The sequence below is a fragment of the Dromiciops gliroides genome, chromosome 3, assembly GCF_019393635.1.
Source record: "Dromiciops gliroides isolate mDroGli1 chromosome 3, mDroGli1.pri, whole genome shotgun sequence".
NCBI classification, from domain to species: Eukaryota; Metazoa; Chordata; class Mammalia; order Microbiotheria; family Microbiotheriidae; genus Dromiciops; species Dromiciops gliroides.
In genome coordinates, this window is record NC_057863.1 from 522,041,279 (window position 1) to 522,100,332 (window position 59,054).

The following is a 59,054-nucleotide window of genomic DNA, read 5'->3' on the forward strand; positions in this document are numbered from 1 at the left end:
CAGTATATATATATATATATATATATATATATATATATATATATATATATATATATATATATATATATATATATATATATATATATATATTCATGCTTAATTGTAGCCTTCTTTACAGAGAAGGGAGGAGAAAAAAATACAAAGTAAAAAAAAAAAACAGAGGACAAAAGAAAACCAAGAGGAAGCAAAGAAAAGCTGGGCAGTTTTGAAAACAATGTACTTATTATATAGGTTTTTTTGAAATGGAAATTTATTATTTTATATTGAATCCTCTCTTATATTTTGCTGTGTACATGGCAATATTTTTTTTCTTTTCTCATTTTGTATTTGTCAAAAATAAATTTTAAAAAATTATCAGAGAAGGGCAGCTAGGTGGCACAGTAGATTCGGGCCCTGGATTCAGGAGGACCTGAGTTCAAATCCAGCCTCAGACACTTGACATTTACTAGCTGTGTGACCCTGGGCAAGTCACTTAACCCTTATTGTCCTGCCCCCCCAAAAGAATTTATTAAGTACCTACTGTGTGTCAGATAACTGTGTTAAGTGCTAAGAATATAAAGATTAAAATGAACACATATAAGTACATATAAAATATGTATGACGTAAATAGAAGGTTATTTGGCAGGAGGCATTTAGAAACTAGAAGACTCAGAGAGGGATTAATATAGGAGGTGGCTTTTAAGCTGAGCTTTGAAGAAGCTATGGAATCTACAAAATGGAGGTGAGGTGAGAGTGCAGTCAAGGCTTGCCAGAGAGCCTATGAAAAGGTCCAGAGAAGGGACTTTGGGGTTTTCAGTGAACAGATAATGTTTACAACATTCTCCTTATTTACTCTAGTAATTCTTTGACAAAAAGGAAATGAGTTTAGTATTATTGAGGAGTCCAGTATGGCTCTTGGAGCTCTCTTCCTAAGTTCTCACAAACTATTTTTTAAAAAATGTTATCTCGGGCCAGCTAGGCAGCGAAGTAGATAGAGCACCAGCCCTGGAATCAAGAAGACCTGAATTCAAATTTGGCCTCAGACACTTGACACTTACTAGCTGTGTGACCCTGGGCAAGTCACTTAACCTCACCACAAAAACAAACAAACAAATATATTATCTTGAATTTTGCTAACAATTGAATTCAAGCTATCTTTTTTTTGGGGGGGGGGGAAGGGGCAATGACAGTTAAGCGACTTGCCCAGGATCACACAGCTAGTAAGTGTCAAGTGTCTGAGATTGGATTTGAACTCATGTCCTCCTAAATCCAGGGCCAGTGCTTTATTCACTGTCCCACCTAGCTGCCCCAAGCTATCTTTTCTGTGAAGACAATCTTTTTTTTCTTTCTTTCTTTCTTTCTTTTTTTTTTGCAGGCAATGGGGGTTAAGTGACTTGCCCAGGGTCACACAGCTAGTAAGTGTCAAGTGTCTGAGGCCGGATTTGAACTCAGGTACTCCTGAATTCAGGGCCGGTGCTTTAACCACTGCGACATCTAGCTGCCCCTCTTTTTTCTTTTTAACTTCAGAACATGTGTTCTTATTTGATCCTTCAACAATTCTTCTATACAGCAAGATAAGGAACTATCATTCCTATATTTTAAGCCATAATCTAGAAATCCAAATTCCATTGCCAAATGCCAACACCAATATCTTAACCCATTTAATCTCTTCCTAAATCCACCTTTCTAGAATGAATGCCCTTCCTTCAATCAGCAGCAAGGATGAAAACATATAGAAATTTCTCAGTTTTGTCCCAAGGACAGTGTTCTGTACCCCACATCCTTATAATTCAGAATCACCATATCTCAAGATGTGATCTTCCTTCCTCTGCTACCATTATCTAACTCAGCCCTGCCCATGCCCATCTTTACCCTTTTCTGCCCTCCTTTTTTGTTATACCCTCTGGAATTCATGTTTTATTATCACCAAATTTTCCTTCATTCTAAGTGTCTTGTTTTTATACTTTTCATCTTATTCTCATGGAAACTACTCTTTAGAAAACAGTATCCCTGATCATCTGCTCCAAGCCTGGCTACTCCTCTGAAGTATACTCTATCCACCTGTCCAGCTCACTCTTCCTCACAATATAGTTCATTCAAACTCCTGCCTTTATATTTAGGAACATTAACATGCATGTTTATGTCCCCTCAAAAATTCTGACCTCCTGGGGTCATCAATGTCAATAATTCCAATTACATCACTTCAGCCATCCATAGGGATGCCCATAACTTTGAATCTCACTCTAACCATTAATTACCACATTCATGATCCTGTACTTCCATCTCTCCTTTTGCTTCAGTCCTCTTAAACTTATTCTTCACCTTCATCATGTGTAATTTAAGATTCTAAATGTGGATTCTAATGTGTTCCCCCAGTTTGGGGGAAACTGACTAAAAATCACTGATAAAACGAGTTTAGGTTTTTAAGGGTTTATTGGAAAATAGAAAGAAAAAGATTGAGAACAGAATTCTAACAGCCTGGCATTCCTATCTTTCCTCAAATTTCCTGTGAAGTCCTCTGCCGCCACCACCATCAAGTCCGGAAGCCCAAAAAGGCCAGCGCTCTCTGCGCAGGCTCCCTTTCCTCCTTCCTGTCTCCTCCCAGACCATAGGAGGCTCCTCCAGTTGATTGGCTGGTAGACTTGATAGACAGCACCCATGAGCAAACGTCATTTCCTGACGCCAAGGAAAAGCCACAATGCCTCTGAGGCATTTTCCTCATGGTGGAGCTCTCCACAGCAAGTCTCCAGTAGGTGGCATCATTCCAATCATTACAGTCCCCCCTTTTGTTCCTCAAGAAACAAAATGTTTCCTTGACGGAACAGTAAAAAGATCATTGGCTACAGTCCCTCTATACTTTACTGCTCTTCCAACCTCTGCTCTAGCCTCACTTTTTTTTTTTTTTTGCATCTCACTCTGAATATAACCCTCCTTCCTCTGTAACCCAGCAAACTATCTTTTGAGCAATGATTATAAAAGAAAAAAAAGAAATTCAGCATAACTAACATCCCTATTGGGTCTGTTAGCATATGCAGTATACAACCCTCATAATTCTCTACTTGTGTAATGATGGCAGAAGATACATCTTATCAACTCTTCTCCACAGTCTCATTTCACAGTCTTAATCCTGTAGTTGAGAGCTTCAGCTGCCTTCTACTCTTGAATATCTTGCCCTTTTATGCTTTTGCTGCTCCTACCCTGACAAACCTCAATCCTGGGTTATCCCCACCACCCACTTTCTTCATTTCTATTCCTTTACTGCTGAATGCTATTGAGAGAAGTCATGCAACCATGCCAATTGGGTCCAGTAAAAATTAATGTTATCTAATCTTAACTGGACCCTCACTACTTCCCAATTATTCTTTTATTTTTCCCTGGTTTATTATTATATTCCTTTATCAGCTATTCCAAAATTTTTCTCCTTAAGACCCCACGTTACTTTTCCTTCCCTATTTTACCAAGAAAATCAAAGTCATCTATCCATGAATGAGGTACTTCTTCCCTACTCCACACCTCAAAACCATTCTGTCTTCACCTAGCCTTTTCTCTTTTGAGCCAGTTGTTCAAACTTTCCTCTTTCTGTCAGGGTACCACCATCCTTCCTGGAATTTAGGCTCACAACTGCCTGTCATCCCTGCCTCTCCCTTTTCCCTTAACCTCAATAGCCAGTTAGTTTCCAAATCTTGTTGATTCTATCCCCAGATCTTCTGCATCTATACCTTCTCTATATTTAGCTACCACCCTAATTCAGGCCCTCATTACCTCTTGGGTTTTTTTTAGAATTTTATTTTCCCAAATCACATGTAAATACAAATTTTGACATCAAAATTTAAAAAAACCTTTGTGTTCCAAATTCTCTTCCTTCCTCCCTCCCTCCCCCAAGAACTCAAGCAATTCAATATAAGCTATAAGTGAACAGTCATGCAAAACATTTCCACATTAGCCAGGTTGTGAAAGAAACCAGACAAAAACAAAATTTCAAATAAAGGAACTAGCAAAAAAAATTATGCTTCAATTTGTATTCAGACACCATCAGTTCTCTCTCTGTGGATGGACTGCATTTTTCATAGGACCCTCAGAGTTATCTTGAATCATTGCAATGCTGAAAGTAAGCAAGCCCTTCACAGCAGATCAGTATTGCTGTTATTTTGTATACAGTACATTTCACAGTTCATGTAGGTCTTTCTGGGTTTTTCTAATAGCATCCTGCTCATAATTTTTTAAATAGTAAACTACATTTATATAATACTTTAAAGAGAGATTTCCTTACAATAAACCCATGAGGTTGATTCTTGCAACAACAGTAATAGATATCATTTATATAGTACCTCATACCTGACAAGGAATTTTCTTCACAATAGCCCAGCAAAGTAAGTACCATATGTTTTCATCATCATCAATCAATTCTCATCATCATTAATGTATCCACATTTTCTCTGCTCGTCTTGCTCATCTTTTACTTGACTTTTAACTCCTTCTTAAAGTGGGACACTACTTCCAGGATGTATTGTCCCAATCTTCAGGGGGTCTAAGGTGGTACGGTTTAAGGAGGGGCAGGTTCTTCACTTGCCTGGCCTGTTCTCTGGTCTGTAGTTAACCCCAGGCCAACTTGCTAATTAACCAGGCAGCAAAACTTTGTGTTTTGTGGTTGTTAGCTCTGAGGAGCCTGTGCCCCTCCCCCACCTGGGCCATTGCCACTCAAGCCTACTTCCTGGCTCCCAGAAGGGGTGAAACACCCAAGTTCTGCCTCAGTGCCAGCAGAGACCCCCTGTAATCTCCCCCTGATCAACTGCTCAGCCCTTTTACCAGACTGTGAGCTTAGTTCCGGAAGATGCTGGCACGGCAACTGATTTAGAGGCTTCTGGGGTCTCTTTCTCTGGAAAGGCCTGCCTGGCACTGGATCTGTGTCAGCACAACTGTGGGGTTGGGCTCAACTCCTACCCCATCACAGCATCCCCCTCCTGCCAACCTTCTAAGCCGTCTTTGGCTGGAAAATGATCTCAGTCTGTTCTTTTGTGGGTTCTGCTGCTCCAGGAATTGTCCTATGGCATTATTTGGAGGTTTTTTTGGAGTGATCATGTTGTGAGTTCCAAGAGCTTATTGCCTTTCCTCTGCCATCTTGGCTCTGCCCCCTACCCCCCATTACCTTTTACAGTTAGCTTCCTAATTGGTCTCCATGCTTTCAGTATTTCCCCTCTCCCATCTTTCTTTTATCTCTTTATCATCTCTCTCTCTCTCTGTCTGTCTGTCTATCCATCCATTCATTTGCTTATGTATTTATTCATTTATTTATCTATCTAGTTTTTCTTTTTGTTTGTGTGCTTATTTATTTTGCATTTATTTTTCCATCTTTCAAACAGTTGCCAAAATAATCTGAAAAATACATTGTTCTGAGTATGTTAGGTAAGAGTTAGGGTTAAAATTTAAGGTTACAGTTTGAGTTAGAGTCAGAGGGTTAGGATTTTGGAAGGCTTTAAATGCCAATCTGAGGAATTTGTATTTTATCTTAAGATAATAAAAAGTCATTGAAGGTTTGTCATCAAGGTAGTGACATACTCAGTACAATGTATTTGTTAGATTTGGAGGTGGGAAAATCTGGATTCAAATTCCACTCATTTCTTTAATGGCCATAGGCAAGTTTCTTAGCTTCTCTGAGCCTTGGTTTCCTTATCAGTAAAAGGGTGAAAATAATTACCTTCAGTACCTACCTCATAGGCTTGTTTTGAGGCTCTACACAATACATAAAACACTTTGCAAACTGTAAAATGCTGTACTCAAATATTCAATGAATTTGATTTCATGTAGATTTTTCTTTCACCAATGAAGGTTGAAATCCACCCATATTTTCACATCTTCTATGGGTTAGAGCAGATAACTTCTAAGGTCTCTTGAAAATGAGATTCTGGGATTGATTTTGTTTCCAAAAAAGATCTGAAGGAAGATTTTTCACTTACATACTAAACTGAGATATCACTAGTAGCAGTGTATGGCTGTGAGAATTGGACTATAAGGAAAGCTCAAAGGGTTATACTAGCTGTAGTGCTGGTGTAAATGTGTAAGCTTCTGCAAGAATCAGTTTTGGATGCCTCTGGAGAAAACATTGGCTCTCAGACATCCTTGGGGAATTGGATGAGAAAGAGATTGCATACTAGGGTCTTACCAGGACCTTTTCTCCTAAAGAAAAGGGAAACTCCTTAGACTTTGAATCAATTATGCAATAAGGTGGGGCTACCCTATACCCATACTCTGCACATAGACTGCTGTAAGCAGGCCCAGATAGTTCAAATGTTGTTTGGTAGCTGGAATGATGTGAAAATGGATACCTTGATTTGCTTCCCTCCTTCCCTTTCCCTCCACCCCCAACAACTATATGAGGGGGACTGGCTTCACCCTTTGTATGACCAAGAGTAAACCTAGCTGGACATCAAGGGAATTGGTAACTGAAGCCAATCAAAGACTTATTTGACTGCAGGGACAATGGATGTGGATCTTATCTTCAGCTATTTCCTAACTTTGGAATAATCTTTTTTTTTCCTATGATCATGTTAGATTTTCTTCCCTGCTTAATAAAACCTTTCTTTTGATTTGTACAGGCATTGTCTTTCTCTGGTTTCTTTCCCTTTTAGGAAGAAGGGGATTTAAATCTTGAAACTAAAAGTTTGCCTGAGTTTACAGTGGCAACAGGAGAGTTGTAGCAGATAAACTACAGAAAAGAACAAGTATGATGGGAATTGCAGCAGAGAAAGAATAGAGAAGGTGCTAGTGGGGAGCGGGTAGAGAGGCCCTTAAAAAAGCATGAATCCAAGGACAAGTTGATAGAAGTGCTTAAGACTTGGCTAAAGTAGCTGCTTCGACTATGAAGAATGCTCCACAATGAAAAAGAAACAAACTTATTGATTTGCTTAGCTTCAAGGTGGTATAAAATTGTAACTGAGTAGCGGTCTTTAACAGTCCCTTGTCAGTGAGTGAATCAGCTAATTCTGCTTCTTCTAAGGTACCAGTTAATTGCTAACATGATAATGGCTCTTACAAGAGTAGGTCTGCTTCTCTTTTTGGCAACTCCCAATCAATCAGCAAATCATTACTCAGCTTTAATAGTAAAAGGATAGCTAGGGATTGAGGGAAATACAAAGATGAAAATCTCAAGGGGCTTGCTGATATATTGTAGAGGAGATGACATTATAATACACAATAAATTCAATTCTGGCACGTTTAATTTGAGATGCTATCTAAGGTCTAGAGGAAGCCAGGAAAACTAGAGCTACACAGATAGTTGAAGCCATGAGAGGCAGTGAGGGTAGTGGAAAGAGCACATGGTTTAGGGTGAGAAATCTAGGTTTACAGTCACCACTTCTGGAACTTCAGAGAAGTAATTTCATCTTCCTGGGTCTCAGTTTTCTCATCTATAAAATGAAAGCATCAGTCTAGATGACCTCCACGGTCCCTTTCCAGAACTATTAATCCTACATTTTCTCTCTCTATATGACTTTTTTTCTTGACTTATGTGTTTTTTGTCATTTACATCTGACAAATGAAACTCAGAACTAATTCTCAATAGATGTCGAGGTTCTTGTTTTTACTCACTAGGGGGATATGACATTTCTCTTCTCTCTATTACAGGATGTTAAGTGACTGTCAGACCACGAAGACATAGGAAACAGGAAATGGTTCAGGGTCCTGGAATTCCCCTGGCTGACTGGTTATTACTCCCCGCCTAACAATTATCTTATCAAGTTTGTATCCTTCAGCAAGTTTCTCTAAAAAGGGCTTGTTTTGGTCCTCAAAAAGATGAACTAGGAATTGGACGAGTGAAGGATTGTTAAAGTTACACATGTTGAAAAAGAAGAGGACTCAAGCACAGGCCTTTGCAGAAAAGGTTGTGGAAGACACGTCTCTAGGAGCAGCCTGCGCATGCGCCTGAAGAGCAGCGTCAGCCGCTTTTGCGTCACTGTCCTGCCCAAATGGAGGCCCTCACCTGCCCCGAGGCGGCTCCAGTTATCTTTAAAAACCCACTCGTCCCCTATTTGGTTTCTGTACGCTCAGGCCAGGGTTTGCCTTGGTGAAAAAAATTCGGAGCGAAACGCGGTTAAGTAAGCCTACACAATCGAAGGTGGTGGTGGGGAACCCACAACAGAAAAACGTGTCGATTTTATTCATGCTCCCGGCCCAGCCTTTAACCCAGTTTAGCCAATTGCCGGGCGGCTTCTTCCCCTCCTCCCCTCGGCGTTTCATCGCTGCCGAGTTACTAGCTCCGTGGTCCAGTTCAGCAACATCGCCCCCGCCCCCTGCTCCCGCCCCCAGCGTGGCAGTTGGCGCAGCTGCTTCCCATTCTACTCCAGGCAGGAGGGGGCGTGATGACGTCAGCGCGGCGTCAGCCTCGGCCGGGAGAGGGCCGGGGGCGCCTGTCTCCGGGAGGGGTGCAGGTCTAACTGCTGCCCCTGGCCCTGGGCCCCCGACAGCCCCAGCTTTCCGGGAAAGAGTGACCGAAGCCCGGGAGAGGCCGCCCTGGAAGCCGGACCTGTGTCTCTTTCTCCCTTTGCCAACCACGCCCCCCGGGGACTGCGGTGAGTACGGTTTTTTTTTTTTTCTTCCTGGATCCCAGAGGTCCGGGTGTGAGGGGAGGCGGGTACCCAGGCCCCAGGGAATGGGGGTTAGGGCGGGGACCGTGGGGCTGCCGCTGCCCCTGGGCGGTGCCCTACTCTAAGGAGCGCCCTTGGGGGTCGGAGCGGACGCTAAGGGGAGGGGCGGGTCCCTAGGCCGGACCTCCTCGGAGCCCGCTGGGCTGCCCTAAGGAGGAAATTGTGGATTGTAAGAGGTTCCTGAGCATTTCCTAGCCGCCTGCTACTTATTTTTATTTTTTTCCCCAGTCCCCAGCTCGAAGATGGGAATACCAAGCCATGCCACTTGTCTTTCGCACTTAGTAGGCGCTTGATAAATGCTTATTCAACTTGACTGCTTCTTTCCAAGTGTTTGCCGAGTTTTTGTTGGTGATCAGAGACCTGGAATGAATGTTTCTTATTTATAACCCGTTCCTCCTCCCACCCCCGCTCCTTATCTATATCTTCAGTGGCAGCCCTTACTGCCCTTCATAAGATTTTAGAGTTGAAACGGGCCCTTAGACATCATCTTGTAGTCGTATAGGTCATGGAACCTGTGTGTGTGTGTGTGTGTGTGTGTGTGTGTGTGTGGTGAAGCTTACGAACACTTCGTGTCGTTATTTTTGAATGCAGAAAACAAAATATGATACCATATGATAAAGGAAGCCAATTATATTGAAATACAATTAAAGTTTTTGAAAGTTCATGGACCTCGGGTTAAAAGCTTCAGAGTTTTTGTAAATTTTTTTTTTTTTTAACGGAGCCTGGCACGTAGTAGGTGCTTAGTAAATGCTTATTGACTGATTGGCATGCGCAAATTGATGGCCGAAGAGGTAAAGTGACTTGTCCTTTTTCACAAAAGGGGTTCAAATTTTTGCCACGGCCACACTATCTGTTAGGATAAGAGATTGCATATATATAATAATTTAAACTATAGTTGTAGTTTAACATAATTTTAAAATTGCCGAATAAACATTTGTTATAAATTTACTGTGTACCAGGCACTTAGGATGTTGAACTGGATGCTGGAGACCTGTGTTTGAATACTGATTCTGATACTAGGACTTGGAGCATTCTCACTTGGCCTCTCTAAACCTATTTCTTTGTCTGTAAAATGACAATATTTGCAGTGTCTACCTAGTGGGGACAGTGCTCTGTGAACCTTAAAGTGATGTATAAATGTGAGCTAAACGTATTTATTAAATACTTAGTAAATATACAAGGCACTGCACTAGTTCTGGGAGAGCTTATAATTGAATGAGGGAGGGGGAGGCAAAAGCACAAATAAACAATACAGGTGAGACTGGTAAGTATCAAGAAGAATCCAGGTAAAGTAACTGTGAGAAATTTTTCAACAGATTTGGCTTTTGGGGAGGTGAGGTGGTTTGGAGAAAATATATTTTAGACATTGAGACTTCACATGCAAATGCACCAAAATGAGAAAGGGCGGGATGCAAATGGGGGATAGAAAGTAATTTGGTTGGTGTGGAGCAGCATATGTAAAGGAGGGGTAGTATGCAGTAACACTGGGAGAAGTTTGGAGCTAGATGTGGAAGGTCTTGAATGCCAGAATAAACAATTGATACACTGTAGAAAGATTTTTTGTTTGTTTGTTTGTTTTTGTTTTTGTTTTTTGTGGGGCAAAGGGGGTTAACTGACTTGCCCAGGGTCACACAGCTAGTAAGTGTCAAGTGTCTGAGGCTGGATTTGAAATCAGGTACTCCTGAATCCAGGGCTGGTGCTTTATTCACTGCGACACCTAGCTGCTCCCGAAGTTTGTTTTTTTAATGGAGGAGTAGCACGATCAGAATGTGTGCATCAGGAAGATTTGGACAGCAATGTGAAAGATTGGCTAGTGGTTCTTTGGCTTTTTGGCCTGAAGATCCCTTAATGTCAGAGTGTCACTAATATTTATCAAGCACCTACTATGTGCCAGGCACTGTGCTAGGTGCTAAGAATATAAGTACAAAGAAGGTAACAATCTCTGTAAGGAGCTTTTGAATTCTAATGAGAGAGTGTTAATAGATGCAAATATATAGAGTAGTTAAATGCAATTAGTATTTATTGATTGAGGGAATATATGACAGAGCTACTTAGTAATGCTTTTCATAGGGTCATAGATTTAGAGTTGGAGGGACTAAAAACCAGCTAGTCATATTGCCTAATTTCATAGATGAGGAACTGAGGCCAGGAGAGGTTTGGTAACTTATTGAGAGTCATACCATCTAGTAAGTGCCTGATGCAGGTTTTGAATCTAGGTCTCCCTTACTGCCAGGAGGCAGAGATGAGCAGGGAGACCATTCCAGGCATGGGAGACAGCCAGAGAAGATACTCAGAACCAAGAGATGGAGTGTTTGTAAGAGGAACCAGGCAGGCCAGTGTCACTGGATCAAAAAGATTTGGCAGGATGGTGGAGGGGTTTGGGCAGATGAAGATCAGAAAGGTGGAGGTGAAGTAGGGCTATGTTATGAAGGATTTGGAATGCCAAATAGAATTTTATATTTGATCCTTATTTGAGGTGAGGGGGAGCCAATAGAGTTTATTGAGGAGGGGGTGACTTAGTCATAATACCAAAATCATTTTGACAGCTGAATGGTGGATGAACTGGAGTCGGGAGAGACTTTGGCTGACTGACAAATAGGCAAGTTATTGCAGTAGTCTGTGTGTGAGGAGACAAGGGCCTTCGCCAGAGTGGTGGGAGTACCTACCGGAGGAGAGATAATGCAAAGGGGAAATCAAGAGGCCTTGGCAACAGCTTGGATATAAGTCATGAGAGAGAGAGGGAGAGGGAGAGAGAGTAAAGGATGACTAGGTTTTGAGGCTGGGAGACTGAGCATATGGTGGTGTTACTTTTAACCACAAGGTGGCTCTTAGATGGTAGATATGGATACAGATAGTGAAAATGTTGGTCAGAAGTGCTGAGTAGGAAGAACTTGGAACATCAGTCAGGAATAGTTTGTTTCCTGGATATGAAAACTTTTGTTTGGCCTTTTCTTGATAAAATTAGAATCTGTTTCTTTGTCACTTTAGCTATCTACAAAGGAACAGACAGAAGTTGAGTGTGGCCTAATCAAGGAGTGTGGAAGGCGAATAATGGCTAAAAAGGCTGGAAAGATAGATTGTGTATCATGTAGTGAAGGTCTTTAAAAACTAGAAAGAAGAGTTTGTTTTATTGTGGAGACAATAGGAAACCAGTGGAGTTTGATATAGGGGTGTGATATGGTCATATTTGTTCTTTTGCAAAGTCATTGCCAGCTTTGTGAAGGATAGAATGTAAGTGAGGAAAAACTTGAGGTAGGGAGACATAGGCTTCAGTAGGCTTTCTAACTTGAGGGGACAGGTGATAGGGCCTGAACTTAGCTTCTGATTCTGTGAGTAGAGAGATTGGATGGGAGAGATGTTATATACAAAGAAACAGTAAGATTTGACAAATGATTAGATATGTGGGAAGAGTCAAGAATCATGCCACGTTTACAAATGACATATGGTGTCCTCAACAGAAATAGGAAAGGTTTTGGAAGAGGGGTGGGTTTTGAGGGAAATAATGAATTCTGTTGTAGACATGTTGAATTTGGAAATTGAACAAGATTATGACCTTCATTTGAACACAGTATCTCCATTAATGAAGTTTCCATGTTGGTAAGAGTCAGATCCAGAATAAATTAATCCTTGCCATTTCTTTCAACCTTTTAAAGGAATAAATTATTAATAAGGCAAGCCAAGAAGTTCTTTGGAGTTCTGTTTTGGGCAGAGAGAAGACTCCTGCAAATATATAGCAATTTGAACTCTCCTTTCACTATGCTAGACCTGTGTGATCCCTTTTCTCTCTACTCTAATAATGCTTTCTCTTATCCAGGTGGTCTCTAGTAAACTCTTAAGGATATTATCACTTGTCTTAATCCTTTTGTACCCAAGTGCTCTTTGCCCCCTTGTTCTTCTTTTTTCTTGGATATCTTCACAAGAGTATACATGAGTACACAGTGCTACTCCACTTGTGCCTTTTGAATAAGGTATTCCCTTTGATTGCCATATTCCACTTACAGAACACACTTCCTGCCAAATTTCAGTGTTTCCTGTTAGGCTAGAATTGGCTCTTGGCATTAGCTTGTTCAACTTTACTTGTTACCCATACTTTGTACATTTGTGTAAAAGCATCCGAGGCCATGAATTTTATTGAAGGCTGTTTTCTTGGATATTGCCCTTTTGAATTACAGACTACTTCTACCAGTGTTCTCTTAAGTTGTAAAAACTCTCCAGAAACTTGGTAGATATAACGTGTTATATGTTTGTGTATTTTTCCCTCCATTTAAGTTTAAAGTCCGTTTTTTATTGAATTTGCAAAATTCTGGGCACATACATTCTTAGCAACATGTTATCTGCCTATTTTCCCTTGCCAAGTGTTCATCAGTATTTTAAGGTGTGGTTGAGAAATCTAAATCTTGTTTGAAGATAGCATTTTACTAACCAAATATTCTGCAATACTGCTCACTCCCACATTTACCTCTTATTTGAAGCCCATGCTTTCTTACCAACATTAGTGATGACAGTATCAAAAAGTCTTCAATTTCTTTCTTTTTCTTTTTTTTTGGGGGGGCGGGGCAATGAGGGTTAAGTGACTTGCCCAGGGTCACACAGCTAGTAAGTGTCAGATATCTGAGGTCAGATTTGAACTCAGGTTCTCCTGAATCCAGGGCTGGTGCTTTATCCACCGTACCACCTAGCTGCCCCCAAGTCTTCAGTTTCTTGCCGGGGACTATTCATAATAAAAGAAGTGCTATCAGAAATTCTTCTCCCTATTTTTTGTTTTATACAACCTTAAGTAGGTAGTAGTCATCAGGATTAACATTATCTTAAGAAGTTCTTTGTCACATCTTGAATACTTGCTCATTGAAGACTGCAGATTTCTCTGTTAATGTCAGATTGACAAATAGCTGTTTTGTGGTCTTTCAGCAGGGAGTTAGTCACCACCACCACTTATCTCATTTTCCTCCTGATAATCTCTGCCTTGATTACAGCTATGGATCTACATCATTGTTCTTTGTAGAAGCAGCTGCTTCTTAAAGGATCCACCTCCCTTTATGGGAAAAACCTAACACCTTTACTTAACTGGAAATGTTTAGCCAGTCTTCTTTGTCCTCTTTTTCTACTTTCTATGTCCCAATACAGGTCAAGAATCCCTTCCACATCTTCAATTCCTTTCATCTTTGTTTTTATGTAAAGGCATTCTCTTTTAAAGAAAAACTTCTCTAAGATAACCTGGAGAGTAGGGAGATGATAGGCTCCTAGATTTAGAGCTGGAAGGCCATCTAGTTCAATTTCATCATTTTACAGATGATGACCTGAGACCCAGAGAGGTTAAGTGACTTGCCCAAGGTCACAGAGTAAGAAGGATACATGTTCCTGTAATCCCTTTAACCAGTCCTCTAGGAAAGAGAGCAGTATACATTTTTTGAGCCTTTGTCTTTCTATACTTAGTGCTTAGCACAGTATCTGCCACATAGAACAAATTTGTTTGATAAATGTTGATTGACCAGATAGATAGTGTGGTTAGATAAGCCTGTGGAACAGAAAAATTCTTTGCCCAATTAGAAGTAATAAAAGAAACACTAAGCACCTACTATGTGCCAGGAACATCTTTTGATCCTCACAACAATTTTGGGGTGCCATTATTCCCATTTTACAGTGAGGAAACTGAGGCAGAGGTTTAAATGATTTGTCCAGGTTTATACAACTAGTAAATTACTGAGTATGAATTTGAACTTGTGTCTTCCTGATTTCAGGCCCAGTGCTCTATCCATTACTGCTCCCGCTGTACCTCCTGTACATGTCATTCAGTCAAATACCTACTGTGTGCCAGACATTGTGCTAGATGCTGGGGATAAAAGTACAAAGAATGAAATAATCCCTACTCATAATGATCTTAGATTCTAATGGAGGAGACAACAAATACATTTAAAATGTATATACAGCCTAAATGTAAAATTTATAAACACAGACCCACAGTCATGAGGACACACATGACAGACATATATCCAAAGTAGTTTAATACAAGGTATTAAAGAGGGCTCTTACAGTTGTGGGGAATCTGCAAAAGCTTCATGCACATAGTATGCAAACTGCATCTTAAAGAAAGAGATTCTTTAAGGAGGTGCAATCAGGCATGGGGAACAGTTAGTACACAAACTCTGGAATATAGTGAATAAGAAATAGAGAGAAGGCCAATTTGGCTTGGATTGCAGAGTGAAGGCCAGAAAGGCAGGGTAGCTAGGTTGTGTAAGACTTTAAAATCTAAATAGAGGAGTTTCTATTCTAGAGGCAACGGGAAACCCCTGGAGTTGGCTAAGTCAAGGAGTCACATGGTCAGATGTGTGCACTAGAATTAGGAGAGATTTTAGAAAGAAAACCTATTGCAGTCATTTTGTTGAGAAATGAAGAGGGTCTGAAACAATGTGGTAGCTGTACAAGTGGAAAGATGCATCTGGTGAAGGAGATTTGTGAAGGTAGTGTTAAGGGCTAAAATTCTAGCTAAACTGTCTAAAATATCTAATGAGTGGTCGCCAATAAATTATAAGCTTTAGCAAGAGTTAGACTTTTAAGCATTTATTAAGGAGAATAAGAATTTGGTAAAGAGAGAGAAAGGCCTAGATTCCTATCTATTAAAGGGAGAGCACATTTCTAGCTCCACTCTCCACCAGAGTCCAGAGGAAAGAGAGCGAGACTGATCGCCAGTCTCTTCCTTCCTCCTCCCACTAGCCCGCATCACTTCCTGACGCCAAAGAAAAGACTCCTGGTCTTGCTCTCAAAGACCTTCGCTTCATGGGAGGAACTCTTCTACAGTAAGTCTCCAGAAGGTGGCGTCATTCCAATCGTTACAGTTCCCCGCTTTGTTTCCTCAAGAAACGGTACGTTTCCTTGATGAAACAGTCAAAAATAACAGAACATAATAACCTATGCTAACTAACAATATGTTAATAACAATATAGAAAAGAGAGGAAAGTTTTTGTCCAGAGGGGCAATTTTTTGTCCTCATGAAACGACGCTTTGACATTGGTCTTGCAAAGGGAGGGCCTCTGCAGAGAGTACATGTTACAGATGGTGTATATTATAACAGAAAGAGAAAAGAGAAAAAAAAAACAACAAAAACAAAACAAAACTTTTCATTTAAAGTTTCTGAAAGTCTTTTCTCAGATGTCCTCTAGGTGTAGTCGTGGAATGGAAGTTTTTTCAGGGGTTGATGTGTGGATGCTGGTAATCAGCCAGGATAATTTCCTACAAAATTGAGCTTAACACAACTTTAAAATAGCTTTGTCAATAATCAAATCAAACAATGCAAGTTCTCAAAAACATGTCTAAGGGAATTCAGAATCTTAGTTGTTACACATGAAAAACAAAAATTGAAACATTCTTTAAAATTAATATTAATATAGTCCCCCCTTATGGAGGGTAATTGAGAAGACAATTGCTGCGATATTAATTTTTAAAAATAATTTTTATCTTTGTTTCATCACTTTTTGCATCATCTGCCTAATTATCCTCATGCCATTATGAGAAATTAAAAAATCTAATATAATTGGTAACAGATGTCAAGGCCAAATTCAACACTGTTATTTATCATGACATCTGAGATAATTATGGGGGTTACCATAAAAGAACAGAGAAATGATGGGATATGAGCATTCCCACACTTGAGCAATATATTCTGTCCATGCAGTATTCCAGGCTTAAAATAGGTGGATGGAATACATGTCCATGCCACCGAACATATTGGAGGAAACTGAGTCAGACTTAATCAGATGCATGGGATTGAGATGTCCATGGCATCAGGCATATAGGAGGGAGCATAGAAGCCAGGTGTAGAAGTGAGATGGGTGGGATCAAAACTTCCAGCCATCTGTACAGTATTGTGAGGAAAAATAAAATAAAATATTAAACCAAGAGAATCCAACCTCAACATTTGTCAAAAGCCGTTCCCTCAGCCATACCTTGACTTCATGCATGGCTCCCCTCACGTGACAGTTCAGTGTCTGCTCTTGCATGTATTCCTCTTGTGATTGGATGGCATCTTGGCCAACTGGCATCTGATAACTCAGAATAAAGGCAATTAATGTCTTAAATGATAAGTTCCCATAATCCAAGTCTCATATGGATTTAAAAATTGAGGATAATAAATGATTGCAAAAAATGTGAATACATCTTGACTCAGAACACAATATATAATTATGCAACAATTTCAAATAATACCCTTTTTTTTTTACTTAGTATACAATTACTTTTGTGAAAAATCAGAACATATTTAAATACAAGTTAAAGCACAACAGAATCCCAAAGAAAACTTTTTTTTTTGAAAAAAGAAACCTTTTACAAATGTTCCCCTCCTTTTTTTTTTTTTTTGGAATATGCTTATCAAAAATAATACTTCTTTACACTTGCCATGGCAACCAATTTGCCAGGGAAATGCTTCAAAGAGTTTGATCAAATAATCAGTTGAGAAAAAATAACAAAAACAAACAACTCAGAATATGGGAGCACAGTACTCCTAGAATTAACAAGAATTTGGTAAAGAGAGAAAGGCCTAGATTCCTATCTATTAAAGGGAGAGCACATTTCTAGCTCCACTCTCCACCAGAGTCCAGAGGAAAGAGAGCGAGACTGAGCGCCAGTCTCTTCCTTCCTCCTCCCACTAGCCCGCGTCACTTTCTGACGCCAAAGAAAAGACTCCTGGTCTTGCCCTCAAAGACCTTCGCTTCATGGGAGGAACTCTTCTACAGTAAGTCTCCAGAAGGTGGCGTCATTCCAATCGTTACAGTAGAAAGAGCAAGGTTTGGCAACTGATTGGATAGGTGGGGTGAGGGAGAATGAGGAATTGAGGATAATGCTGAAATTACGAACCTGAGTCACTGAAATTGGTGATTTGAAGAGGGAAATGTTTTAGGGGAAAGATAATGAGTTCAGTTGAAATCATGTTGAGTCAAGCTCTCGGGAGACAGGAGCTGGATAATTACCTACATAGAGATAGATGATAGTTAAATTTATGTGAGTTAGTGAGTTTAGCAAGTGACAAGATAAAGGAAGAAAAGAGAAAAAGGCCCAGGACAAAACCTTTGAAGAATACCTACAGTTATGCAGCATTATGGATGATAAGCCTGCAAAAGAGTCAGGTAGGAAAGATTCCTCCTGTTTTCCATGTTTTCTGGAAGCAAGATATTCTCAGTTTTTCTAGTTTTTGCCTACAGTTACCAGTCATTTCCCATGGTGAACAATTAGGATATTTTACTAATAAACTGTTGAAATTGAAATCTTTTTTTTCTAAGAAGTTCCTTGGACTTCAGGTTTTTAAAAATTTCTATTTGACATCAACAAATGTTATGTTTTCTAAAATAGCTTTTTCATGTGTTTTATTTTCAGATCTTACCTCAAAGAAGACTGTTTTGAAGACATTTCCATTTTCTTCTTCAGAGCAATAAATTTCAGTATGGAGACCTAGTATTTTTAAAGGGACATGGTCTAAATCCTGGGAGGTAGTTTTGTGCTTGAATATAGATATTAAATAATGATGGATGATTTAAAAATCTCTTTTCAGAGTTAATGATGCATTATACATCCATATAATAATTTTTTGGTAGGGTAACAATTTTTATGCATATAGGAAAACACTGTAAGGTTTTTCTGAAACGTTTTGTGACCTGATATATCTGTGATGTTTAGAATCTAATGTTGTGATATAAAAATTGTAGCTCTTCTATATATATGGTCCCCAGATGTACATGTTATATCATTTAATTTTTTAAATACAATGAAAAGCTTCTGTTATAGACATTAAACACTTTTTCGAAGTTATATCTGTTCTGTAGGAAAAGTGTAATATCAGGTAGTTCTAAATTGTACAAAATTTGAGTATTGGTTATAAGTAGAAGACTAACAAATACGGCAAAAACATTGAATCAGCAGCACTTCATGTCAAAACGGAAGAATAACTTTGCGTGCCATTTAGCAAGCGACAAAATATAGAAGGAAAGCAAATTTGGTCACATGAAACCATATCCATCTTTATTTAGTGTACAAGTTTATGTGTGTGTGTTGGGCTTTGAAATTGAAGTTAAAGATTGTAAAGCATTCCATTAACTTTTCAAGCATGCCCTCAATTTAGGAATATAATTTAAAATATTTCTAACACTTTAAAGTTGATTTCAAGGGTTTAAGATATTTTCGGGCTCCTGTAAAATTCCTTTAGGAAAATGAGTATTAAATATCTAAAGTGATTATTTTTTTCTCTTCTGTAGCACAGTATATATTTTTTAATGATCAGGGTTTACAGTTTCCTACAAAAAGCAAATAAAGATAGGTAATTTGAGTTTTCTTTAACTTAAGGTTTTTGAAACAGAGAAATACACATATGCATATGAACATAAATGTGGGCTTAAGGTATACATCTTTAAAAGTGCATCATTTCAGTCCATTGAGGTAACATTGTAATAAATGAGCAACACAATGCCTAAATAAATAAATAAAGCCTGATGAAAGAGTTAATTAAATCCAAAGTATAATACTAGATGCCATACAGGTAACGTGGGAGAATTACTCTATTTCTTACAGGGGTCCTTTGATGTAATTCTAATGCTGGACATCTAATAACAAACACAATTGACTCAGATCTCAGTGTTTAGTGTAAAAAAATGAAAAAATTCACTTGTATATTTTTAGCCAAATATATAAATAATATTACAAATCCACGCACAAAACTACCTCCCAGAGAAAGACTTGTCCCATATTATTCACCAAATACTTAATTATGAACTCGGTAGAGGACGGTGTGCTGTTATCACGTTTGATGAATAGTGATGCACATGAAATGAAATATGACTTGTCATGTGAACTCTACAGAATGTCTACATACTCTACTTTCCCAGTCAATGTTCCAATCTCAGAAAGGAGTCTTGCTCGGGCTGGATTTTATTACACTGGTGTGAACGACAGAGTTAAATGTTTCTGTTGTGGCTTAATGCTGGATAATTGGAAACAAGGAGACAATGCTATTGACAAACATAAACAACTATATCCTAGCTGTGCTTTTATTCAGAATTTGATTGCAGTTAATCTGGGGTCTTCTCAGTCTACATTTTCTTCTTCAGTGAATAATGCCCCACGTTCATTATCTTCCAGTTCAGAACAAAGTGGATATTTCAGTGGTTCTTATTCCAGTTTTCCACTGGATCCAGTGACTTCCAGGGCAGCTGAGGACTTGTCCCCTTTGAACACCAGCCCCTACAGTTACTCAATGAGTACTGAAGATGCCAGAATCCTTACTTATCAGATGTGGCCGTTGACGTTTCTGTCACCATTAGATCTGGCAAGAGCTGGTTTTTACTACATAGGACCTGGAGACATGGTAGCTTGCTTTGCCTGTGGTGGGAAACTGAGTAATTGGGAACCAAAAGATGATGCCATGTCAGAACATCGGAGACATTTTCCTAACTGTCCTTTCCTGGAAAATCAACTCCAAGAAACATCAAGGTTAAGCGTCTCTAATCTGAGCATGCAAACCCATGCAGCCCGTATGAAAACCTTTGTGACCTGGCCACCTCAAATTCCTGTCCATCCAGAGCAGCTTGCAAGTGCTGGCTTTTATTATGTGGGTAAGAAACCTAAATTAGTAGAAGAAATATTTATAACTCTTAGACATTAAGTTTTCATCTGTAAATTATAACTTATTTTGCACTTTCATGTTTTGGTTCAATTTTTTTTAGGTCGAAATGATGATGTCAAATGCTTTTGCTGTGATGGTGGACTGAGGTGTTGGGAATCAGGAGATGATCCTTGGGTGGAGCATGCCAAATGGTTCCCAAGGTAAGCTGATGATTGCTTCATAAGATTCTGTTCTTAAGAGAAATAGACTTACTTGAATGATTGGATTCAAATTTTGAATTATATTAAAGCTTCATGTACATATTATGGTTGAAATAATAAGATTGTATTTTTGTAATTGATCCTGTTTACAATTAATCAGTTTTGTCCTATAATTGCCCAAGTTATGATTTGTTGTCTTTGAATTTAATTCAGAAATTCACCTGTCCTGTGATGAATTAAGTGTAGAGTATGTTCTCTTGTTACTTCTGAAGAATGTCTTTTTTGTTATCCAAACAATTCTGGTCTACTGTCTCTTGCAGGTTGACTCAAACAGTGAACGTTTCTTGGTCACAGGACTGGGTTGTTGCTAGCTCTCATTCCCAATTTCCATCCAATCTTATTTTCTTACATCTATGATTCTAGGCTCCCAGGACTTATAAAAGAGAGCTGTCCCCCTTATTTGGAGTCTTAGTTTAGCTGGGGGAGATGAGATTCTATATATTGGCTTTTTCCTAGAATTTTCTTGTATATATTTGGGGTTTTTATTGAAAACAACCCATAAAGACCAGCAATTGTTCTTAGCTGAATCTGTCATCTTACTGGTATTGAGTAATACTAGTGCAGGTCACAAACCATGTCTTCCTATAATGTACAATTGTAGTTTGTCTTTCAGTGAATCCTCTCTAGAGCATGGTGGTTTTGAAGAAAGTGCTTTATAAATCTCAAAGCACCATTTCATTAAGTAAATGAATTAGTATTTTTACTATTAATAGTGCTGTGAGTTGTGTTTAATTTAGAAGCTGTTATCTAGCAATTTGCCAACTAGAAAGTTCTCAAAATTGGCATTTGTTAAAAATCTAGTAATTAGCACTGATGGCAAAACTAGCTAAAATAGAAGGGTTGGATTTTATAGGGTTTAGATTGTTGAAGTGTTATTTACTATTACTGCTTATTGTGAAGGGAGAGAAAAACTCTTCATATGATAAATCCCTGCCTTTTTACCTAAGAAGGTAAGACTTAAGGAAATAGGAGATAGTTATTACTTAACTAGAATTTGAAATGAATTTTTTTTCCTTAGTTTATCATTCTACAGATGAGGAAGTTGAAATCACAGAGGCTTTATTGTAAATGAAAGCAGCAAATGCAGTTCATATCTTCTAAATTGCTTCAAAACTTTTTTTTAAAGAAGGCAATTGCTCTTATAGCTGCCGCAATCTTTCAGAAGAGAAATTTATACTTTAGACTACTTCTTTTTGAGGACTTACTGCTTGTTACAACACTATTTCTATGTTATTTTTCCTTTCTCTTTTTTAGTGATAAAATGCCATTATGGAAAAGGGGGTAAATTGTGAAAGTAAATATAATAAAAAGATGACTTGAAAAATTCATTCTGTGGTAGTTTCAGGTTAAATATTTTCCTAAAATTGGAATTGGCATACATATCAGTTATATCAATAATTGAGTAGTTTATCCTGGATCCTATTGATTCTTTTTTTTTTTTTCTTGTGAGGCAATTGAGGTTAAGTGACTTGTTCAGAGTCACACAGCCCAGCCAGTAAGTGTCAAGTGTCTTGAGGCAGGATTTGAATTCAGGTTCTTTGAACTCTAGGGCTGGTGCTTTATCCACTGACTCACCTAGCTACTCTTTGATTCTTTTTTTTTTTTTTTGGGCGGGGCAGTGAGGGTTAAGTGACTTGCCCAGGGTCACACAGCTAGTAAGTGTCAAGTGTCTGAGGCCGGATTTGAACTAAGGTCCTTCTGAATCCAGGGCTGGTGCTCTATCTACTGTGCCACCTAGGTGCCCTTGACTCCTTGATTCTTAATTATATTTTATTACATAAAGAGCCTTATGGTTCTCCCCCATCTACCTCTATTTAAGTAGTGGTTAAAAGACAACAGATTTTCCACTAGATCCATGGTGTTCAGCTCAGAAATAGATTTCTCTTAGCCATATATTGACTTTTGTTGTCGTTCAGTTGTTCCTGACTCTTTGTGACCCCATGGACTATATATAGTGTGCCAAGCCCTTCTAACCTCCGCTATCTCCCTGAGTCTCTCCAAGCTTACGTTCATTGCTTCCATGACACTATCCATCTCATTTTCTGCTGTCCCTTTTTCCTTTTGCTGTCAATCTTTCCCAACATCAGGGGCTTTTCTAATGAATCCTGTCTTCTCATTATGTGGCCAAAGTATTTAAACTCCAGTTTCTCTGTTTGTCTCATCTAAATGAATTTAAGTATTGACTGATTTTTTTTTTTTAGTTAGGTGGCCCCAATGGATAGATGAGAGACCTGAAGACCCAATTTCAGATTTGGCCTTAGATGCTTACTACCTGTGTGACCCTATTTGCCTTATTTCCTCATCTGTAAAAAGAGCTGGAGAAGGAAATGACAAACCACTCCAGTATCTTTGCCAAGAAAACCTCAAATGGGATCATGAAAAGTTGGACACAACTGAAAATACTGAACAGCAATAACACTGAGTGATTTTATCTCCTTACTGTCCAAAGGATTCTGAAAAGTCTTCTCTAGCACCACAATTCAAAAGCATCAGTTCTGTGGCACTCAGCTTTCCTTATAGTCCAACTCTCATAGCCATACACTGGTACTGGAAAAACCATAGCTTTGACTATACAGACCTTTGTTGGCAAGGTGATATCTCTGCTTTTTAGTGTGCTGTCCACATTTGCCATAGCTTTCCTTCTAGGGAAAAACTGTGATGGGTAAAATTAAATGTGTGTAGCCACCCTACCTGTCCCCTGTGTGGGGAAAGCTAGCTAAGAAAACATTTTAACAGTTTGAGTGTTAGACATTTATTAAAATATGATAGAGGTTAACAGAGAGAGAACAAGTGTCTCTGAAAGGATAGGAAAACCCTCACTATCCTTCAGAAGTGATCAGAAGAGGTTCAGCTGCCCAGCCCCACGAGGTTCCAATCACCACCTCACAAAACCAACTTTCATGGCTGCAATCACTGTTTGTAGTTATCTTTCAGCCCAAGAATATAAAATCTGACACTGCTTCTATTTCTTCTTCTATTAGCCAGGAAGTGATGAGTCCATTTGCTAAGATCTTAGTTTTCTTTTTTTTGATGTTAAGCTTCAAGCCAGCTTTTACTCTCTCCTCTTTCACCCTCATCAAGAGGCTTCTTAATTCTTCTCTTTATGCCATCAGAGTGGTATTGTCTGCATATTTGAAATTGTTTATTTCTCCCAATGACCTTAATTCCAGCCTGGCATTTCTTATGATGTATTCTGAATATAAGTTAAATAAGGTGAAAATATACAGTCCTGTCATACTGCTTTTCCAGTCTAAACCAATTGGTTGTTCCATGCTCATTTCAAACTGTTGCTTTTTGGCCTGCATACAGGTTCTTCAGGAGACAAATAAGATGATCTGGTACTCTCATCTCTTTGAGGACTTGACGCATTTTGTTGTGATGCACACAGTTAAAGGCTTTAGTCAGTGAAACAGAAGTAGATGTTTTTCTGGAACTCCCTTGCTTTTCTCCATAATCCACCAAATGTTGGCAATTTGGCGTCTGGTTCCTCTGTCTCTTTGAAAACCAGCCTGCTCTTCTGATAATTCTCAGGTCACATATTGCTGAAGCCTGGGTTCAGAATCTTAAGCATAACATTCCCGGCATGCTAATTGAGCATAACAGTTCAGGAATTTGAACATTCTTTGGCATTGCTTTTCTTTAGGATTGGGACATAAACTAATCTTTTCCAGTCCAGTGGCTACTGTTGAGTTTTCCAAATTTGCTGGCATATTGGGTGCAGCACTTTAACAGCATCATCATTTAGGATTTCAAGTAGCTTAAAAGGAATTCTGTTACCTCCACCAACTAGCCTTATTGTTAGTATTGCTTTCCGTGGCCATTTGACTTCATTCAGCAGGATGTATAGCTGTGGGTAAGTAACTATATCATCATGATTATTGGTGATGTTAAAATTATTCTTGTATAGTTCTTAAGTGTATTCTTGCCACCACTTAATCTCTTCTACTTCTCTTAAATCCCTGTCGTTTTTGTCTTTTATCATGCCCATTTTTGCATGAAATGCTCCCTTAATACCTCTAATTTTTTTGTTTTTTAATAGTATTTTTTCCAATTACACATAAAGACAATTTCTACCACTTCTAAAAAGATTTTGAATTCCAAATTTTCTTCCTCTATCCCTCATTACCCCCTTCCCTAAGACAGTAAAAAACTGGATAAAGGTTATATGTGTGTAATCATGTAGAACATTTTCATATTAGTCATGTTGTGAAAGAAGAAACAGACCAAAAGAGAAAAAAAGAAAAAGTGTGAGTGAAAAATAGCATGCTTCTGTCTTTATTCAGACTCTCATCAGTTCTTTCTCTGGTTGTGGATGACATTTTCATCATGAGTCATTTGGAATTGGCTGAGAATACCTAAGTCATTCACAGTTGATCATCATACTGTATTGCTTTTAACATGTACAGTGTTCTGGTTCTGCTCACTTCATTTTGTATCAGTTCATGTAAATCTTTCTGTTTTTTTTTTTCCCCCTGAAATTAGCCTGCTCATCATTTCTTATAGCACAGTAGTATTCTATTACAATCATATACCACAACTTGTTCAGCTAGTCCTTAATTGATGGCATCCCCTCAATTTCCAATTCTTTGCCACCACAAAAAATTGTTATAAATACTTTTGCGTGAATAGATCTTGTTCCCTTTTTAAAAAATCTCTTTGGGATACAGATTTTTATAGTGGTATTGCTGGATCAAAGGTTATGCACAGTTTGATTGCCCTTCAGTCATAGTTCCAAATTGCTCTCCAAGAGTGGTTGAATCTGTTCACAATTCCACCAACAGTGTATTATTACATTAGTGTCCTAATTTTTTCACATCTCCTCCAACATTTATCATTTTCCTTTTCTGTCATATTAGCCAATCTGATAGATGTGAGGTGATACCTCGAAGTTGTTTTAATTTGCATTTCTCTAATCAATTGTGATTTAGAGCATTTTTTAATATGACTATAAATAGCTTTGGTTTTGTCATCTGAAAACTGCCTATTCATACCTTTTGACCATTTATCAATTGGGAAATGACTTGAATTCTTGTTACTCTGACTGAATTCTCTATATATTTGAGAAATGGAGCCTTTATCAGGGATATTTGACTGTAAACATTGTTTCCCAACTTTCTGCTTTCCTTCTCATCTTGGTTGCATTGGCTTTGTTTGCGCAAACCCTTTTTAATTTACAATAATCAAAATGATCCATTTTACAACTTATAATGTTCTCTTTCTCTTGTTTGGTCTTGAGTTTTTCCCTTCTCCATAAATCTGACAGGCGAACTATTCCTTGTTCTCCTGATTTGCTTATGGTTTCATCCGTTATGTCGAAATCCTGTACCTATTTTGACCATATCTTGGTATATGGTGTAAGATATTGGTCTGTTCCTGGTGTCTGCCCAGCAGTTTTTGTCAAATTGTGAGTTCTTGTCCTCAAAGCTGGGATCTTTTGGTTTATCAAACACTACTGTATATTTCTAATTTATTTGATATCTAAATTTCTTGAAGAGATCCCTTGTCTTTCCCATTTTAATGTTTTCTTCTATTTCTTTGCATTGCTCATTTAAGAAAACCTTATCTATCCTTGATATTCTGGAATTCTGCATTCAGGTGGTTATATCTTTGCCTTTCTCTTTTCCCTTTTGCTCTCCTTTTTCCCCTCAGTAAAACCTAATCAGGCAGCCGCTTTACTTTCTTGCTCTTTTCTTTCATATGTTTTTTGTTGCCTCCTGTACAAAATCGCAAACCCTTGTTTATAGTTCTTAAACAGTCTCATCTACCAGATCTAATCCCTTAAATCTATTCATCACTTTCACTTCATATTCATAAAGAGATGTTTTTTTAGTTCATACCTATGTAGTGTGATGGCTTTCCCTATTTTCTTCAATATCAGTCTGAATTTTGTAATAAGCTCATTATGTGAGCCACAGTCAGCTCCAGGTCTATATAAAGCTTTTCCACCTTTTGCTGCAAAGTATATAATCAGTCTGATTTCAGTATTGACCGTCTGATGATGTCCATGTGTAGAGTTGCCTTTTGGATTGTTAAAAAAGGGTTTGCTATGACCAGTGAGTTATCTTGACAAAGGTGAGTCTCTGCCTTATTTTATTTTGTACTCCAAGGCCAAACTTGCCTGTTATTCCAATTAGCTTTTTTTTTTTTTGCCTTATCACTTTATTTATTTTTTTAATTAATAAAGTATTTTATTTTTTTCCATTACATGTAAAGATAGTTCTCAACTTTTGTTTATACAAGCTTTACAATTTCAGATTTTTCTCCCTCCCCCCTCCCCTAGACAGCAGGTAATCTGCTATAGGTTATATATATATATATATATATATATATATATATATATATATATATATATATATATATATATACACATAATAACATTAATCCTATTTCTGCATTAGTCATGTTATAAGAGAAAAAATCAGAGCAATGATGAAAAACCTCAAAATAGAAAAAAACAACAGCATCAAAGACAAAAGAAATAGTATGGTTCATTTAGCATCTATACTTCGCAATTCTTTTTTTTTCTTGGATTTGGAGATCCTCTTCTATCAGGAGTTCCCTGGAACTCTTCTGTACCATTGCATTGGTGAGAAGAATATAATCCATCACAGTAGATCAACACTCAATGTTGATGATACTGTGTACAGTGTTCTTCTGGTTCTGCTCATCTCACTCATCATCAGCTCACGCAAGACCCTCCAGGTTTCTCTGAACTCTTCTTGCTCATCATTTCTTACAGCACAATAGTATTCCATTGTATTCGTATACCACAACTTGTCCACCCCTCAACTTCCAATTCCTTGCCACCACATAAAGAGCAGCTATAAATATTTTTGTCCATGTGGGTCCCTTTCCCCTTTCCATGATTTCTTTGGGAAAAAGACTCAAAAGTGGTATTGCTGGGTCAAAGGGTATGCACAGCTTTATCGCCCTTTGGGCATAATTCCAAATTGCTCTCCAGAATGGTTGGATCAGTTCATAGCTCCACCAATAATGCATTAGTGTTCCAATTTTTCCACAGCTTCTCCAACGTTTATTATTTTCTTTTTTTGTCATTTTAGCCAATCTGATAGGTGTCAGGTGGTACCTCAGAGTTGTTTTAATTTGCATCTCTCTAATCATTAGAGATTTAGAGCATTTTTTCATATGGGAATAGATAGCTTTGGTTTCTTCATCAGAAAACTGCCTGTTCATATGCTTTGACCATTTCTCAATTGGGGAATGACTTGGGTTCTTATAAATTTGATTTAGTTCCCTATATATTTCAGAGATGAGGCCTTTATCAGAAGTACTGGCCTCAAAAATTATTTCCCAGCTTTCTGCCTCCCTTCTAATTTTGGATGCATTGCTTCTGTTTGTACAAAAATTTTTTAATTTAATGTAATCAAAATCATCCATTTTGCATTTTATAATATACTCTATCTCTTGTTTGGTCATAAACTGTTTTCCTTTCCAAAGATCTGATAGGTAGACTATTTCTTTCTCTCCTAATTTACCTATGGTATCACCTCTTATGTCTAAATCATGTATCCATTTTGACCTTATTTTAGTATAAGGTGTAAGATGTTGGTCTATGCCTAATTTCTGCCATACTATCTTCCAGTTTTCCCAGCAGTTTTTGTCAAATACTGAGTTCCTATCCCAGAAGCTGGAGTCTTTGGGTTTATCAAACACTACATTACTAGTGTCATTTACTACTGCATTTCCTGAGCCTAGCCTATTCCATTGATCTACCACTCTATTTTTTAGCCAATACCAGATAGTTTTGATGACTGCTGCTTTATAGTAAAGCTCCAGGTTTGGTACCGCTAACCCACCTTCCTGTGAATTTTTTTTCATTATTTCCCTTGATATTCTTGATTTTTTGTTTTTCCAGATGAATTTTGTTATTATTTTTTCTAGCTCTATAAAATAATTTTTAGGTAGTCTGATTGGTATGGCACTGAATAAGTAAATTAATTTAGGCAATATTGTCATTTTTACTATATTATCTCTGCCTAGCCATGAGCAATTGATATCTTTCCAATTATTTAGATCTGATTTGATTTGTGTGAAGAGTGTTTGGTAGTTGTGTTCATAGAGTTCCTGGGTTTGTCTTGGCAAGTAGACTCCCAAGTATTTTATATTATCTACTGTTACTTTAAATGGAATTTCTCTTTGTATCTCTTGCTGCTGGACTTTGTTGGTCATGTATAGAAATGCTGATGATTTATGTGGATTTATTTTATATCCTGCTACTTCGCTAAAGTTATTAATTGTTTCAAGTAATTTTTGAGTTGATTCTCAAGGATTCCTTAAGTATACCATCATATCATCTGCAAAGAGTGATAGTTTTGTTTCCTCCTTGCCTATTGTAATTCCTTTAATTCCTTTCTCTTCTCTGATTGCTAAAGCTAACATTTCTAGAACAATATTAAATAATAGGGGTGGTAATGGACATCCCTGTTTCACCCCTGATCTTATTGGGAAGGCCTCTAATTTATCTCCATTGCATATAATACTTGCTGATGGCTTTAGGTAGATACTGTTTATTATTTTAAGGAAAGCTCCCCCTATTCCTAAACTCTCCAGTGTTTTTATTAGGAATAAGTGTTGTATTTTGTCAAAAGCTTTCTCTGCATCTATTGAGATAATCATATGATTTTGGTTGGTTTTCTTATTGATGTGGTTGATTATGTTAATAGTTTTCCTAATGTTGAACCAGCCCTGCATTCCTGGTATAAATCCCACCTGGTCATAGTGTATTATCCTGGTGATTACTTGCTGTAATCTCCTTGCTAATATCTTATTTAAGATTTTAACATCAATATTCATTAGGGAAATTGGTCTATAATTTTCTTTCTCTGTTTTTGCTTTGCCTGGTTTTGGTATCACCACCATATTTGTGTCATAAAACGAATTTGGTAGGATTCCTTCTTCAGCTATTTTTCCAAATAATTTGTATAATATTGGAATTAATTGTTCTTTAAATGTTTGGTAAAATTCACCCATAAACCCATCTGGCCCTGGGGATTTTTTTCTTAGGGAATTCATTAATGGCTTGTTCAATTTCTTTTTCTAATATGCGTTTATTTAAGGATTTTATTTCCTCTTCAGTTAACCTGGGCAGTTTGTATTTTTGTAAATATTCATCCATTTCATTTAGATTGTCAAATTTATTGGCATACAGTTGGGCAAAATAATTCCTAATTATTGCTTTAATTTCCACTTCATTGGTGGTAACATCACCCTTTTCATTTTTGATACTGGTAATTTGGTTTTCTTCTTTTTTTTAATCAAATTAACCAATATTTTGTCTATTTTATTTGTTTTTTCATAAAACCAGCTCTTAGTTTTATTGATTAATTCTATAGTTTTTTTGCTTTCAGTCTTATTAATTTCTCCTTTGATTTTCAGGATCTCTAATTTAGTATCTAATTGGGGATTTCTAATTTGTTCTTTTTCTAGCTTTTTAAGTTGCATGCCCAATTCATTAGTCTCCTCTTTCTCCTTTTTATTCATGTAAGCATTTAGAGCTATAAATTTTCCCCTAAGCACTGCTTTGGCTGCATCCCATAGATTTTGGTATGTTGTCTCATTATTGTCATTTTCTTGGATATAGTTATTGATTGTTTCTATGATTTCTTGTTTGGCCCATTCATTCTTTAGAATGAAATTATTTAGTTTCCAATTGATTTTCATTCTACTTTTCCCTGGCTCTTTCTTACACGTAATTTTTATTGCATCATGATCTGAGAAGGATGCATTTACTATTTCTGCCTTTCTACATTTGACTATGATGTTTTTCTGCCCTAATACAAGGTCAATTTTTGAAAGTGTGCCATGTACTGCTGAGAAAAAGGTATATTCCTTTCTATCCCTATTCAGTGTTCTCCAGACATCTATCATGTCTAACTTTTCTAGTAATCTATTCACCTCTTTCACTTCTTTCTTATTTATTTTTCGGCTAGATTTATCTAACTCTGAGAGGGGGAGATTCAGATCCCCCACTAGTATAGTATTACTGTCTAATTCCTCTTGTGACTTATTTAACTTCTCCTCTAAGAACTTGGATGCTATGCCACTTGATGCATACATATTTAATATTGATATTACTTCATTATCTATAGTACCTTTAAGCAAGATGTAATTTCCTTCCTTATCTTTTTTAATGAGATCTATTTTTGCCTGCACTTTGTCTGAGATAAGGATTGCTACCCCTGCTTTTTTTACTTTAGCTGAGGCATAATATATTCTGCTCCAGCCTTTTACCTTTACTCTGTGTGTATCTCTCTGCTTCAAATGTGTTTCTTGTAAACAGCATATTGTAGGATTCTGGTTTTTAATCCACTCTGCAATTCGCTTCTGTTTTATAGCGGAGTTCATCCCATTCACATTCACAGTTATTATTACTGACTGTCTATTCTCCTCCATTCTATTTACCCCCTTTGTACTTTCCCCCCCTTCTTTCACCCTATTCCTCCTCACCGACGTTTTACTTCTTACCCCTGCCTACCCCAATATGCCCTCCCTTTTTATCACCCCCCTCTCTTTTTTTTTACCCTTTTCTCCCTTGCTTTTGTCCTCCCTTCTGTCAGTCCCCCCCCCCCTTCCCTTCCCCTTTTGCTTCCCTAAGGAGTGAGTTAAGTTTCTTTATCCCAATGAACATATATGTTATTCTCTCTTTGAATCAAATCTAATGAGAATAGGGTTGAAACAATGTTCCCCCCTCCTTTCTTTCCCTCTCTTGTAATAGGGTTTTTTTTCACCTCTTCATATGATATAATTCACCCCATTCCACCTCCCCTTTCCTCTCCTCCCCATAGACTCCCTTTTTAACCCCTTAATTCTTTTTTGTATCATCACATCAAAGACAATTTATATTTATACCCTCTATGTAAAGTCCTTCTCTCTGCCCAAAGACATTTACAGTTCTTAAGAGTTATGAGTATTATCTTCCTGTGTAGGGATATAAACAGTTTAACCTAATAGGGTAACCTTTTTTTCCCCTCTGTTTACCTTTTTAAACTTCTCTTGAGTCTTGTATGTTGAGATCGAATTTTCTATTCAGTTCTGATCTTTTCACCAGGAAAGATTCATAGTCCCCAATGTCATTAAATGTCCATCTTTTCCCTTGAAAGAAAATGCACATTTTTGCTGGGTAATAGATTCTTGGCTGCAATCCAAGCTCCTTTGCCTTCCGGAATATTATATTCCAAGCCTTGCGGTCCTTTAATGTTGAAGCTGCCAGGTCCTGAGCAATCCTGACTGTGGCTCCATGATATTTAAATTGCTTCTTTCTGGCTGCTTGGAGTATTTTCTCCTTCACCTGATAATTCTGGAATTTGGCTACAATATTCCTTGGAGTTTTCCTTTTGGGGTCTCTTTCAGGAGGTGATCGGTGGATTCTTTCAATGATGATTTTATCCTCTGATTCTATGATATCAGGGCAGTACTCCTTAATAATTTCCTGGAATATGGTGTCTAGATTCTTTTTCTGGTCATGGCTTTCAGGCAGTCCAGTGATTCTCAAATTGTCTCTCCTCGATCTATTTTCCAGATTAGTTGTCTTTCCAATGAGGTATTTCACATTTTCTTCTATTTTTTCATTCTTTTGATTCTGCTTGACTGATTCCTGGTGTCTCATGGATTCCTTATCTTCCAAGTGTCCAATTTTAATTTTTAAGGCATTGTTTTCTTCAGTAAGATTATGCACTTTTTTTTCCATTTGGCCAAGTGAATTTTTTAAGGCAGTGTTTTCTTCAATGAGATTATGCACCTTTTTTCCATTTGGCCAACTGAATTTTTTAAGGCATTGTTTTCTTCAGTGAAATTATGCACTTTTTTTTCCATTTGGCGAGTCAATCTTTGTGCTTCCTTTTCCAAACTGCTGATTCTTTTTTCATAGTTTTCTTGTTTTGCTTTCATTTCTCTCCCCATTTTTTCTTCTACCTCTCTCAGTTGATTTTTAAAATCCTTTTTGAGTTCTTCCAGGAAGGCTTTTTGTTCCTGAGACCAATTCACCTTCCCTCGTGAGGCTTCACATGTAGGCAATTTGAGGGTATTGTCCTCATCTGAGTTTGCGTTGGCTTCTTCCCTATTGGTACAGAAGCTCTCAGTGGAGAGGGCTCTTTTTTGCTTCTTACTCATTATTGTAGCTTATTTATTTATTTTTTAAGTTGAGTTGAGGTCTGCTCTGGGGGCACTAGGGTCCCTGTTTTGGGGTTCTTGTGCAGGGGTATAGGTGCTGTGTGACCGGCTTTTTACTCTGAGGCCTTTATAGGGTGTGCAGTTCGCCCCCCTGCACTTCCTGTCTGAGTGCGCTCAGCCAGGCGCCCGATCCCCGCGTGCGATCCCGCCTGACCTGTTTGTGGCCGTCCCAGCCATTGCAGGTAGGTTTTTCCACTGTCCTTCTTGGCCACCAGATTTTTGAGCCAGGTTCCAGGGGCCTCAGTTATTCGGCTGTGGCCCACAGCTCCTGCTGACTTGCCCCGACCCCCTCGGCGCTGGGCTGCTGCCCTGTGCTGGGCCTCCCTTTTGCCAGAGTCAGACCGACCTTTTCCTGAAGTCTTCTAAATTATCTCTGGTTGGAAGACTGTGTCTCCCTGTCTTTTTGCAGGTTCTGTAGTTTCAGAAACCGTCCAGAGGCTTGATTTAATGTTCTTTTTGAGGGAACAGAAGGAGAGCTCAGGCAGCTTGCTGCTTCCTCTCCGCCATCTTGGCTCCGACTCCAATTAGCTTTTGATTTCCTGCTTTAGTATTCCAATCCTCTATAATGGATGTAACATTTTTTTTTTTTGGTGTTATTTCGAGAAGATGTTGTAGGTTTTTGTAGAACTGATCAGTTTTGACTTCTAGCATCAGCAGTTGGAATATAGACTTATATTACTCTGATGTTAAGTGTTTTGCTTTGGATTTAAAGATCATTCTGTCATTTTTGAGATTATACCCCAAGTACTGTTTTTCTCACTCTTTTATAGATTATGAAGGCTACACCATTTCTTCTAAGGGGTTCTTGCCCATAGTATCACATTTAGTGATCACCTGAATTAAATTCACTCCTTCCTGTTCCTTTAAATTTACTGATACACAAGGTGTCTGTCTCCTCATTTCCATCTCCTTATTTTGATTCATAGATTTTTACATTCTAGGTTCCTAGGCAATATTGATCTTTACAACATTGGACTTTCCTATTTTAACTAGATACATCTGCAACTACTTGTAGTTCTTCCCTGCTCTTCCCCACTAGTTTGTTGACACCTTCTGACCTGAGGGGCTCATCTTCTTATGTTATATTTTTTATCATTTTAATACTGTCCACAGTGTTTTCTTGGCAAAGATACTGGAGTGGTTTAGAAGAAGGTTGTTTACAAGAATCATATCTTGTCTTTTTATTTTTTTAATATATGAAACAATTTTTGGGGGGTGCGGGGCAATGGGGTTTAAGTGACTTGCCCAGGGTCACACAGCTAGTAAGTGTCAAGTGTCTGAAGCTGGATTTGAACTCAGGTACTCCTGAATCTGGGGCCAGTGCTTTATCCACTGTGCCTACTAGCTGCCCCGAAACAAAAATTTTAAAATGTTCTTTTCTGTTAATCTTTTAGGTGTGAGTACTTGATACGAATGAAAGGACAAGAGTTTGTTGATCAAGTTCAAGCTAGGTACCCTCATCTCCTTGAACAGGTAAAAAGGAGTTACTGTAATTGCCTATATTGATAGTGATTCTTAACTGATGATTGTGAAAGTATATGATTTTAGTATTCTTTTAGAGAAAAATCAGTAATATTGTTTCATTTGTGCTTTGAGCCTTTAGAAAACTGCAAAACTTTCTTCATGAATCCTTAAACAATTGATAGATCATTTTTAACTATCTCTACTGGAAAAACCAAGGAATGAAAATTGTATATTTCTCCAGGTGACAAATAATTGGGAAGGCAGCCCACTGAGTCAATTATTATTTATACTTCAGAGAAATGCTCTCTATAGATAGCTATTGAGGTGGGCACACAGTTGAGTAGAAGGAAAAGATTAAACTGAATTGCACAAACTTTCAATGATTCCAAACTGTTTATTCCCACAAAAGTGCATCTTTAACAGTAATATTCTTTGGGTGATGCTTTATATTTTGAAAGATGAAGTACCACAAATTTATAAGAATTAAAAAGTGCAAGCGACCTAGTGGGCAAAGGGGAACATGCACAGTGAGTATAAGTAGTTTGGTAACCTATTATCAATAATTAATTGGCTTTGAGCCATGATGTAAAGGACATGTAAAATTGCAAAATGAAATAGCTTTTGTTGCAAATACAGCTTGATTGTTACATTGCTATCCTTGATATTTAAAGGATTAAAGAAATGTCTTCAGGTAAATCTTGTGTGGGAGTAGTAACAAAAAAAAAAGATATGAGACCACACAGTATGAGAAAGTGTGCAGGTTCAAGATCTGCTAGTAGAGAGTCCTCACATTTACATTTTGTCATTTTTTTTTAAAGTTAAAGTTCAAAAATATGGATCTAAGAAGGTAAAGCCTTACTGCTGATACATCCATTATGTCCCCTACTATAAAGAATGATGGCTTTTTTCTTTATTTCATTTATTTGTCATTCTTTACACTTTTTTAAAGGAGACAACTCATAGAATAGGCTAACTATAAAAATTTGAGACTGGAGAGAGGATGTTAGTATTTCCTTCATTTTTTGGAAAAATCTATTTTAAAGTGATGCTAATTTGGTGGTGGTGGTGTGTTGAAAACTGTCACAGAGTTGAAGTGTTGGTTCAAATGAGTATATGACTTAAAGAATGTATTGCTAGATGGATAATTTCATCAACATGAGTATACTTTCCTCATGAACAGAATGCAGACTGTCATGCCTTAAGTAAACAGTCTTTATGTATTAGTTGCATCAAAAATATGCATCTACCTGGTGGTTACTTTTTTCCATACATTGGTTGGTCCCTAGATGGCACAAAAATCTAACTTTGAACAGAAATTTGAAAGCTGTCTTAACTTGGATCTTCCAAAGCTTTTGTTCCATTGAAAGAGCCATTGAGTATCCAGGGTCATGCCCTATACAACCTGATGCATTAGAGTAGGAGTTTTCTGGGAGCTATATAAGATAAGCCAGTTAAGTAAGACTTGCTAAGCTTAATGGAAAATATTCTTATACTTTTAATTTTAGCCACTTCCATCCTTTTCTAAAACTAGAAGGAGAGCCCTTCCAAATCCTTTTCCCTGGAATTTAATTTAGTCTCTTACTCCTAGCTCTGCCTTTACTGGGTTAGTTAAAAGTAGCTACAAATAGGATCAAATGATAGAATTGAGCATTTATTATCTAAGATACACCCACACCCACATCCACACAGCCTTTTTTTTTTTTTTGTGAAGCAGTCAGGTTTAAGTGACTTGTTCTGGGTCACACAGCTAGTAAGTTCCAAGTGTCTGAGGCTGGATTTGAACTCAGGTCTTCTTGACTCCAGGGCTGGTGCTCTATCCACTGTGTCACCTAGTACTCCCCCTCCACCTTCCCCCCCACCCCCGACTCATAAATATGCAATTTTTCAAAAGTTTTCAGTGTGGTTTTAATAGCTCAAACTTTTGGGCCACTCCATACACAAACATATACACACATATACACTTGCATAACATACATAACATACTTTTATTGCTTTTACCAAAATTTGATGTAATTGTTTGGGTACTGAATTCTTTTGAAATGTATATTATTTACATTATTACATTATATACACATCATTTGAAATTTACATAGTTCCCTGTTCTATCTTCTCTTCTGTAGCTATTGTCAACTTCAGATGCTCCAGGGGATGAAAGTGCTGATCTACCAAGTATGTGAAATAATACTTTAAATTTATGTAAGGAATGCCTAGAAAAAATAATAAGAATGAAAGTATATAGTGGAATTGTGAAGTTAATTAAAAAAAAAGATGAATCGGGCATATAATTTTGGTTATATACTGTATTATGCATGTAGCATAAAACACAAACACAAAAAGATGCCATATCTTGTTTTGTATCGTTAGCTAAGTGTCAGATTAATGGTATGGATACACTAAGGAAAGGAATAAAGTATTTCAGAGGAGATAGTGACTACAGAATGACTTTACTTTTTACCAAGTTATGTAAAGAATTGCATAAGATGCCATATTTTGTATTTTGAATGCGAGAATAGGAATTTTTCCTTGTACTTATTTTAGAAATCCACCTTTAGCCATGTCTATTTTAAATAACACATTAAAAATTAAATTTGGGACAGTGAACATTTCATAATTTCCTCAGGTTCCTGAACTTATTTGCTCCTTCCCTTACTCTGAGCAGATGACTTTGCCTTCTCTTTTACTAAGATGATCTAGGCCTTGCAATGAGTTCTCCCTAAGACAATGTCTTACAGCAGAACAGTAGATTTAGAGTCAGAGAATCTGGGTTCCGAATCAGACTCTCATACATGTATGACCTGGGGCCAGTCACTTAACCTCTGTTAGACACAATTTCATCTGTCAAATGGGGATGATAATAGGACCCACCTCTTCAGGTTGTTGTGAGGATCAAATGAGATTACATTTGTAAGGCACTTAGCACAGAGTCTGGCACATAGTATTATTATTAATAAATGCTACCTATTGTTATTATTGTCATCATCATCACCATCATGACTGAATTGATAATTTATGAAATGGGGGCAAGGCATGCCCAGTTCTTTGGATATTCATTGGGAAAGTCCAGGATGGCAATGGGAAGTAGGTTGCAAACACACTTTAATAATAAGCACAGAGGGCATGGGGTAGAAAGCACATCAAGGCAGAAAGATGCAGTGAAAGCGTTATGATGGAATGGGATGGAATGGTGGAAGAAGGCAGGCAGTGTAGGGAGCAAGATGGGAAGGGGGAAAAGACAAAAAGGCAAAATCACTCGTGTAACAAATTAAAGTTAGGAGCACTTGACAGCACGGACCCAATGGAAGATGGAAGTGTGCTGGGGGCAGGGTGGGAAGGAGTTTGAGGTTTCATTTTTATAGGGTTTTTTGGGGTACTGTGGAGGGAAACAGAAAAAACTTATCTGGGCTTAGCTCATTAATATGTCCAAATCATTTCAGAATTGTTAGTAAAATTTAAAGTTAACTTATGCATATCATCTCAAAATTATCAATGCCTTTTGCTATTCTGCAGATGTCTGGAACTTGTCTGAGATTTTATATCTCATAGGATAAAAAACCTTGAAAGCGGTGTCTATGTGGCTTCTGCTGATTTGGTACATATTACCAAGATGTGAATTTTGGTTAATATGTGATACAATTTGTAAATTATGCTCCTTTGATCTTTGGGACAGTTGGCATGTGACTCAATTTCAATGCAATCTTAGTTCCTGCTTTTGTCCCTTTATACTGGTTACTTATTGGAGTAGGGTGGTAAGGGGGACCAGAATGAGATATGATTTTAACACGGTGACCTTGAGCAAGTCACTTTATACCTCTTTGGACCTTAATTTCCTCATCTTTCAAATGAGACATACTAGGTGATCTCATCTCTGAGATCCCTTTCACCTCTGAATCCTGTAAGCTTATGTTCCCTTTGCTCTACCACAAAATTTTTCTGTATCCTTCACTCTTCTATTTCTCCTTCCCCCTATTTCTAAAGTATTCTCTTTTCTAAGGCTAACTTTTCCACCTGTGCTTTTGGTCCTGTTGTCTCCTGTCCCACTCTGGATCTTGTCATTTGATCTCTCTGCTCTTCCATGTATTGTCTTTACCTCTTGGGTACTTTACTTCTTTCTGTAAACTTGTTGCAAGTCTTGACTTGAATGCTCCCCTCAAAAAATCATTTCCTCAGGCCTGCCAATTCCTCCAGCTATAATTCCATTTATGTCTTTTTGCTTTTCTTATTATTTAAAAATTCTGAACTTGGGGCCAGTTAGGTGGCGCAGTGGATAGAGCACCAGCCCTGGAGTCAGGAGTACCTGAGTTCAAATCCGACCTCAGACACTTAACACTTACTAGCCGTGTGACCCTGGGCAAGTCACTTAACCCCAATTGCCTCACTTAAAAAAAAAAAATTCTGAACTTGAGCATTTCCATACATTCAAACACAAAGAACACACAAAAGGGTTCTTTATGAAACTGATTTTCAATTTCCCACTGCTTGCTTTAAAAAAATGTATATAATAAATTCTAAATGTTACTTTCCAAACTGCCCTCATCTGTTTCCTTCTGAGCTTCCTTTTCTTCTTTGCATTTTAAAAGGTTGCAGTGGTTTCTCTTTTTGGGAAGGGCGGGGGGGGGGGGGGGGGGGGGGGGCGCTCATCACTGCTGCTGCCTGTCTTCCCCGATTAAGAGAAAGAAGGTTGAGGGAGGGGAGAGAGAAACTCTTGTAATACATAAGCAGAGTCACGCAAAATTAATCTACACAATTAACATGTCCAGACATTTATATTTCCTTGACTTGTGTCAGGAAGTAGATAACATAACATTACAAGCTCTCCAAAGAAATGGTTGATCATTGTTTTGATCAAGATTCTTAAACCATTCAAAGTTATTTTTCTGAACAGTGTTCTTGTCCTTGTATAAATTGTTTTCCACATACTGTTTAATTTACTTTCTGTCCATATTACTTGGGATTCTCTGAAATTGTCTCTCTCTGTCATTTCTCATGATACGCTATTCCATTACATTTATATATCACAGCTGCTTAAGAGGCAGGATGAAGCAACTCTTCCCCTCCCCTTAAATTCTAATAATTTCTGTTTTTCCCCTGCTTTTAATCATCCTTTTGGGATCAAGAAGTTTGCTTCGATTGTGATTGTTCCTTTTCTGGTATTATTATCTTCCTCCATATCCCAGATTCAACTTTTTGGTCTTTTCATCAGAAATTCTTGAAGATCTTTTATTTCATTAAAGGTTGTTTTTGTTTTGTTACCTCTCTAGGATTCTACTAAGCCCTATAGGACAGTAAGTTCTTGATTGCAAGTCTGTATCTTTTGCTTTTTTGGAATATATCTTCCAGGGTGGTTTCTGCTTTTTAGGAAAAGCTATTAGGTCTTGTGTAATCTAATCTTGACTTAATTTCTTAGTACTTGGAACACCTTTCAGGATCTTTGTAGCATTCTTCTATGTCTTGGGATCTCTGGTTTTTGGATATTACAGTTCTGATACTTTTCCTTTTGAATGGTTCTTTTTAGAAAGTGGTTGATGAGTTTCTATTTTTTACTTTATCTTTTGGTTCTAATATATAATTTTTCTTAATCTTAAAAGTATTTTATTATTTTCCAGTTACATGTAAAGATAGTTTTCAACATTTTTTTATTTTATTTTTTAGTGAGGCAATGGGCGTTAAGTGACTTGCCCAGGGTCACACAGCTAGTAAGTGTCAAGTGTCTGAGGCCACATTTGAACTCAGGTACTCCTGAATCCAGGGCCGGTGCTTTATCCACTGCGCCATCTAGCTGCCCCATAACATTTATTTTTATAAGATTTTGAGTTCCAAAATTTTCTACCTCCCTTCACTTCCACCTCCCCAAGACAGAAAACAACCTGATATACTTTATCCATATTTCTGCATTAGTCAATACCCCCAAGACAGAAAACAATCTGATAGAGGTTATCCATATTTTTGCATTAGTCATATTATGAAAGAAGAATCAGAACAAAAGGGAAAGACCTCAAAAAACAAAAAAAGTAGAAACAGTATGGTTCAATCTGCATTCAGAATCCACAGTTCTTTTTTCTGGTTGTGGAGAGCATTTTCCATCATGAGTCCTTTGGCATTGTCTTGAATCATTGTATTGCAAAGAAGAGCTAAGCCTATCACAGTTGATCATCACACAGTGTTGCTGTCACTGTGTACAATGTTCTGGTTCTGCTCACTTTGCTCAGCATTAGTCCACTTAAGTCTTTACAGGTTTTCCTGAAATCTGCCTGTTCATCATTTCTTATAGCACAGTAGTATTCTGTTACGTTCATAAACCATAATTTGTTCAGCTATTGTCCAGTTGTGAGCATCCCCTCGATTTCCAATTCTTTGCCACCACAGAGCTGCTATAAATATTTTTGTACATGTGGGTCCATTTCCCTTTTTGATGATCTCTTTGGGATACTGACCTAGTAGTGGTATATCTGCATCAAAGGATATGCACAGCCCTATAGCCCTTTGGTCATAGTTCCAAATTGCTCTCCAGAATGGTTGGATCAGCTCACAACTCCACCAAAAATGCATTAGTGTTCTAATTTTGACACAGCTTCTTCAATATTTATTATTTTCCTTTTTTGTCATGTTAGCCATTCTGATAGATGTGGGGTGGTACAAGAGTTGTTTTATTTTGCATTTCTCTAATCACTACTGAATTAGATAATTTTTTCATATGGCAATAGATAGCTTTGATTTCTTCATCAGAAAAATGTCTGTTCATATCCTTTGACCATTTCTCAATTGGGGAATGACTTGCATTAATTTAGTTCCCTATATATTTTAGAAATGAGGACTTTAGCAGAAACACTGGCTGTAAATTTTCCCCCCCAGCTTTCTGCTTCTCTTCTAATTTTGGCTACATTGGTTTTGTTTGTGCAAAACCTTTTAAATTTAATGCAATCGAAATAATCCATTTTGCATTTTATATCTCTATCTCTTGTTTGCTCATAAATTCATTTGCTCTCCATAGATATGAAAGTTAAACTATTCTTCCCCTCCTAATTTACCTGTGGTATCACCCTTTATGTCTAAATCATTTACCCATTTTGACTTTAGGTTTATCAAACAGTAGATTACTATAGTCATTTACTACTGTGTCTCTTGTGTCTAACCTATTCCATTGATCCTCCACTCTTTTTCTTTCTTTCTTTCTTTTTTTTTTTTTTGCGCGGGGCTATGGAGGTTAAGTGACTTGCCCAGGGTCACACAGCTAGTAAGTGTCAAGTGTCTGAGGCTGGATTTGGACTCAGGTACTCCTGAATCCAGGGTGGGTGCTTTATCCACTGTGCCACCTGACTGCCCCCCTCCACTCTATTTCTTAGCCAGTACCAAATAGTTTTGATGACTTGCTATTTTATAGTATAGCTTCAGATTTGGTATGGCTAGCCCACCTTCCTGTGCATTTTTTTCATTAGTTCCCTTGATATTCCTGACCTTTTGTTCTTCCAGATGAATTTTGTCATCATTTTTTCTAGCTCTGTAAAATAATTTTTAAGTAGTCTGATTGATATGACACTGAAAAAGTAAATTAATTAAGGTAGAATTATCATTTTTATTATTTTAGCTCAGCCTATTCATGAGCAATTGATATTTTTCCAGTTATTTAGATCTGCTTTTGTTTGTGTGAAAAGTGTTTTGTGATTGTGTTTATAGAATTTGTTTGTCTTGCCAGGTAGACTCCCAAATATTTTATATTGTCTATAGTTCTTTTAAATGGAATTTCTTTTTCTATCTCTTGCTGCTGAGCTTTGTTGGTCATGTATAGAAATACTGATGATTTACATGGATTTATTTTATATCCTGCTACTTTGCTAAAGTTAATTATTTCAAGTAGTTTTTTAGTTGATTCTCTAGGATTCACTCTCTGCAAAGAGTGATAGTTTTGATTCCTCGTTACCTATTCTAATTCCTTTAATTTCTTTTTCTTCTCATTGCTACAGCTAACATTTCTAGTACAATATCAAACAATAATGATGATAATGGACATCCTTGTTTCACCCTTGATCTTACAGGCAATGCTTCTAACTTACCCCATTACATATAATGCTTGCTGATGGTTTTGGATAAAAAACTGCTTATCCTCTTAAGGAAAGCTCCATTTATTCCTATGCTCTCTAGTGTTTTTAATAGGCATGAGGGCTGTATCTTGTCAAAAGCCTTTTCTGCATCTATTGAGATAATCACATGATTTTGGTTAGTTTTGTTATTGATGTGGTTGATTATGTTAATAGTTTTTCTGATGTTGAACCAGCCCTGCCTGCCTGGTATAAATTCTACCTTGTCATAGTGTATTATCCTGGTGATAAATTACTGTAATCTCTTTGCTGATATTTTATTTAAAATTTTTGCATCAATATTCATTAGGGAAATTCGTCTATAATTTTTTTTCTCAGTTGTTAAGGGCTAAAATTCTAGCTAAACTGTCCAAAATATCTAATGAGTGGTCGCCAATAAATTATAAGCTTTAGCAAGAGTTAGGCTTCTTTTTTTTTTTTTAAAGTGAGGCAATTGAGGTTAAGTTGACTTGCCCAGGGTCACACAGCTAGTTAAGTATTAAGTGTCTGAGGCTGGATTTGAACTCAGGTACTCCTGACTCCAGGGCCGGTGCTCTATCCAAAGAGTTAGGCTTTTAAGCATTTATTAAGGAGAATAAGAATTTGGTAAAGAGAGAGAGAAAGGCCTAGATTCCTATCAAAGGGAGAGCACATTTCTAGCTCCGCTCTCCACCAGCATCCCCAGGAAAAGAGAGCGAGACCAAGCGCCAGTCTCTTCCTTCTTCCTCCCACTAGCCAACGTCACTTCCTGACGCCAAAGAAAAGACTCCTGGTCTTGCCCTCAAAGACCTTCACTTCATGGGCGGAACTCTTCTACCATAAGTCTCCTGCAGGTGGCGTCATTCCAATCGTTACACAGTTTTGGCTCTGCTTGGTTTAGGTATGGACACCATATTTGTGTCATCAAAGGAATTTGGTAGAACTCCTTTACCTATTTTTCCAAATAATTTATATAGTATTGGAATTAATTGTTATTTTAGTGTTTGATAGAATTCACTTGTAAACCCATCTGGCTGTGGAATTTTTTTCTTAGGGAGTTAATTTATGGCTTATTCAATTTCTTTTTCTAAAATGGGACTATTCATGTCTTTTATTTACTCTTCTCTTAATCTGGGTAGTTTATATTTTTGTAAATATTTATCCATTTAATTTAGATTATCAAATTTATTTGCATACAGTTGGGCAAAATAGCCCCTAATTATTGCTTTTATTTCTTCTTCATTGAATTGGAATTCATCCCTTTACTTTTTTTTTTTTTTTTGTGGGGCAAATGAGGGTTAAGTGACTTGCCCAGGGTCGCACAACTAGTAAGTGTCAAGTATCTGAGGCCGGATTTGAACTCAGGTCCTCCTGAATCCAGGGCCGGTGCTTTAACCACTGTGCCACCTAGCTGCCCTCTCCTTTACTTTTTGTTACTGGTAATTTGATTTTCTTTCTTTTTACAAATCAAATTAATCAGAGATTTATCTATTTTATTGTTTTTTTTCATAAAACCATCTCTTTTATTTATTAATTTTATAATTTTCTTTTAGTTTTATTAATATCTCCTTTGATTTTTAGAATTTCTAATTTAGTATTTAATTGCGGATTTAAAATTTGTTCATTTTCTAGGTGCAGCTAGGTGGCACAGTGGATAGAGCACCGGCCCTGGAGTCAGGAGTACCTGAGTTCAAATCTGGCCTCAGACACTTAACACTTACTAGCTGTGTGACCCTAGGCAAGTCACTTAACCCCAATTGCCTCACTAAAAAAAAAAAAAAATTTGTTCATTTTCTAGCTTTTTTAGTTGCATGCCCAGTTCCTTTATCTTCTCTTTCTCTATTTTATTCATGTAAGCTTTTAGGGTTATAAAATTTCCCCTAAGAACTGCTTTGGCTGCATCCCATAAACTTTGATATGTTGTCTCATTGTTGTCATTCTCTTTCTGGTTCTAATATATCTAATAATTTTTTTTTTTAAGTGAGGCAGTTGGGCTTAAGTGACTTGCCCAGGGTCACACAGCTAGTAAATGTCAAGGGTCTGAGGCCGGATTTGAACTCAGGTCCTCCTGAATCCAGGGCCAGTGTTCTATCCACTGTGCCACCTAGCTGCCCCTATCTAATAAATCATTTAAGATTTCTTGAAATAGTGTTCAGGCTCTTTTTTTTTTTTTTTTAGTGAGGCAATTGGGGTTAAGTGACTTGCCCAGGGTCACACAGCTAGTAAGTGTTAAGTGTCTGAGGCTGGATTTGAACTCAGGTACTCCTGACTTTAGGGCCAGTGCTCTATCCACTGCGCCACCTAGCTGCCCCCAGGCTCTTTTTAAAATTATGGTTTATAGAGAGTCCAGTAATTTTTTTCAATGATTCTTCTTTGACCTGTTTTTCAGGTCGGTTGTTATTATTTTCTTGTTTTTTTTTTTACTACCTTTTCAGTCTTGTGATTATTCACATATATATATATATATATAGGGTCAGGTCAGTGAGGGTTAAGTGACTTGCCCAGGGTCACACAGCCAGTAAGTGGCAAGTGTTTGAGGCCGAATTTGAACTCAAGTGCTCCAGAATCCAGGGCTGGTACTTTATCCACTGCGCCACCTAGCTGCCCCCTCTAATGTTTTTTTAATGTCTAATGGAGTTATTGCTATATCTTTGGTTTATCCTATTTTAAGTGAGTTCCTTTCATGGGTGAAGTTTACCACTTTCTCTTATAAGTTACTCATTCTCCTTCCAATTCTTTTCTCAAGAACTTTTCATTTTTTAATCTTGTTTCATTTCTTCTATATGCTTCTGTGGTCTCTGTGGAAAATACATTTTTTTCCATTGAGTCTCTGCTTATGGTTGTTATGGAATTATATTTGCAATAATTTTTTATGGTGTTGATTTACTTATCTCTCCAATTTTAGGTCCTATATTAGTGCTTTATGCTAAGGCCAGGCTTCACCCCCTGCTGAGCTTCTTGAATGTGGTTGTCCTGCTTAGTCTGCTTCTGTGATCCTGCACTGAAATCTCCCACCTGGGGTTCCAGCTCTCTTTATCTTTGAGGTTCAGATTCAGGGTCCTTTTTGGTTTCTTAGGACAGAATATTAGGGACCTCAGAGCCTTTGGCTCTGACATATCCTAGTTTGCACGCCGTGGGATCATGCTGCTTGCCATCCTACTGGTAGCTATGCATTCACCAGACTTCCAGGTTGCCTATCCTGGGGCTTTCTGGCCACCTTGGGGCTTCCTTAGGGGAGCATCTGTTTTTATTGCCTCTGTACAAAGAGAGTTGAAGGTCACACATTTCTTTGCTCAAACTAGAAGTCACCCATGCAGTGGAGGGCCATAACTGGTTTTTTTTGCGCAGTTCTGGAGTGGAAGAAGTCATTTAATGTAGTTTCTCATTGGATTTATTGGCCAGTATTTGAGATTCTTTAGGGTTTTGCCGGATTAGATATGTGAGAGGCTGGGAGGCCTTTTCCTTTGTTCAGTGGCTTTCTTGGCAGGATATCCTGTGCTTTGTTTTAGCACCAAATTTGTTGAAAGTACTTTATACCTACTGCCTGTCTCCATTTTTTACTGTCTACTTACTACTTTTCTCCCGTGTAATATAGTTTCTCCTTGACTTTGTAAATGGAGCTCCTCCATCCAAGCTCACTATCAAACAGCAAATTCAATGTTTTTGTTCTCAATCCTTGGTCCCCTGTAAGCATTTTACTTTGCTAGCCATCCTTTCTTTGGCTTCTGTGGCATTTTACTGTCTTGGTTTGGCGCGCTCTCATTATTCTGTTCATAATCTTGGTTGTTGAATTGTTTCCCTCTTCCTAGTCCATAAATGTTGGTATTCTTTGGTGTTCTTTCTTTATCTTCCCTTCATCTTCTTCCTCTCCCCTCTATCTCTTCCTTTTTCTTCCCCTTCTCTCTCCTCTATGTCTTCCCCTTTCTGTTTTCTTTCCTTTGGTAGTATCTTCTGTTATGGTTTAGCTACTGTCTGAAGACAAATCAAATTTCTGTACTACTTTAAGATTTACAATGTACTTTCCTACAACAGTGTTGGTTCACATTCCCAATTCTGCTACTCTGTGTATTGCCTTGGACAAATCACTTTCTCTTGGCCTCAATTTCCTGACCTTTAAAAAGATATGTTTGGGGGGGGGGGCAGCTAGATGGTGCAGTGGTTAAAGCACCAGCCCTGTATTCAGGAGTACCTGAGTTCAAATCCAGCTTCAGACACTTGACACTAGCTGTGTGACCATGGGCAAGTCACTTAACCCCCATTGCCTAAAAAAAAAAAAAAGTTATGTTTTGACTGGATGCCCTCAAAAATCCCTTCCCGCTTTTAAATAGATAATCCTATAAATTGTGAGGGAGGTAATGCATAGTAGTACTATCCCCTGTTTTACAGATGAGGAAACTGACATAGGGAAGATAAGTGGTTTACCCATGTTTACATAATAAGTATGCCAGTTTGATTCTAATCAGGCTTTTCAAGGTCTGATGACTGTTTTTTACTGTGTTGCCTTTTTGCTTATACAGTTGGCTCAGAAATGTTTGTCTTCAGCCCATCCTTTCTTCATACCTCCATATCTAACTGTTTGCTGGTCATTTCCAACTGGATGTCTAGCTAGATCACATTCAACATACCTAATATCAAGCTCATCTTCCCATCAAACCTCTTTTTCCTCTTGATTTCTCTATCAATAGAAAAAACTATTCTAATAGTTATTTGGGATAGGAACTTGGTTATTTTTCTAGTTTCTTCCTCTTCCTTCCTTTTCCACATACAATCTTGCCCCTTCCTTTCCATTCCTACTTCCACCATTCTAATTCAGACTGTATATAGCAGCCATCTATAGTAAGTACATTATGTTCCTTTCACACCGGGCTAGTTGTTTCCCAGATACATCATTATGCTTTATCTCCTTCCTGTCTTTGCTTCACCCAGAAGCACCTCCTCTTCTTTCTCTGAAAGAACTTTGTTCATATCCCTCAGAGAACATTTAACTTATTCTGTTGGAATTAGAGTTTTACTCACATGTCTTATGTATTCTTCTAAATTGTAAGGTCATTGAATAGAGAGATCTCTTACCTTTATAGCTCCTAGTATAGTGTTTGGACATAATAAGTATTAGATATATATTGAGGGGCAGCTAGATGGCGCAGTGGATAGAGCACTGGCCCTGGACTCAGGATTACCGGAGTTCAAATCTGGCCTCAGACACTTAACACTTACTAGCTTTGTGACCCTGGGCAAGTCACTTAACCCCCATTGCCTCACTTAAAAAAAAAAAGATATATATTGAATGGGTAAAATTAGAAATATGTTCTGAAATAATACTTTATACTTTCATAGTTTTTTTTTAAGGCAATGGGGGTTAAGTGACTTACCCAAGGTCACATAGCTAGTAAGTGTCAAGTGTCTGAGGCCAGATTTGAACTCAGGTACTCCTGAATCCAGGGCCGGTGCTGCACCATCTAGCTGCCCCTCCTTTCATAGTTTTTAAAAATAGTATTTCCCCCCAATTACATGTAAAGATAGTTATCAGCATTCATTTTTGTGAGATTTTGAGTTCCAAATTTTTCTTCCTTCCTTCCCCCCTCCCCCCAGCAAGCAATATGATATAGGTTATACAGTGCAATCATATTAAACATTTCTACATTAGTCATTTCATAGAGTTTTTATAGTTCGTTAAGTTCCTTCATATAGATTATTTCTTCTCATCCTCAAAAAAGTTATTTGAGATAGGCAAGGCAGATGATATACTTATTTTGAAGATGAAGATCTTAAAATCAAAGCAATTGTTGACTTATCCAAAGTCAAGTAACTAGTAAGTAGCAGAGCTCAGACTCAGAGCTAGGTCATCTGACTTCAAGCCAAGTGTTTCTTTGCCTGTTGTGATTTGTATTTTCTTAGCAGTTTAATTTATACTGTGAATCTATAAATTCATCTATGAATCTCTGATTAAAATTTATTTCTATAATTGTTATTTTCAGTTATTCATTTTGGACCTGGTGAAAATAATTCCGAAGATGCTGTCATGATGAACACTCCGGTGATTAAAGCTGCTTTGGAAATGGGCTTCAGTAGAAGTCTGGTAAAACAGATTGTTCAGAGTAAAATCTTAACAACTGGAGAAAATTATAAAACAGTCAATGACGTTGTATCAGATCTTCTCAATGCAGAAGATGAAAAAAGGAAGGAAGAGAAAGAGAGACAAACTGAAGAAATGGCATCAGGTGTGTATTTGATTTTTAGTCACATGCAGTCAATCTGTAGTTCATGGAATTAATGTAGAATTTAATCCCCTTATGTTTGGAAAAGTAGTTTTATCGAGCATTTCTTTCCCTACTAATACGTGTAGATGCTTTTTCTTGAAAATTAAGATTTTAAATAATGAAATGATCTTATTCATTTCCCCGCTACTTACCCCCCAAATAATATCATTTGCTTTATTCAGCATAATTCTATTTTGCTCATATGCTAATGTTCATTACATTCTGTCACAGTTGTGTTAGAGAAATTGTAATTGGCTTTGGTCCCTGGATTTATTTTACAAGGATTTATGTAGAGCAATAGTGTTGAATTTAATAGAAATGGATCTTGGAGGGCAAGCTATTGACTTAGAAAACTACAAATTAATGTCATGCTTTATTGTATTTTTATTTATTTTGTGAAACATTTCCCAGTTACATTTTTTTTTGGCCAGGCAATAAGGGTTAAGTGACTTGCCCAGGGTCACACAGCTAGTAAGTGTCAAGTGTCTGAGGCCAAATTTGAACTCAGGTCCTCCTAAATCCAGGGTCGGTGCTTTATCCACTGTGCCACCTAGTTGCCCCCTCCCAGTTACATTTTAACCTATTTCTGACTGTTACCCAACACTTGAAAGGTCACCCTTTTGACACCTCTGATATAAAATACTGTATTATCAGGAATTACAGGATTTACGGCTAGAAGGGACCTTGGAGATAGATGGATGGTACATGTATGCATTAAGCATTTATTTTGTGCTAGACATTGTACTAAGTTCCAAAGATACCCCAAAAAGCATGTATGGTAGTCTTTGCAGTCATGGCAGTTATGTTCTAATGGGTGAACATATCACATAAAGGAGTGCTGAAAAGTGGGAGAGTGGAAGTGAGGGGACATGGTGATGAGACTACAGGAAGTTGCAGTGATGTGGAGGCCTATCCACTAGAGGGTTTCTGGCGAAAACAGAAAAATTTGCTATTTACACCCACTCTGAGCCATTGGGAGGCCAAATAATTGGCCAAATAAAGCCTGGACTGGGACCTATTGTATTAGATTTGTTTTGCTTACCCCCCAGAGGAGAGAACAAGGAACAATGAAGGAAAGTTGTAGAGATAGAATTAGACTAGATATTAGGAAAAACTTTACTATGAGTTTAGACTGTGAACTCCTTGGGAACAGGGACTGTCTTGTTTTTCTTTGTATCGTCAACACTTTGCACAATACCTGGAACATAGTAGGTGCTTAATAAATGTTTATTGACTGACTAACAATTAAAGCACTTTGTAAGTAATATGGGTTGCCTTGGAAGAGTAGTGTTTTCTTCATAAAGATCTTCAAGCAAAGGTGATATGACCATTTGAGCTTGTTTATAAAGGGAATTCTTCAGATATGGGTTGGACAAGATAATTCCTGAAGTTCCTTCCAACTCTTGACATTTTATGATTTCTTATAATTTTATTGAATTCTAAGCACCATTTTTCATTTGATATTTCTGTACTATGAAGCTTCTTAGAATCTTGAACTCTTTTCATGATTTTCATTTCTTACATTTTTTCCAAATATTTATCATAAAAATGAATGATAAATTGTGTGGAGAGGGTATGCTTCTATAGGGAATGGATGCAGTTTGGAAATTGAATATGGTGGGATATACTGTGAAGAAATTTTTATTTTATATATATATATGTATATATATATACATATATAATAAATTTTTATATATTTACAAATATACTAAGTAGAAATTTCAGTTAAATATAAATGATTGCTATAATTTCATACCCATACCAAACAAAGCAGAGAAATTCCCTATGAATGTTTTTGAGGAATGTGAAAAGGGTTTTCTTTTCCTGTCAAGTTTGATTGATAAAGTAACATTATAAAAATAATTTGGCAGTTGAAGGGAAATATGGAAATAGAAAATGACATATAACAGACACAATACTAGTAACATCAGCAAAATGTAAAAGCAGAAAATATGTAAGATTTTTTTAGATGAAAAAAATTCCATGTTCTGACGTTAGCCTTAATTTATGAAGTTGGTATATGGTAGAGACATTGAAAATGAAATCATATCTTTTTTTTTTCTTGGAGTGCCTGTCATATTTATATTTAAATTACAGATGAGTGTTGCTCTGTATTTGAGAGTTTTTTCCCCTAAGAGTTTTTCCGCATTGGTGGTATTACAGATTTAAACTATAAAAAGTCTACATAGGGAAATAGAGGCAGCAAAATAAAGTAGAGCTCAAGGTTCAGATCTGCCCTGATATAATTTTTGTGATACTGCACAAGTCATTTTATTTTTTTGTGCCTTAGGTCGCAGGTTACAACTATATTGGTGGAAGGACTCCTCACACTGAGAGTTCCACACTTTGAAATCAGCTCATTTGTGTGGTTTAAGTCTGATGTGATTTTTTTTTTCTTTTCAATAAAGATGACCTGACATTAATTCGGAAGAATAGAATGGCTCTGTTTCAGCATTTGACCTGTGTACTTCCTATCCTGGATAGTCTCTTAACATCGGGTGTGATTAATGAGCAGGAACATGATGTTATTAAACAAAAAACACAGACGTCTCTACAAGCAAGAGAACTGATTGATACCATTTTAGTCAAAGGAAATGCTGCAGCCAATATTTTTAAAAATTGTCTCAAAGAAATTGATTCTGTGTTGTATAACAATTTATTTGGTAAGTTGGTAGGAAAATTATTTTAGGAACACAGTGGATCAGCTGAGAAGTGTTTTCATTGATCTATGTCAATTAATACAAATAATAAGTAAGATTTCTTTCTTTTGACAATGAACATCTTTGTTGCTTTATCCCCAATCATTCTTCCTTTCCTCTGCTGGTTGCTTCTTTTTTTACTGCTCCAATCTCAGGTACCTAAAGGTAGAATTAGTATATTCCTTGTTTTATACTGCCACTTCTAGATTGCTGTTCTGTTCAACCTTTTCTCCTCTGAAAGATTGCTATCTGATGAGTCCATGCACTTCTGATTCTTCTAATCTCTTGATTTCCAGAATAATTTCCCTCCATTCTCTTTGCCTTTGTTACCTGGTTGGCATTCTAATTTCCCTTCCCATCCACCTCTTATCCAGCTACTATCCTTATAGGCATCACTCTTCCAGCTAATGATGTGCCTAATACCTAATCAAATCCTTCAGTTTCTCAAATTCTGACCAAATCCTTTTGCCTAATCCACCTACTTTGGTAGTTATAGTTTAGAACCTCACCATAACCTTAAAACCACCCCATGTCTAAGATCTTAAACTCAGGATTTTTACTCTCTGACAATCTCTTATTTTCTGTTTATTTCTTTACTTGCTATATGTTGTTTTCTTTCAGCATGACATTTGGTGTCTTGATTTTCTTTTTTGCTATTCTTGCAGTCCATCAGTTTGCTTGTGACCTTACTGTTTGCCTACGATTAGTCATTTCAGTACAATCTTCCTTTTCTACCCTTGGCTCTGCTGTCTATTTATTAATCTTTATCTCTTCCCAACATTTATTTTTTTCTGTTTCTATTCCCAAATAGATGAACACTATTTGAAGAAAGCATGAAATTCTACTGATTGGGTCCACCACAAATTTTATTCTTTATTATTATTTATGTCTTCAGTGCCATATGACAGTCTTTTTATTAACACACATTGACTAGTGCACTTTCCAGATCTTCTTAAGTTCCATATTCCACCTTAGTCTTAAGAAATGTCCTTATCCTCTTTATTGAAGAGATTGAAGCTATCCAAAGTGCATTCCTGCAACAGTCCTCTTCTTTTAAATCTCTTTATCCATCATTTCTTCCTCCTTTCCAGTATTAGAAGAAAAGGCAACTTTGCTCCTTGCCTTTTTTTTTTAAACAAGTTTTATTGACATATTTTGGGTTTTCTTTTATATCACCAAAATTTTCCTTGGTACTTCTCACCTTTCTTTTCTCAGAGAGCCATTCCATATAATTAAGTAATACTTTTTAAAGATGAAGGAGAAAAAGAAATTGGTACCTTACTTAAAATTAGCTCTTCTTGGACCTTCATCGATTACCCTCATTTGTTTTACGCATTTCATTCTCCCCCTCTACTGGCTCTTTCTCTTTGGACAAAACACATGCTCACATTTCCCATATCCTAAAATAGAATCTTTCTCTCTTCTGAACTTAAATTTAAAATTTTATATTGATAATGTTTATTTCTTCAAACTTTTCTTCTCCCCTTGATTGCTGAACTTTAATCTGCAACTTTATATTTCCTCACTACCTATTCACTCATCAAACTCCTAAAATTTAGCTGCCTTCCTCTCAATTGAAATGGCTTTTTCTGAAGTTACTAATGACCACCTTATCAAATAAATATATATTTTTTAGCTTTCATCCTCCTTGGCCTCTGTAGCCTGTTGATTTCTTCACCCCCTTTTTTTGAGAGCCTTTTTTCTGTTGACTTGTGATTTTTTTTCTCATAATTTTTTGACTGACCTGTCTTAGTCTTTCTCTAAAATGTGACTGTCTCCAGTTTTGACTTTGGCCCTATTCTTTTTCTACACTCCCATTATTGGTAGTCTTAACCATTTTTCTGGCTATGTAGAAGACATTTCCAGCTTCCTACAAGATATCTCCAACTGGGTGACCACCAGGTATTAAAATCTTAACATATCCAAAACCATAGTCTTCATCTTTGTGCTTGACCCTTCTTTCTAAATTTTCTATTTGATGCTCTCACCTGGACTATTCTAATAGTTTTAATTTCCCTATTAGAGTATACCACATCTTTAGTTTGTCCTTTGTAAAACTATGAAAATCATCTATTTAATATACAATTCTGATCCCAATATACAGTTTTGATACTCAACAAGTGTCTCCTTATTGCTTCTGTAGGATAAAATTAAAACTCCTTAGCCAAGCATTTAAGGTACTCATCAGCCTGACTTCAGTCATCCTAATTTTGCATTACTACCATTCAGACACTCTGTTCCAGCTAATTGAATTACTAGCTATTTCCTCAACTTGTCCTATAATCTGTCCTGGGTCTCTGTATTCATGGGAGTGTCCCCCATGCCTAGAATGCCCTAATCTTCCTAATCTTTACTTTCAAGAGCCTGGCTCTAGTGATGCCACCTCTGTGACACTGTTCTTGGTTCAGTCTACCCCAGTTAGATTTCTTGCTTTTTCAAAATTTTCCTAGAATATTTTAACTGTCTTCTTTTTGCCCCCAACACTTTATATTAGTGTTTACCTAGATACTCATTAACTGCTCTTTAATAATATATTCTAGAAATTGAAGTCAAGTTCACCTGCCTTGAATTGATAAACTCCTTTCATCTCATTCCCTTGCCCACACAGCTGCCAAACTCTGTCTGATGTACCTTGGCATTGTTTCCAACTGTCCTTGTTCCTCTACAATGGACTGTTTTAATAGCTGCCTAACTGGTCTTCCTGTGTCTAGTTTATTCCCTCTTTAACCCATTCTACTTGTAATGTAATCTTCTTAATACTGCACTTTTCCATTACCCTATTCTAAAACATTTTCACTTACTATCTTTTGGAAATGTAAATGTAGCCCGTTTTTAATGGTGCTTGTCCACAATCTGGTGCCTTATGTCCCCTTCTTGTACCTTGCATTCTAGTTGATTTTTTACTGTTCTATCTCATGTTGTCTCCTCGTCATGCTTTCATCCATTCCTGGAAATAGGAAAGAGTAAAACCCATTCTGTTTTCAATCTTTTAAAACCTTTACTTTCCTTCATCCAACAGCTAAAAGTGATCTCACCACCCTCAGAGTTATTGCATTTTGTGTAAATCTTTCCAATGCATACATAACATTTCTCTTTGTATCATATTTATTTCCCTGTTCGATGGCAAGCTCCTTGAGACCAGGGTCTGTGGCATACTTACGCCTATGTCTTCCATACCTAGGACAATTCATTACTTATAGAACATTCTTAAGTGAATCCAAAAAATTGTTATAATTGATTGTAATCCATATAACATTCCCTCAGTTTAGTTTATTCCAGTTATATGTTACTTTGGCAATATATTCTCATTGTGAAGAAAAGACATGTTTCGTATGGTGATGCTTCTATATTTTTTTCTAGTGGAAAAGAACATGAAGTATATTCCAACAGAAGATGTTTCAGGTAAAGCTGTTATAATCAATCAAGCCTCTATTATAATACTTAAAAGGGACTCTCTAGGTGCTGTTCATTTCCTTTTCTCTACTTTGATTCTTCATGGCTCACTTCTACCAGAAAGTAGAATGATATGAAGAAAAGAACTGTAATTAGTTTAAATTTTTTCTTTCTTTCTAGGTCTTCCTATGGAAGAACAGCTTAGGAGATTACAGGAAGAAAGAACATGTAAAGTTTGTATGGACAAAGAAGTTTCTATTGTATTTATTCCTTGTGGTCATCTGGTAGTATGCAAAGAATGTGCACCTTCTCTAAGAAAATGCCCTATTTGCAGGGGTATAATCAAAGGTACAGTTCGTACATTTCTTTCATGAAAAGAATCCATACTTCCAAATTTGTATGGAGACAACTTCAAAATGGTCAGTCAGGAGCCACTGAAGCCTTTTGGAAGAAAGAAAAAAGTATTTTAAGGCTTTTTAAAGCAACTTAACATACAATTCTGCTTTGATATCAGTTACTTGGTTTTCTTAAAGTACATGGTGTTGTTCATATACTAGAGTATATATTCCTTGAAAGTTTGCGTGTTTATGTGTTTGTGTGCATGTTTTTGTGTTGGAAGAACAGGATATGATACTGCGTGCTTGAAAGTATAAGGATATAGACATACTGTTATTCACCATTTTTGAATAATTGAACTTGGCTAGCTTACTAGAAGATTTGAGTACTACATAAGTATAGTTATAGATGTGGGAACCAGGAGCCTCCAAATTTGCCATAACTATGGTGTCATTTTTGGGGGTAGCTTTTAACAATTTTGTTGCAAAAGACTAATTAGTCGAGGTGAAAATTTTTCCTAATATGAGGAACAGATTATTAGCATCATTTAAAAGAGAGACTTAATCTAAATGTTTTGACTCAGTTGAATATATATATCTTTGGTGTGATGTTTTCTTGTCTTTAAAGATAAGATTTCAGATTACATCTCATTTTCTCAACACTTCTAACAAGTGAATATCTGAATTTAGGACATAAGATTAGAAAGTAGCTTTGTGCATTAAAATAATGTGATTTACAAAAGGGTTTCTTTAGTGATCTGTAGTTTATGTAAGGTGATTCTGTTTCAGGAGCATAGCTGTTGTATGTCTGTTCATTGTAAAAAATAAATAATGCTGATGCGGTAGTATGATACTACCACATTCTTTATAAGCTAAATTATATTTGTTTTGTGAAACTTATGTAATAATGTCCCTTTTCATAATGTGTTTCTACTGTAATTGTTTTTATGTATTCTTTGTACTGTGTTAATAGTTTTAATGTTTGAATATGATGCCTGGTGTGAAGATATCTTCAACTATCTGGTTGTTATCTTTGTGTTTCCTACAGTGCCTTGCACATCGTAGTCACTCAATAAATATTTGTTAATTAAAGAACTAAAAACTGCACTGAAACAGTGAGTTCTGTGCTTTGATAGTCTGCCTGTGGAGTTGTCAGTGTAGAAGCCTTCTTATGTGAGTGGTTCTCTGGTAGTTCCTTCATATTGTAAGAAAATTACAATTAAAAAATATAATTAACCTTGAAACCTTTGTTGTTTTTTTCTGGCTTATGTGTTTAGGGCAAGAACTAAGATCCTGAAAATATTCAACAAGTACAAACACTTCAATTTACAAAGAAAAAGGATTATATAAGAAAAATTCAGTTACAGTTTTTTAGAACTGTATATATGTATGTATTTGTATATATTCCTAATATGTATATTTTTTTTGGGGGGGGGGGGGAGTAAGGACAGGGGCTTTTTTGTCTTTGTATCCCTAGCACTTAGCACAATGCCCTACACATAAGTGCTTAGTAAGTGCTTGTTGAACAAATGGAGGAATATTTTTTATATACCATAGATATTATAGGCCCTGCCTTATAGAATTCAGTTCTTTAGTGCTAAGAACCAACTAGTTAATTGTGGAAAAGAGCACATGTGGTAAGGCAAAGCATTTGTTTTGTGTGGTTTCCACTTTAGGTTAACTTTGTTAATTCCCATTTATTCCATGGGGCAAAGGACAACTGTTACTATTTTTGAATCACAGAATAACAAAATTGAGAATTGGAAAGGACTTCACTCAGCTGCCCTCTAGTTCAGATAATACATAAAAGGAATTCACATAACACATCTGACAAGTGATTGTCCACTCTTTAATTGAAGAACTCCAAAGAGAGGGAAGCCGTCCTATCTGAATTTTGTAGGTTTTTAGCCATTATCTCCTGTACATTTGTGAGATGGAAGGAACCTTAAAGGTCTAATATAATTCTCTTACTTTTTATTATTAAGTTGTTCAGTTATTTTTGACTTTTCATGACCCCAATTTTGGGTTTTCTTGGCAAAGATACTGGAGTGTTGACATTTGCAACTTGCCCAGGGTCCCACAGCTAGTAAGTGTCTAGGCCAGATTTGAATTTAGGAAGAGGAGTCTTCCTGACTTCAGGCCTCCACTCTATCCACTGTACCACACTGAAGTGACTTGCTCAAGGTCATAGAGGTAGTATCAGTGGTGTGATCTGAATCCAGTGTCAGTGTGTTTTCTACTATATCCTACATGTAGAAGTCATTAATACTGTCTTTAAAACTTGTCAGGCCAGAATTGCCTATGAGACACTTCTGTGACCATCTATTAAAGACTGATTTGTGTGGCTCCAGGGACCTTATGCCAAAGGTGATACTTGGGCAGACACTTTTCACTTTATTTTCACTTCTAGGTAAGTCTTAATTAGTACTTGTTAATCTTCAGTGATTCTAAAATGAAGATTTTATAAAACCACAAAATTTTGAGACTTGGGAATTACTTCACTGGGAATTACCTCAGTGGCCATAGCCTAACTTATACATGAAAGAAATTCCCACGATAACATACTTTAGGAAGATCATTTTGACAGCTGAATGATGAACTGGAGTGGGGAAAGATTTATGACAGGGAAACTAACCAGAAGGCTACTGCAATAGTTCAGTGTGAGGTGATGAGGCCCAGCAGCAGTGTTGGCTTTATGAGTGGAAATAGAGGGGGACATATATGAGAGATGTTAAGAAGGTAGAAAAAATAGGACTTAGTAACAGATTAGGTAAGTGAGGTAAATGAAGAGTTGGGCTGCAAGTAAAGTTGCAAACTTGTGTGATTGGGAGGATGGTGGTGCCCTCAACAGGAACAGGGAAGTTCTGAAGAGGAGAGGGTTTTGAGGAAAGATAATGAATTCACTTTGGCGTATGTTGAGTATGAAATGTCTATGGAACATCTAGTTTAAGATACCCAATAGGCAGTTGCTGATGATTAGGAGAGAGGTTAAGGAAGGATAAATACATCTGAGAATCATCTATATGGAAATGTTAATGGAATCCACAGGAACTGATGAGATCTCAAAGTACAAGATACTACAGAGGGAGAAAAGAACCAAGGATAGACCCTTGGGGGACAGACCCCCAGCGTTAGTGAGACACAGCAAAGAAAACTGAAGAATCGCCAGAGAAGTAAAACGAGAACTAGGAAAACAGTATCACAAAAACCCAGAATGGAGAGAGTATCCAGGAAATAAGGGTAATTGACAGTATTAAAAGGCCACAGGTCAAAAAAAACAGAGGATCAAGAAGAAACCATTAGATTTGGCAATCATAACTGGTAATTTGGGAGATAGGCAATTTTGAAAATTTCACTTGAAAGATAAATTTGGAAGCCTTCTTAATTCCTGTTTTCTGCCAGTTTAACATTTCTTATCAGGGAGAAATTGCCCATGTCGTAATGGTGGAGGGAAGTTAGTTATGGTAAGTGGGTCTTTAAAGACATAAACTGACACACTCCTTCCGTGAAAAATTATAAAAGTTATAAAGTATATAAGTATATATTATAAAGCATATAAATTATAAAATTACAAAGTAGATTTGATCATGGTTGTTGAATTAGAAATCAGGAAGTGTTGGCAGAGAAGAATGATGAGTGAAAATAATTTCAACAGGGAGAGAGTGTTAATAATTTGAGGTTATCAGAAAAGGTTAGTAGTATTTTTAGTATCATGATTAGTTCATTTGATTGGGTAACGGTTCTAAACCTGGAGTCCATGAACTTTTAAAAATATATATTTTAACTATTTCAGTGTAATTGTCTTTCTTTGTATTCCTTTGATTTAACATTGAGAAGAGATCCATAGGCTTATGTAGACTGCTAAAGGGGTCTATAGCACACACAAAAAGGTCATGAACCTTTGGATTTAAGCATTAAGTTATGAGCCTATTGTTCAGTGCCTGGACTACAGTAGGCACTTAATGTTTACTGATTATTTTACTGAAAGACTGGACCCCATTTTATAGCATATAGTTTGCAATACAAGAAGCAGGTGAGCAATTGAGGTTGGATCAGCAAAGACCCATTACTACTTGGAAAAAACAGCTTAAGGCACAGGTGTCTTGAACATACAGAAGGACAGTACATAATAAGTATTTGCTTACCTGCCTACTAGTATTGTAAAGCTAACAATTTTACTGGGAAT

The 59,054-nt window shown here is 37.1% G+C and overlaps 1 protein-coding gene across 3 annotated transcripts; it reads left to right on the plus strand.

Moving 5' to 3' along the window:
- The first annotated feature begins 7,966 nt into the window (after positions 1-7,966).
- LOC122746935 (baculoviral IAP repeat-containing protein 2-like) lies at positions 7,967-56,112 on the plus strand. 3 transcript variants are annotated; one of them, XM_043993056.1, is made up of 9 exons: positions 7,967-8,543; positions 17,982-20,209; positions 20,321-20,420; positions 34,064-34,142; positions 36,254-36,302; positions 48,160-48,402; positions 50,850-51,104; positions 54,501-54,542; positions 54,714-56,112. In XM_043993056.1, the coding sequence occupies exons 2-9, from the start codon at positions 19,366-19,368 to the stop codon at positions 54,905-54,907; spliced, it is 1,806 nt and encodes a 601-aa protein (XP_043848991.1). In that variant the 5' UTR covers positions 7,967-8,543; positions 17,982-19,365; the 3' UTR covers positions 54,908-56,112. The 3 variants fall into 3 exon arrangements, with proteins under 3 accessions (XP_043848991.1, XP_043848992.1, XP_043848993.1); XM_043993057.1 differs by lacking the exon at positions 50,850-51,104 and having other exon boundaries at positions 7,969-8,543; XM_043993058.1 differs by lacking the exons at positions 50,850-51,104; positions 54,501-54,542 and having other exon boundaries at positions 7,971-8,543.
- Positions 56,113-59,054: the final 2,942 nt, after the last annotated feature.

Coding starts and splice junctions, on each gene's coding strand:
- LOC122746935 (XM_043993056.1), top strand. CDS start 19,366: ATGAACTCGGTAGAGGACGGTGTGCTGTTATCACGTTTGATGAATAGT. Junction 34,143..36,253: donor ACCCTCATCTCCTTGAACAG/GTAAAAAGGAGT, acceptor TCTCTTCTGTAG/CTATTGTCAACTTCAGATGC. Junction 36,303..48,159: donor TGAAAGTGCTGATCTACCAA/GTATGTGAAATA, acceptor TGTTATTTTCAG/TTATTCATTTTGGACCTGGT.